Source organism: Neopelma chrysocephalum, unplaced genomic scaffold (assembly GCF_003984885.1).
Source record: "Neopelma chrysocephalum unplaced genomic scaffold, ASM398488v2 Primary Assembly neopelma1_60, whole genome shotgun sequence".
Classification (NCBI taxonomy): domain Eukaryota; kingdom Metazoa; phylum Chordata; class Aves; order Passeriformes; family Pipridae; genus Neopelma; species Neopelma chrysocephalum.
In genome coordinates, this window is record NW_020897715.1 from 10,981,521 (window position 1) to 11,053,609 (window position 72,089).

Below are 72,089 nucleotides of genomic sequence, written 5' to 3' on the forward strand. Positions count from 1 at the left end.
GAGAGGAAAGCAGGCCATCAGTGCGGGTGTCAGTAACACTTGTGTGTGTGCACATCTAAGCAAATCTGTGGGTGAAATTCTTGGTGCTGGGTGAGAAATGTACCGCTGTGCTTGGCAGGCAACAGAAGTAGGTGGACTGGTCCTCAGAGTGGGAGGAAAGGGTAAAGGCAAGTTCACACTTGAAAAGTGCCATCACAGGGACTGGAATGGATTTCATACGATTCCATTGATTTCTGAGCTATGCAGCCATGGTGACTGTAGCCATATTTAACCCAAGGTTTTCCTCTTCCTCTAGGAGAGAAGAGGGGTGGAAAAGAACCATAGCTAGCTTTGGAGCTGTGCTGTGGCTGACGTTCAGCTGGTGGCCTCTGCACCAAGTTTCTCACTGAAGTATGACTGGCAGGTGCTTGATAACCACTGCCCAGTGCTGCATGGGATTTGCTTGTGTGAGTGAGGGAAAATGGTTCACTCTGGGCCATGCAGGGTAGCACCAACAGGAATTATAGGAAAAGTTGTACACAAGAAGGAAACAGAACCAAAATTGGCTGCCTAAATCTAAAAAAAAGTATATTTCTTAGGAAATACATTAGTAGCAGTTAACAACAGGATCAAGATTAGTCTTATGGACAAAGGGCGGTAATGGGACAGTTTCTACTACAAATCTCACTGCAGCTGTTGCACAGATTGAAAGAGACCTTCACCATTCATTCCTGGGAAGGAGAACATGGAGTCCTGCTTCTTGTCTTGATTATAGCAGTGTGAATCAGAAGCGAGTTTGTTGAAGTCAGTGCAGTTTTCTTGACATAGTAAAACAGAGGATGAAAACACATAAATCCATCAGCCAGGAAAAGAAGATGAACATAAGCTAAAATGACTGACACTAGAGGCAGTAAGAATTCCCTCCCACAGCACTATTCAGCTGACCTTAACTTTTACAGGTGGACTGGTCCTCAGAGTGGGAGGAAAGGGTAAAGACAAGTTCAGACTTGAAAAGTGCCACCACAGGGACTGGACTAGATTTCATGATTTACAGAGAATCACTGTGTGAGCTTTCTAGCTGGTCATATTGGTTATTTTTTTTCCCACTGTTGTGCATGGCAAGGCTGGCTGGACAGTGCAGCCCAGAGCAGAGCAATGTTTTCACAGAGCACCCAGGAGTGAGCCCAGGACAGCAAACACCTCTGATTCTGCTTCCATGCACAACATACTATGCCTACTGCAAAGAGAGGGTTTGGGATGCTTGTAGGATCTTTCTGATACGTATGAAAAAGGTGATATCCTCTCCACCACAAAATATATGCTGTCCTAGCCTGTAGCTTTGCCTAGTTTCCCATTAGCTGGGAGACTTGCATGTAAGGTGTCTGCTTTTAATTCCTTGCCTGCAGGAGGAGTTGGTGAAGGGGCTTGAAGGACATGCAAAGATACAGAAATCCCTACTTGCTCTCCATTTCTAGTCTCCACTTCCTCCTCTTGTCAGATTAGGAAATGTCTATTTCAGGTATATTTTCCAGTTTTAATGGAGAATATCTGATAGTATTTTCTCACTGACTGCATTCATTTTAGAAAGCAATCTTATAATTTTGTCATTCACTGTGGCCTTCTGTTCCCTCTAGTGGTAGCTGGGCTCTGTGTAAGCCATAGCTATATAGGGAGTTTGTTTTGGGTCTGAGCCTTCTTTCAAGATCTAGTTTACCCTCAATCTTCATTGTTCACCACAGATATTCACTAGGAGGGCTAGAAGACATATAATCCAAGCTCTGGAGTTTGGATATAGTCCTCCTGCAGGCCTGAAGTTCTCAGGACCTGGTGTGTCAAGCACCAATCCACCAGCGGGTGTCCCAGAAACCCGTTGGTTTCTCAGCATAGTAGTCATAGGATCTCTCATACCTGGACTTGTATCATCTGAAGGGCCGTATGGATGCTCAGCCACAAGCATAATACTGCCAAACAAAAAGTGCAATGTACAACAGAAAAGCACGTGGATCATGGGATTGGGTGTGCTTGAGCCATGATCTTCACCTCACCACATGGATATGCTCCTTTCAGGGGTTGAGGAGCCTGCTGTTGCCTTGGTGACTGGAGCTGGCGCTATTAGTACAACCAGGAGAGCCTAATCCAGCATAGCCCAGAGGATTAAAAATGAGTTCTTGCAGCACAGCACAAGAAGGGGTGATTTCAAGGATGACGTGAGACAGATATCGTATTTTGTGTCATGTTTAGCCAACACAGGGGTACTGGGTTGAGACAGTTGTCTCCTTATCATTCCCCTGCACTACAAGGAGAGCATTATCTTTCTCATGTTTCAGAAGTCCTTTGCCTTTGAAAGGCAAGAACTTCACTAGGGACTCCCTGTTCTCTATTAGCAGTACCATCAACAGACGGTAGTTTCTCCAGCTCTTGCAATGGAAATGAAACTTCTGTCTAAAGGAAAAGCAGTAATAATGTTGTATTAGTCCATGACAAAAGCACAGGAGTATGTGCTAGCACCATCTAGCCAGCATCCCCATCATTGCAGCACTAGCTACCTCTTCCTCCACTTTTTTCCGTCTTCGAGCTCTGTGCAAGTAGTTGTCCTCTGTTTTCAGCTACAACTCTTATTTATTGCCTTGAATCCTTTGTCCTTCAGCTTTGTTGCACTTGCCTCTCCCCCATTCCTCATCATCTTTCATGAAGAGGCTGCTAACTTGCAGGCAAAGCCATTTGCTATGTCCCAGTACTTGGGAGTGAGGAGGAGATGTTCTTGTGGCATCCCAAACCTCAGACCCTATGACAAGGGTGAAGCCAGAGTATTCCTGCATTCTGCTATGGTATGTGCCTGAAATAATGTAAAAATTACTACAGGACATGCACTGAAGCAGCTACTGGAGAAGATCTACCTTGACACAAGGCACAGTCCATCAGCCCTAAAAGCAGGGAGCTGTGAAGTCCCCTTTGCTACCTGCTGTCTCGAGGTGTGGTAGCCCCAGGTATGGGTCAGCTGGACCCAGCTGTCTCATTTCAAGACCAAAGCAGCAGGGGAAGGGCCAGATGATCAGCAATTAATTACCTGAGGCAAGTAATCCCCATAGATGAGGCAGTGCTGTGGGGCCAGCCGTCCTTGCACACTATATAAGCAGTGCTTTGTTTCATGCCATGGAGCCTGTCCTGGCAGCCCAGTCTGTCTTGAAGCTCATCTCCTGACCTCCTTTTTCGGGGTATGCTGTGGCTCGGTGGTGACATGGAGGAAGTACAGCAGCGTGTGAGTGAGGGCAGGATATCCCTGCAAGCCCTCAGTCCTCGTCCCCAGCATGTGAAGGTCGCTGGCTCCTGGGTAAATTTCCATCGGATGCGGCATTCTCCCGTTGCGACTCAGCATTTCCGACACCCGACTGCAGCTTCTCTTTCTCATTTGATCATTTTCTTGGTAAGGGGAACTAACAGCCGTTACTAGAGTGATTTGGCCACTGTCCAACAGTGTGTATATTACTCACACATTTCCCTGCTAGCAAAAGGGTTTTCTTTTTTCACTGTCTGGTTGCAGCCTCTTTCTATCTTCATCATTAGATAGCTCAGAAGGTCAGTGCTAAAAGAGAAATCTCAGAGGCTTTTTTTACAACCCAGAGTAAGGGAGGGCTGGTGCGGGGGGAGAGGGAAAGGGTGAGAAGGAAGGGAGGGTATGCCCAGCTGAGTGAGTTCTTCACTAGGATTGTCTCTGGTACAGCTGAAAACACGATCTTGGAAAATGTAATATTTATAGAAACCGTACTGCCCCAGCTGGGTAAATCTCAAGGTCGTCTGATGATCACTGCAAAATGAATGGCCAGTTACTGCTGCTGTTGCTCTGGCATCATGAGACTGTAAGACCTTCAATTCAACACTGAAATCTGCATACAAAATGGGATCCTACTCCCTCTCCCTAACAACCATCTATCCTGAAACTGCATTAAGGAAGAAATAGCAGTGAGGCAACTCAAAATGCCTGCATGGCCCTTTTTTTTTTTTTCCTGTGAGAACATTAAGCTATTAACTTTAATTCCCTGGGAGGCAGAGGTCTGCAATTCATTTCACATATAGGGCATCTCAGGAGTTTGCCTGAACAAGCAAAGGACCAAGTGCTGGCCTGAAGCCAGTTCTTTCATTTTTGAGCCCTTTTCATCCCTTGAGGAAATTCTGCACAGACGTGCTGGATGCCAAAGTCCCCAGAGAGAAAAGAGGAGCAGGGGATTTGTATTTTCATTACATCTGTTATATTCCTGCACAAAGACAAGTTCTGACTTCATCACCAGATGGACATGATCCTCCTACTGCCTCACGCCCGCAGAAGTACTACTGTCAAAGAAATTTGTGGTAATGGGGAAAGGCTGGAGCAAGGTCATGACTGCAGCTATTTCACTCTGGTCCAAACAACTGTCCAGGTCTAAAGAGTGAGAGGTCTCCACTGGAGAGAGTGGAGTCAAGGAGACACTGTACTGAGGCAGGTACCGGCTTCTGAAAGTTTAAAAGGCTCTCTCCTTCCCAAATATTGAAGACAAACTAAATGTAACCTCCAGACCATCTTCCTGAACTGCCTTTCCTAAGCGCAGAGCAACATCTTCCCTAATTTTTTCTGTTTCTGACGTATTTTGTCCAGCGAGGGTGCTGGGAAGAGCCTTTACATTTTGTGTATGGGGCTAACAGTGTAAATTAGGCTAAATATTCATGTCATCAAACATTTATTCAGCTGTGAACCAAAATACTTGATTGCAGTAGCAGTACTTTAACCAAAGCAGTGCAATGCAAAGCAGTAATAAAAAAAGAAAAAAGGCAGTGCCACAATGATCTGTAATGAATGTAAGGATAATAACGTGGCAACTGCAACAGGAGTCATGCAAAGCGTACAGCAAAGGTGCACACTCACAAGACCACACCCCATGAAAGGGACATCTTTGCTGTTGCATGACCTTGGGTCAGATTAAGGTAGGCCAAACAAATACATGTGCCAAGATGTACTGGAGCGTGTTCTTTGAAAAGTGTGCTCACTCGGGTGAGGTTGTAGGAATTCTGCAAGCACCTCCCAGGTCCTCAGCCCCACAGTACCTCAGGGATCCATTTTCTCCCGGGGAACTGGAATATGGTCTGCTTGTCTCCGTAGAAATACTAGAAATAGTGCCTGCCCATTAGACTGCATTGCAGGTGGGTTCAAATCTGGTATATACTCTCCTAGTGAGGGATCCTTTCTGATGTAGAGGTCATGAGTAGGTAGCTGACCAGGAACATGCAGCCCAAGGGAAGTAGCAGGAAAGCACTGGAAGACTAACACAGTTTTGAACGCAGTGGCTAACAACCTGAACCTGAGCCAAGTTGGATGGCTCATTAAACTCAGGTGACAGGTTTTTGTGGGTCAAGGGGAAATGGGTAAGGAAAAATGCTGTGGAAAAGCTTAGCTTAATGCTGCAGCTGAAGGTGAAGACTGAATGTGAACATGCAGCATTTCACATAAAGCTGTACAAATATGAAAGGGAGATATAGGGAAGACAGTTTGAAGCATTTGACCTCCAGATTCCAAGATCAAACCTCCCTGCTCTAGGAAGCAAAAATTATATATGGGTTTAAAGGTGGGTGCCATGGGAAAAACAGTGGTTGCTTGCCTCTCTGAAGAGCAGAGGCTCTGAAGGATATGAATTCCTAGCCTAGGATGGTCTATCTTGCCAGGACTTGTGTGAAATTGAATCCACTCTAGAGGATTCATACCAGAAAGGCAGCAGCTAATACACATGACATTCTCAAGGATTAGAAGGATGATTTTTCATGGGCCAGATTACTTTAGAGACATTGGCACTGCCATATCAAGGTGAATCCTGTATCCATCTGGGGTGCAAATGACAAATATGAAAGCACCACTGGGGTATGAAATGTAGAGACATCTGACTTTCATGAGATGAGATGCTTGAATGGATCAGTGGGAGAGAAGCCTTTATGCACACTATTTGTCTTGATGAACTTTGAAAATTTAGGGCACAGAATGTTTCTCTGTCTTGTGTTCAACATTGTCTTAGCCATATACTGGAGAATGTAAGGTTGGCTTTTACTTAGTGAGGCCCAGCTCAAAGAGGCAAAATATGCATGATACATCCAAAGTAAGGCTCCTTTACCAACTCTACACTATTTCTAGACAGAGGTTTTAACTTTTCTTTGAATGCTTTCAAAAGGAAAACATCTTGCCCTGATCTGCCTTGATGACTAATGAAACGCTGAGACATTTGGTGTCTTCAGGTGGCCTCACAGAGGTGTCTGGTAAACAAGAAAGACAAAGCTGTAGCTCAAACATTGTGGAAGCCTTTGTCTGCCTTTTTTTTAATTTATTTATTAATACTTGCTGTGGAAGGAGAACTGTAATGTAGTCATTAAATCATTATTATGCTTATGCCCCAACACATGTAATGGAAGCATTAGCAAAATTCTCTTCTTAGGTCTTGTCCCTTGTGTGTAGCACCAACTCCATATTAATTTTCTCCTACTGAATGTGGGAGCAAGAATAAGTTCATACATTTTTAACAGTGGGACAACTGTACCCAACAGTGCCAAGGGGGCCCTACAGAGAGTGTACAGGTTAGGGGCATGTCAGGTAAGAGGAATGTAATCTATTCATTCACTCCCTCTAACACTGTTTTGTGCCTTTTAAATTATAAAAAGTCACAAGAATCTCCTCCTGCTATGCACATTTTTGAAAGACCTCCAAGCAGAATGACCTCCTTCTCTGTTCCCTTGGTGAGAGGACACCTTTCTGCCTACAGTGAAAGGAAGCAAATAATAGCATCTGCTAGTCCAGGGGGCATCTTTCAGCTGTGGAAGCGTACAGGTTTTGCCTGGTATTTTCCCTCTTCCTAAAGCACATGTTAATGATTTTGACCTTTCTAGTAATTTGATTCCAAAAACAGTGTCACAGCAGCTGAGCCCTAAGCTGTCATTTGGTAGAGAAGATTATTATCACTCTGAAATCAAAGCAAAAGGCTGCTTGTTCAAGCCTGTGTGGAGATCCCCTCATGTATGGAGATCCTCCTCTCTCATCTTTCTGTGTCCTCAGCTCTGGGCCTGCTGTCAAGGAGTTCCAGTCTGGTTGGCCAATGTAAGGATAAATATGCTGCCAATTCTTTCCATCTGTGTAGTATACAAAAGCTCTATGAGAGTCAAGCTGGTTGAATATGGGATAATACCAAAGGAATCCTTGTACGCAGGTACCTAAGATGTGCTGGGTGTGGGAGGGTGTATAAACACTTGTTTGTGCAATAATTGAAATAGGCTATTTGCAGGTAGACCAGAAAGTGCTCTGCTTGCCTTAAGCAGATACCGGCTCGTGCAAAAGTTCTCCTTCCAGATCTGTGTTCCCTTGGCTCCTCCCACAGTGTGAATAATCCCTAACATTTCTGTGACTCAGTGGATTCGCTATGGAAATGATGGCAATATTTTCAGAGTCACAGTCTAATACCTGAGCCCCGACAGGATTCTTGCCCCCACATCTCTGGCATTTTGCATAGTTATGTAATGCCTCTTACTCATGACACCAAAATCACTGTAGTGTCCTTGTAGTGAGGAACTAGTGAAATTTGGAGTAAAATCCAAACCTCCTTTTTGCTCCCTCTTAAAAACCTTTTCATTCATGTTGGAGTTTGCAGCATTTTTTAAAATGTGATTTGCAGATAGCTTGTTCTGTTGGTGGGAACAACAAGGTCACAGCTTTATTTTAAACTTCTTCCTTTTGCATTGCAAAATCCAAGTCACTGTGTAGAAAGAAAATCTGATTAGCTGCTTCAGGAGACTAACATGAGCATCTGCTTTCAGCTTGTCTGTTTCATCCCCTCTTCTCCTGGTCCCCTACCTCCTGTTCCCCAAATTCTTTAAAAGAACAGTAGTTGGAAGAGTGGGTGTGTAAAAAAAGAGAAAGAAGTAATCTCATCCATACAACCCGCTAAGCCCGTGGCTGTGTTTCTTATATCACCTAAATATAAACCTGCTGTCCTCAGAAAACTGATAATAAAAATCATTTGGGAGGCTCACTCTTCAGTACAGAACAATGTCTGTCCTCAATGCAGTTTCTGGTTGCTCCTTTATGAAAGGTGTCCTTTCTGATGTGCATAATAGAGGGGGTTCTCTCAGGTTAGGTGGAGCAGCATTAACAGCCATGTGCAGAGGCCACAGAGCCTTGTCATGAGGCAGCTGCAGTGGGGAATGGTCACAAGAGAACTATCCAGGTATTTTTGTATCAGAGAGGTATTTTTCCTGGCTAGCTTAAAGGTAGGGGTAAATCACCTTGCAGTGAGTTCACATTTATGAATACAAACAAGATTTTAAAAAGGTAGGCATGCATGTCTTCTATGTCTGCACCATCTGGCTTCTCTGAGCCATAATCACCTTTTCTGAGAAGTTGTATCAGCCACTGCTGCTGTCTGTAATAATCGCAGCAGCACTGACTGCTCTGTTCATAGATTCATAGAACCATGGTCTCCCATAGCAAAAACTGTCTCCCTGAAGGCTACAGACTTGAAAGCAGACCCACCTGCAGGCTGCCCTGTCAGCAGCTGTAGAGCAGGCAGAGAAGCCAGGGCCAAAAAAGCAGTCATGCATTGCAAGGCCACAGTCAGGCTCTGTTTCACAGGAGAAGAAACCAAGACAGATGGAGGGCAAGTGATTTTCTCAAAGTGATATGAGTAATATCGCTGGCAATGGCCAGTCTTGAAACTAATCCTGGCTTAGGCCAGGTTCTGTGAAATGTGCAGTAAACTGGGCAGCAACAACCCTGGGCTTCCTACTTTTGCCCCAGGGAGACTCGCTGCAGACATCTGTCACAGCTGGCACTGTGAGTGCATCACTGTATTGGCTCTGGTCCAACAGTACTGCTGGGGGACCTTCCCTTTCCTTCTCCTCAGGGTGTCTGTGGTCAGCAAGCAGTTGATTCTTTACACGGTAGGTGCTCTTTATTAAATTAAAATAATCCTTTCTGGGTTTTAGTCCTGTTCAGCTCAGTCTTCCCGTTTTGGGCACATGATGTAGTTGGGTGACAGAATTATTTATAGGTAACACCTGGCAGGAGCAGAGACTGTCATGTAAAGAGTCAGTAGGAATGAAACAAAGGCTTTGTTGATTGCTGATGCTCCACAAATAGGCTGCATTGAGAGTCAGCACACCTTGTATTTCTCCTCTGCTCCTTGTCCCTTTTGTGTCCTCTCCCAGTCCACTCCAATCTGCAATTTCCACTTCTTTTCTCCCCCTCCTTTACTCTGTACAATGGCTTCCTCAGGAGAGCATTAAGCTCAGGTGCTCCATGCCCTGGTTGTGCCAAAGTTTCAGTAGATCATAGGCAAAAGTTGAAACTATCACCTTTGCTTGCAGTCAGATATATTGGAGTGTGATGGATCACAACTCTCACCAATCTCTCTAACTGTGAACCGGGGTGCACCAATTTGCCTCCTTCCTAGACCTCGGAGCAACTCTTTTCTGCCCAGTTTCATCTTTTTATTTGTTTCAGTCTAGGCATCTGCAAGACCCTTATCTCTGACTAAAGCGCTTTCTCCCCATGAGCCCCATTTTGGACTTTGACCTTCCTCCTAGTCCTCTAGCTTGGCCAAGCCTTGAGCTTGAGGAGACTGGTCAGGTAGGCAGTCCAGTCTGCATGGAGAGTGAGGGCTGAGAAGGAGGGACACAGTGGAAATCATCCCAAACAATGCTTTTAGCAGCAGTTTAGTTACCTATGATGTGATGTGTAACCATCCTGGACCACATCTAATCTGCCAGTTCTTCTTATCTTTCAGGAAAAATGGTGGGGTGGAAAAGAGCCAAACAGACTAGCTTGTGTTGGGGCTAGGAGTTTTGTGACTCATATAGCCCTTTTATGGTTCCCATGGCTATGCCAGGCTAACGCATGCCTCATTGCCTTTTCTGGTTATTCAGACTTTGCCTAGCTGTCCATCCTCCCAGGAACCAGCTAGTTTCCTGAAAACTAATGCTCCATGCCAACACTGCCATTTCAACCCAGTATCTTTGACAATCCTAGGACACTTACTGTTTGGTATGCTTGGATCTGGCCAAGATAAACTGAGTCTTTCCCATTCTTCTTTGAACAGCATAACCCTTTTTGCACTGATTAGCTTTTAGGCCAAAGTATTTGAATGCTCTAGGTGATGTGCTTCACTTTTAAAAAGAGGAAGACAGAGAAGAGCCCAAATATACACACAGAAACTACCAAATTATGAAAAACAAAAAGGTTTCTAAAGTTCTCTTTTCAGACGGATGACTTGTAATCAGTGTTACTGGTCTATTGCTCACGTCTCCTGAAGGAAGAGGGAGTTGCGCATTTCTGGAGCTAGATATTGGAAAGGATAAGTAGATCCATCTCATAGTAACACTAGTCAGTCAGGCGTGTGCTGTGTGTCACTCAGTGGAGGAGTACCTGCTCTGCTGCACAGCGTCTCTGCTGTCACTGACAGCTTCAGACCTGTATTCCTCATTTAACTTCCCGCTGTGACTCTCCTCTGCACTTTCCATCCTCTAGTATCAGGCTGCTCCCTGCTTCTGGATCATCCTCTTTCTTGACTGTGCTATGGGTTTTGTGCCTCTATGCCTTTGCAGTTTTACATGCTGACCACTTCCGCACTTTTAATCTCCTTTATTTCTTTCCTCCCCTTTTCCTCTCCTGCTGTTTTCAGCATTATAATAGTATTTGGCACTTCTTTGAGAAACATTTTTAAGCCTTAATCATGTTCTCTTCAGGTTTTTATAGTTTCAGCCATTTCACAATGCTAGTGGGGAAAAGTGAAACTAAGCACACTTGGTGATCAACGCAGAAAATATTCATGTCGAAATCAGAAGCACACTTCAAGGTATCTCAGTCTCATGCATGGCTCTGGCTCCCTTGCAGGGTATTAACACTGCACTCTGCTCCATGCCACTTGTGGGGTGGCAGTTCCTGCCATCACAGATCAGCCAATGGAATGTGGGTTGTACCAGCCCCTCTGCAATCTGCTCCGGAACAATGTCAGCCAGGAAGCCAGGCTGGTGAGCTTTGGACAGGTAGGTGGAGTCATTTACAGGATTCCATCACTAGCCCAGTTTTGGGGGTAACAACAAGAAGCTGGCTACATAGGAATATTCCAAATCTTTTCCAGATGCTTGAAACGAGCCTGAAAGCCAAAGAGGGAAGGATGTGATAAAGTGGATAGATATTTTTTTTGCCCCTTCTGACCTGTATGATACTATTGTCACCTGATGCTTTGCTTTCAGAGCATGAGCAGGCCCTGTGTCAGCATCAACACAGAGATGAGTGTAACTCACCTACCTGGAAATACATACTTTAATTTATTCTGGGGAGTGAGACAGAGGGGAATAAACCAAAACATTTCTCACATTTAGGGAGGGTGGTCTATGTGTCTGTCATGTATTGTTCCTCCTTGGACCAAGCTGCTGAATGGCTGTCAGCACACTGAAGTTTTTTATATATAATGGTAGGCCAACCTAAACTTTCCTCCTCTGGTCTGAATAATCTGACTGATCTCACCATTCCTGCTGAACAATGGAAAATTGCCTGAATATTTAAACATGTATTGTTCTTGGGGAAACAAAATGTTCAGCTAGTTTGGTTGCCTTAGCAACATCCACTTCTAAAAATACAAAAGAGACAATCTAGAAAATAAGTGAACGTGTAGAACAGGCGAGGAGAGAAATATACTTATTTCTCCCTGACCCAAAGCAACTGGGTCATGGGCATGAAATTCTTTCATTTAGATCTCAGTGAAGGATTTAGGGTGTATCTTCACACACTTGTCGAACAAGTTTCATTTTTAATAGTTTAGAACATGGCTAATATTAAACCTAGGAAAGCCGCTGTGACATCTCTTTTACGTTGGCTCCAAACTGATTCTGTCAATGTCCTTTAGAGTGCTATAGCCCAGAAAGCACAGGTTGCACAGGAATTAAGCAACAATTGCTGTATGTTGGGGGGCAAGAGGGCTAAAGCTGTAAAGACTAATTAAGAATGATTAAAGGCCAACCTGAGATACACCTTGTGAAGGCAAGTAGAAGAAACAGCAGATGATTCCTTTGTGACATGATGTGGAAGGGACATGTTCATGCTCGGGGAAAGTAACAAGGGGATCATAGGTGTGACCCACATACAACATGAATTAAATGAGTTAATGCTCCCAATTTTCAGTAATTCCAACAAAGGAGAATACAGGGCAAGCACTGTGTGTGTAGAAAAGGAAATGACTGCATGCAGGATGAAACAGGATCGTAAGCATTTTGGTCAGCTCCAGTCACAGGGACCAGAATATCTCAGAATATTGAGATAGCTGGCGTACGAGATGGCAAATCTTACAGGGCGGATTTTTAATTAATCTGTCAAGTTGGTGGTGGCACTGTCTGACTGCAAAATAACAGATGCAGTACTTCTGTTATCTCTAAGAAAAGGAAAAGGGTGTAATCTAGGGAAATGCAGACCCATTCTCCTGACCACCACAGTGCCTACAGCTTTAAAGCCAATCTCTAGGAGGGAATAATAAAAAAACACGGAGGCAAATGAACAGTGATGTACAATGCAATAGTAGTTTGTCAGAGGTAGAGCACGCCAGAATAACTCCATATTTCTCTTTAATAAGACAAATATTTTGGATCAGGGAAATGATAGAGATCTTATCTGTCCAGACTACAATAAAGTACTTGACACAGTGACATATTTGTAATTAATAGCTAAAATAGGAGTTATGGAAAAATTAGAAGGTAGGTAAAGAGCTGGCTGATGGGGAGACAAATGCAGGTTGTACAGAAAGGGAAAGTATCAGTTTGGAAGAATGGAATTCAGTAGCTAACTTTCCTGGTGCATTAGCTTTAATATGCAGAAATATGTCAGCATCTGTAACAGCAACACTGCTGTGGCTCAAGAGCTGGAAGTGCCAGAGAAGGACAAAAGCTTGTACTTACTAATACATTACACTGTCATCACAGTGACTGTGAGCCCCAACATGTTGTAAGTGTGTAAAGACAAATAGTATCCTGCAAAATACCCAGAGAGAGGAGGAAGAGTCAATAGTGGTATGCAGGACTCAGGAGAAATCTCGTCTGAAAAATGGCATGCAATCCTTGTTGCCTACTTCCCAAAAATATGAGATCCAATGGGAACTGGTGAAGAGTGAGCAGGACCAGGGAGACTCCAAGCCTATGTGGAGAAACTAAGAGAGACTGGCTTTTACAGTCAGCAAAATGAAGGATGAGAGAGACCAGATTTCCTCTCTTTAAATGTATCTGAGTGTAAAAATCAGAAGAGGAAGTTATTAAAGCTGAAGGACATCCCAAGAACAACTGGGTATAAAATGACCATAAAGGAATTTACCCTTGAAATTAAAAGAAAGCTTCTAGCCATCTGAGCAATTAGGTTCAGGAACAGTCTCTAATGGGAGAGGCAAGGAAAGAGGCCAGATGCTTTAAAAAGATTTCACTCAAATGAAAGACATTTCGTTCTGTGGCTTCCTGTGATAGCATGCAGTGACTGAAAGGTTTCCAGGGCTATATTTGCCTAATCACAAATCAGTTTGACAGCATCCATATCCAAGAGGTCTCCACTTTATCTAAATTAAAGTCTATGCTTTCAGCCACACCAGTACAACTCAGGGTTCAAAACAATGATTCACTGGAAAACACTTAGTGAGAAGAGAATGACAGCAGAGAAATGAAAATACTATTTCAGCAGAAAGCCCTTATCCTTCTCTGGTACTGAGGGATGTGAGATAACACCACATTTGCAAACTAGGGGTACAGCCCTGCAATGCTGATGCCAACAGATGAGCCAAAAGAGCTTCCTAAAAGTATAGCAATTGTATACACTGTGTATAGATTCCTCGTGAGACAAGCAGAAACATATTCAACTCCCCTCCTGTCTCTTTCTGTTTGCTTTCTTCCATGAACTCTGACTTTTCTGAGACTGTTGAAAGCCTTCTTTTTTATCTGGATGTTGTTCAGAGTATTTTTTTTCACTTACAAGGTGGTTGCCATTTCATATTTATAATCCCCAGGATATTTTGTGACAGTTCCTCTCATAGAAACTTTTTACAGGAGAGAAACTGATGTTCAAACTGATGAGATGAGTTGCCTAAAGTTGTTTGTGATGTCTGTAGTAGAACAAATTGTCTACCAAATCCCTACTCCCTGTGTAACCCTAAAACCAGCATCTCTGCTAGCTTTCTTCTGTGTTTCATTTTCCCCTTCCATTTTAGTCTGCTTCTGTCAAGCTCCTGCATGTCCTCTTCACTCCCTTTTTCTTGCCAGCTGAAGCACATGGCTCGGATGCCCTGCTGCAGCCTCTACCCTCTGATTTCTCATGATTTTCCATTTGCTCCATCCATCACTCTCAAAGCTGTCACGGTTGTAGATCACCACAGCAACAGCACAGGGGTGGCTAGGATGAACATAGAAGAAATGAGTTATTATGACTCCATCTGAGGCAATATACATGTACAAATGGGAAGAGGGCTTTGGAAGAGCGCTGGGCAGGCTTTTTGGGTTTATGCAGTGGATAGAAGCTAATATGACACACTTGCAAGGTCTCATTCATCTAGGGTAAAACTCGTGCAATTAGTTCCCACCTTGTGGTCCTTTCAGCAGGTGGCTTTTGCTCTGTGTTTTCTCTGCAGCATTACAACCTCTTTGTCCCCTTTGCCACCCTCGCATGCCAGGCACAGCTGGTGAGTGTAATCTGTGATCCAGTGAAGACCATCTGGAGAGACAGGAGTGCCACAGAGCAGGACACAAACCTCTCATGCTGTCAAGTAAGCCAATGGCCCACAGGCAACTCCACAAATAAAAGTGCATGGAAGAGAAAAAAGTGTTGTCAGAGAAGAAAGCAGCCTTCAGAATCGAAATTTATGTGCAGTGTGGAAAGCGTCGATCAATGCTGCTGCAGGCCTTCCGGTGAGCAGGCCTGTGGAAACCTGGTGGTTTGGGTATGGAGATTTTCGCTGAACTATCAGAACTTTTATATGTTTAGGTTGTGATGAGAATGAAGATCTTTCTCATAATACATGTGTCTTTCCAAGCAGGGAGTCTCAAAAACAACTATGATATTGTGAAAATGATATCTGACTGTACAGACAGTTACAGAGATTCTTGCCTTTCACAATCTTCCTGTCACTGTTCCATTTATACGGATGTAACTTTTGGTATAATTGCAGAAATTGCTTGCAATTAAAATTATTTAGTTACACATAAACATTTTCAGTACCGTTAAGTATTTTGAGAAATTATTAATCTTAATGAACCAGAGCTTCAAATGAATCAAGTTAATATTTGCCTCAGAAAAGTGTGAGGGCAAGGTGACATGAGCTAACATTTTACCCAGCTAACTCTCATCCTGCAAAAAGATTAAAACAGATCCAAGGATAATGTTATTAAAAGGAGTTTAGGGTTTGTGCTACCTGGGCCACTGGTATATGTCCCTTGGAGACTGCTATAGTGGCCAGAGATTTAGATGTGCTCTATTCTACCCGTTTCTAAATAACAAGAGAAACAAGAGACATAAAGCTGCGTATTTCATGTCAGTGCTTATGAACTTGCTGTCAGAGACGACAGGTGCTTGGTAAGACATTAAAGTTTTTCTACAAAGTACTGTAAAAATACACACCTAAAGAAAATACACACCTACATTCCTGCTTGCAAGCAACAACAAAAACGAGAGGGAGAAAAAAAAAAAGCTATTTAATTTATATAAGCAGGAGGAAAAAATAAGGGCATATGCAATTTTTTTGTCTAATGTTTAGTTGACTGTAAAGGAAAAGCAGTGAGCTATGTCTTTTTCTTTTTTTTTTTTTTTAATAGAGACTGGATGGCTAAGAAGCACTGCTACACTCTGCCTCAGCACAATCCTTTTGATCAGCTTTCTGCCTGCTTTGAACCACAGACTCTCTGACAAGACTCAGGCTACAGTTCTGTCCCACTCTGCCCCTCTTCCCCCCATCCTCTCTTCCAACTAAGGAGCTTACACACTGCTGAAGACTTCAGGGCTCAGATCTTGCTATCTCCACTACTGCACTTCAGTCTTGCCTCCTAGAGAGTTATCACTTTCGTTATTGCCAAGATAATTAAAGAGAAGCCAACTTCATATATCAGCTACTCCTTTGCAAAGCTTCATGCATGGCTTTTTGCTTTGTTCAGGGAGATTCCTCTTCCCCATTAGCTGAATGACTGATGTGGGTTTGTCCCCTTTTCTCTGAGGCATCACATTGTGATAACAACACGAGATTCTAACCCTGTGGTCCAGTGGTCAAAACCAATGTTCCTGTGATGTGATCTTCTCTTGCCTGCACATGTATTCCTGCTTGGCCTCTGTTGTCAGGCTACCTAACTGTCACATCCCCTTCTCTGTCAGTGATTTTCAGCTGCTTGTTTCCTGCTACCCCTTCTTTGACCCGTGATTAAAGTATCTGTGGGAGTTTACTGGCTCTGGGACTGTCATCACAGGCTTTAATAAGTATGTGGTGATGTGGCAATGCATCACCTTGCAGTATGGGGATACAGCATAAGAAACAGGAAGGGAAAAAGTGGTGAACTAAACTCCAGCAAAGGTTATGTCTGCTCAGGGACATGGTGGCAGGCAGCAACAACATCTGTGTGTTTTTGTAATTTTGTATGGCTCCTCTGTGGTGGTCTGCATTCCACCAGGTGGGGGAATCTGCAAGGGTAAAAGTCAATCTCAGAGGGAAGACTCTAGAATTTCTCTCTTTCAATTATGAAACCTACCCAGCTGTCACCAGCTTTTTGCTTCTAGCTTTGGTTGCAACTGATCTGTTCCTAAAACTAGGGGCAGATGTGACTAAGACAATAATAATGTCTTTACTCCTCTTCCCTCTGTAAGAAGGAAAAATGGTCTCAGCTTGGAGGTGGGGATCCAACTGGACAAGATGAGGAGCAGAGTGAGGCTCCCTGTTGAAGAAAGACTGTCTTGCTCTGTGGCTACTTCTGGTCTCTCACTTTTAGAAAATGTCCTGAGCCCAGGAATATCTCTGCAGATAGACACTAATTAGACTCTTTATATCCTTCAGGCAAGAAAAGACTTTTGGGATCATCAAGATCAACCGTTAACCTAACACTGCCAAGTTTACACGAAACCATGTCCCTAAGTGCTACATTTACATGTCTTTTAAACACCTTCAGGGATGGTGACTCAAACACTTCCCTGGTAAGCCTGTTCCAATACTTGACAATCCTTTTCTTGAAGAGATTTTTCCTAATATCCAATCTAAACCTCCCCAGGTGCAACTTGAGGCTATTTCCTCTTGTTCTATCGCTTGTTACTTTGGAGAAGAGGCAAACTCCCACCTCACTACAGCCTCCTTCAGGTAGTTTTAGAGAGTGATATGGTCTCCTCTGAGCCTCCTTTTCTCCAGGCTAAACCACTCCAGCTCCATCAGCCATTCCTCATAGGACTTGTGTTCCAGACGATTCACCAGCTTCGTTGCCCTTCTCTGGACATGCTCCAGGACTTCAATGTTCTTCTTGAAGTGAGGAGCCCAAAACTGAACACAGGATTCGAGGTGCAGTCTCACCAGTGCTGATGACAGGGGGATGATTCCTGCTCTATTCTGCTGGCCACACTATTTCTGATAGAACTCCCCCAAGTTTTCAAAGGTTTTGAAGATGGAGTGTATGATATAAGTACAGGTTTGTGCTTTCTAGCCAGCAGTTTTTCTCATGAACAGGTCTAGATGGCATACAAGTACACAGCAGTACCATACATGCACCATACTGTGACTATGACCAAAAACAGTTCCTGCAGGCTTACAAGCACAGTGTATCTCCCCAGCCAAACCCAGAGTCCAGTGAAGCCTTTCTCTGTCTTGGATAATAAATAAAGCCAGAATTTTGCCCCCACATCTACTTCCATCAGAATAATTTTTTTTAATCCTCCACACTGTTCTTTAGCCACCGTGTCTCCCAAACCATCTATCTGACCAGTGCCTTCCTCCCATTTAAATCCCTGTCCATCTTCTGCAAAGAATCACTTAATCACAGTTTTTTCATTCTGCGATTATTTTAGGTATCCATAAGGCCTTTTGTAACCTGTCTGGTTATGTCCACCAGCCTAGACCATGTCTCTGTGTTTATTGCAATTCCTCTCCCAGATTGTGTCCCAATGATTTTCTTTCTCTCCATTCCCCCTGTAGTAAGATTCCAGGTTTCTGAGGGGAATCTATCTAGAGGAACTACAACCAGCAGGATTGGGTTTACCAGAAAGCTCAGACTCACATCTGCCTCTCAAGGGGGAGTGCCCCCACTATTACTTGATGCCCCAGCTGATGTCCATGGGAATGACCATGCGTGCCCACAGAAGCATCCCACGGTGTCATCCCACCCAATCTTTTACCTTCTTTCCAGAAACTCTGGCTGGATCACAGCCCTGCAGTGGGCACCAAGAAAAGCTGCCCTGAAGGTTGCCTTTAAAGCTGTGAACTGATGATGTTGTCAGCACATAGTGTTCATTCCCAAGTCATGAAGTTTATTCTGGGACCACTTGAGAGTTTCAAAGCTCTCCCCTTGCCAGGAAAATATCTGTGCTGTTGAGCTCTCCTTCAGATTCTCTCCACATGCCATAAAGGAAATGTTCAGAAACCTAATCTGAGGGGGATCGGGCTGTGAGTTCTCCTTGTCTGCGTCAACTTCATGAGGCACGAAATCTGAGGGTGCTGTAGGAATCGGGCAGCCTTTGTAATGCACACCAGCTATGTCATGTGCCTCCAGCAGGGAGGCAAGCTCTCGTGTTGCTATTGCTTCAGACTCCACTCTTGCTGGTACCCTGCTCACTTAGAAGGACCCTATCACCTGTAGGTAGGACTGCTGCTAAGCAAGCAAGTAGGAATGACATGTTCTTCACTTGGCGTAAGAGTGACAGATGAAGGATGGTCTTGTGACTGAGACATTGAGCTGTGACTCAGGAAAATAAAAGTTTCTGTTCTCATCTCTGTTGCTCAATTCTTGTGTGACCTTGACAAGTCACAGTTACTGTCTCAGTTCCTGTCTTTGATCTGGGGAAGGTAACGCTTTCTTGTTCCTTTGTCTACCCTGAGTCAGTGCTTCACTTTTTATACCACAGACTGCCCTCAACAGTATCTTTGTGTGTCATCTAGCGCAGCTAGTTAGCCCTTAATTCTAGGTGAGCCTTTAGGTGCTATTATGATATCCCTAAGCAGGAACAGGAGTGGAGCCTAGGGCCGCGTGCTGATGCTGACAGCTGCTTGCTGGTCCTGTTCTATTGGTGCACTTTGACTCAGCAGAGGCTATCACAGCCCCTTGAGCATGAACCCTTTGGTCTGAGCTACAAATAACTACCACAACCTCAAATGGATAAACACCAGGTGCTAAACATTCACTGTCAGATGCTGCATTGTAAGTGAAGGCAGATAGTTAACCTACTTTGTGTACCTCATCCAGGATGTCAAGATGTGCTCTCAGTTCTGCTGACACAGATCTGAGGAGATAAGCTAAATCAAGCTACATAACCCTCATGGACAGAGGGCTTACGTGCCATCATTTGGAAGGCCACAGAAGTGCCAAATGCCTGACAGTATTTGGAAAGGAGATGATGGTAGCAAAGCAATGTCTATTTTGGAAATTATATATAAAATTCCTATAATTGTATGGGGGGTTGTCTAAAAAAAGGAAGCCGCTCCTGCAAGACAGACAGCACACAGAAATCAGGCAGGAGATGAAGGGAGAATATGTACCTATGCAGAAGAGAGACATTTCTTCAGTAGGACATACCTGTTGGTAGGCTCTTTTTGGGCCATACGATCCCAAGTTAAATCAGCTATTGAGAGTGACTTATGTTGCCAGAAATCAACAGGAAGGTAAAGCCCTGTATAAATGAGTACCAGAAAAAAAAAACAGTTTAAGGATATGATTCTGTAAGATCCTGTTTCAGGATCAAAAGTTGGGTCAACTCTTCTACATCCTGAAGAGAACAAGAGTTATGGGATGAAATAAGGTGAACTGGGAGGGGAAAACTAAAGGGAGAACAATAAAGATCTAGTGAAGAAAATGAACGGAAAAAAGGAATAGGGATGAGAAGGTTTGAGACAATGGGGTGAAAGAATGAAGTTACTGAGTTAGTTAGGGAAAGGAAAAGATTAAAAAACTGAGAGGAGCTGAAAAGACAGATTTTTAGTGGCGTCTGGTGATGCTTTTGTTGAGCTGGCTGTATCTTGGAGCATGCCTTGAAAGATGTATCTGTGGCCCACCTGGTAGGCCTTGGAGAGGAATATCTTATGCATTCCCCTTACCTTTTGATCTATATGGGGAGGAGGATACTACTAAAGCTCAGTTTTTTCTTTAGGATTGCTGAGCACCAGAGCAAGCTAAAACCAAACTCTTTTCCCGCACATGCTTATAAAGAGTAACATTTTTTCAATGCTCTGAATTCCTTAAAAGCCTGTCTCTGATTGGAATAATCCCTACAAAGCTATGTGACTTCAGGTATATCTTTCTGACAGCAAAGGCAGATTTAGGGAATGAGACAGCTTTACAGAGATAACCTAGGCCCTCAAGGACAAGGTCTTCTTTCATCAGGAAATAGCTTTACAGGCTCTTCCTGTTGTTTTTATAGGCCAGTTTGAAACTCAGTGGTGGCTTAGATCTAGTATGAAGTTATCTTTGTTTCAGTTTTCTCCTAGGCCAGCCAGTTGCTGATTCTTCCAACTCAGAATATGCTCTGTGTGTGTGTGATTCCTCAAGAGCTATGGCAATTATCTTCAGATTTCCTTAATTTAGTGTGAATTTCTCAGTAGTTAGAGGTCCTATGTCAGAGTTATGGGCTTAACCAAAGGTCAGCTTTCTTTTTATTGAGTTAGTGTATGCTTTCCTGATGGCTGCTGAGAAGAGCTTTAAAATGTGAAAGTTAGATATTTGAAAGCGAGGGGGGTAAAATTTAAATAATTCCATATTTTGGAAAAATAGTTTTACATGAATACTATCCTTACTAGTTGCCTAATTTGTGATTTTTAAACAGATTGTGTTTTTCAGAGATTCGGAAAAGGGACAATGAGATGGTAGCCAGTGTATTTGTGTAATAAAATTTCTGCAGGATTTTAAGATAATTGAGGCAAGAAATGTGCAATACAAACTCTCAGGTTAATTTATTTCAGTATATTTTCTTCCCAAAAGCTGTTCATTTTGAAACGGAGTGGCCAAAACCAGTGAAAAACTTCACAAAAGTAACTCGCTAATGAAAGTGAAGCTGAGGGCTTCTTAGCATCAGGCAATCTGCATAGACAAAAACTCTTCCATTGCCTGAATGGATCACAATGGGATTGCGCATGTGCCCTGGCATTTCCATTAGCACACCTCCTTTAAAGAAGCTTTAAAATGTTGTGGTATGCTGTGACAATGTGTCAGAAATTGTGCTGCCCAGTCCCAGGAGTCACCTTTGCCTCTGATTCCAGCAGAGGCCCCTGGTAACGTGCAGCAACATTGCTTCACATATACAGGTGTTTTGCTTGACCTTCCGGGCAAGCAGCAATGTCCAACCCAAGTTAATCTTTGGCTGGTGCAGCAAAACCAATCAGACCTTAAAATAGTTCCTGACTAAATTAGCAACTTCTATTTACTGTTGCTTTTACTACAACACAATTCATTAATAACCCATAAGAGCCTTCACTATGAAAGCACCCACTGGCTATGACGAGCTACACCACAGATTATAGAAATACAATTGCAGAACAATAACCACGCATATTGTTTGAGTCCTGGCTCTATCTGCCATACCTGACATATCCAGCCTGTAAATCTAGACAGCATCTAGGAACTTCCATGGTCTCAGTCCCCCCGAGCCCCCAGGAGCAGCCAGCCTGCGTCTTCTCACCTGCCTGCAACCTGCCAGCAGCCCAGGGCCGTTGTCCTGTCGATGCTACAGTGCTCAGCCATGAGCCCTCGGACAGGAGTGAAGTGCTGTCGGCCAGGGGGTTGCTCAGTAGTGGAGGCATGGAGCTAGGACATGGCACTTGGCCCAGCAGAGTCTTTCTTATTTTTGCTAACACAGTTTTAGCTGCCCTTGATGCAAGGGCAAGTTGACTGCTGTGTTACTATTTCTCCTGCGTGTGGGTTCTCAAAGGCTCCTCTTCCACTTCCATCTGGTTCCGGATAGAAACATACCAGCCTCTGAACACAAGGCTGATGAAACCTGGTCCTTCCTTGCAACATGAAGTGTATGGTAATATAATCAATAGAAGGGACTGCCCAGAATAGCAGGGGTGCAAAAATAGTACGTCGTCTGCATGTGCTTTCCCTGTGGCCCTCTCCTGTTCCACAATATAGTCAAGGCAGTGGTCTCTCCTGTTTCATTGCTTGAGCATAGATCACTGTAGATGGTCAGGCACCATGTCAAATACTCCCCATCTGCCAAGAACCCTGAGCCTGTGGCTCCTGTGCAGTCTGCAAAACTAGAAATTAAACCCACTGGGCAACAAAAATAGATGCAGTTGCTCAGCTAGAAGACTAGACCCACTATCAAGGAAGAAATGAAAGATTATTGAAATTAAAAGCATTCATCTTAAAAGCCCATTGGACACAATTTCCCAGGCTATCTGGCACCATGTGCGGTCTCCATCACAACAGCACCTACACAAGCTGTAATCAGGACCATGTGGTCACACTGGTGGCTTCTTTCCACACCTCACAGGCTGCAGTGCAGTAATAACAGCATCTCTTGCATTTCATGTTGTCTGTAGCCTTAGGATCACCAGCAGAAAACAAAATGGTATAAAGAGGCTCTATCACTGAGACAAAGCTGATTTATGGCCTAAAGGTAATATGAGGACAGATTTAAATAATCATTTTGGTATGTGCTTGACTCAAGCCCTGCAGCCGTATACACTGCTTCCCTGCTGGTGCTAATCTGGGCCCATTCTGGCATTTTTCTGGCTCCCCTTGGTACACTTGAGGGCTGCCACCACAGAGAGTATAGGGGTGTCCTGAAAAAAGAGGGAGGAGTGCATCTATTCAAGCCTGGAGAGAACGGCGCAGAAACAACACTCGGAGAGAATACAGAAGTCTCAATAAAGAGAGAGAAGGCATAAAGAAATTAGCAGTTTTATGATGTAGGGCTGAAGCTCTTGGAACCAAGGATTTATGATGTCTCACCAGTTATGAGAAGGATGGACTTTTTATCTCATTTCATTGTTTCTAAATACATGGTATATTATGACAAGACTCTCTTGGCAGTGGATTTGCATGAATAATGTGGCTATACTCTACCCAAGTAAATTATATTTTGTTCTTAAACATTCCCAAATGGTGTTTGTGCAATTCTGGAGTTTTAAAATGCTACCTGCCTGGCACAAGTTTGGGTGCGGTAATCAAAAGGAAGTGATTCATGCTGGAGGACAGGAAACCCTCTTCAGGACTGCAAGAATGTGGAGATTCCAGGGCTGAAGAAAATTCACCCACTGTGGGTCTGTAGGTACTACTTGGTTGACAGCAGCTGTTAGATATTGCATGACATCATGACAGACCAAATTGCTTCAGGAAAAAGAAAACTGTCAAGCAGATGCTGCTAGGACATTCATGGTGGGAGGAAGTACTAGGAATTTTTATTTAGGTACATCATTTCCAATAGTGACACTCTAGAAAAGGCATCTTTAAAGAGTTGGTTTGTTGTTGCTTTTCCGGTGCATCGAAAGCATCTTCGGAAGTGTAAGACTGCAGGATACCATGTGAGAGCATTGGATCAACCCTTGAGCAGGGTTTTCTTCCCATCCAAATACTGACAAGTGGAACTCAATAAGAATGAACAAGCAAGACCACAGAAAAGTGGAATAAATAAGTAAGTATTATTTCAAGTCAATGAGATAATAACTAAATGAAACATGCCAAGCTCTTTATTTCTAAAAACTTAGTCAGAGAAACCAACTACCAGGCAGCAAATACCTCATAAGCTGAGTATCTCTAGACAGGGAAACACAATATAAAAGTGGTTTGTAACTAATTAAACTGGAATTTTTTATTTTTTATTTTCAATTTAAGGTTCTCTCATTGCTAACAGGAAAAACAGAGAGGATATTGTGGCAACTTGAAGCTTCTGGCGTGACTAAGGTAATTAAAGCGGCCCATATGGATTTCAGACCACCCACCTACCCACCCCAGCCCTTAGTCAAGTCAAAACAAAGCATTACATTTTTGAAGAGTTGCAGCTATGGAAAAAATACAGGTCTCTAAAAGGCTTGTTATTAGACACTGCCAAGATAGTTTTGTGATGATCATTTCTGTTAATTTGGCAACATAAATATCAGAGTTTTTATTATAGTGCATAATGTGAGGTGGAGACTCTTTGGCAGGTATTCCTCTTCAGGGCTTGTCTCTCAGGCGTAGGAGATGCAGGTGGCAGGGCATGGTGGCATCTTCTCAGAGTTACCAGTTTTTACACATTCATCTCAGTGAGCCAGATTGTCCGCTCTACAATGTGATAAACTGGGAATAATCTCATAGAAATTACTGGTGTAGAGCCAACGTGAGGTCATCACTAGGAATGTGAGGTCACATGCAGCTTTTCCATATAGAGTAGCAAGAGACACTCTGTTCCCAGACAGCTGAGTTTCTATGGGTATACAAAAGAACCTGTGGCCTCTGGGCAGGACTACTGGTCCTGCACGTTACAGATGGTCCACTGTGAAATTTTTTAACCTGAGTGATCTAAGAGCCTAATTGCAATTTACATGCAGGATTGGACTCCTAAGCAATTTGTGCTATGACTACAGTTAGGAGATCTACAGCTTTTAGATTTCTTGTTTTGGAAGCAGTGCTTTTATCATATCTCCAAAGATGGTACTTTCCCCAAATGTGGCTTGTTGGCTGAAGTGCCCAGTGGAGGGTCAGCCAGTGCTGTCCTCAGAGCCTGATGCAGGCCGTGTGGGACATCTTTGCAGAGCATTCCTGGAGGCTGTTGCAATACTCAGTAGTGGGACTGTTGTGCCAAATTTTCCTGGCTTTATCTTCCACAGGCCTTCTTTCATTATAACAGCACCTGTGGTTTTCTGCCCCTGAAGGTCTTGAGGTCCCAGTGCACCTCTGTCCTCACACTTCTGTTTGGGCACATCATCCTTTTACCTTCTACTCCTATGGGATTCCCCTTCCATTAGCCAGAAACTTTTGAATAGGATGAGCTCTAAGACACAGTCTACATCATGCTGGGTTTGGTTTTTTTTTCAGGTCCAGGTATGACAAAACTACATGAGGAATTGAGCATTTCAAGGATACACTGTTAGGAGTGATTAGTTTAAAAAAAAAAAGGAAAAAAGAAAAGAGACAATAGAAATGTTAGGTTCATACCAGGAATCAAGAAAAGTTATTGTTTTTTATTCCTAAATCTTTTCTGTAATCATCTGGGGGAGATGCATGGAGGTGTTTTCCTGTCTTTGGAACTGCTCAGCTTCACATTATCCTTGTTGTCCTAGCTGTCACCTTGCAGCAATAAAGTAGGGAAGATTGATAAGGTAAAAGTCCCAGATGCCTTCAAGCCCATCCCAAGTCATTTATTGCCCACCTGCTTTCAGCATTTGTCCCAGCCAAGCTCATCCTTGAGGCTGTGAGAAGGACTCCTCAGCAGATGGAGGCAGAAGTGCCATTTCTAGGGCCAGGGTTAAAGGATCAGAGCACATGGGAGCAGTTTTGAGCTATTGGGACTGGATTTGCTGTCTGCCTGTTCCAAAATAATGTATAGCACTGAAAATCAGTGTAATTCTCTCCCTGCTAAGAGGAAAGTTTAGCATCCTCCACAGACAGCCATGTCTTTGAAACCGGATGCAATGCATTCCAGCTTCTCATGACAGAGAAAACGCAAGCCTATTCAAGGATCATGGAAGGACACAATTTTAGATCTTTTCTGCTAAGAAGTGTTATTAAGAGTGGAGCTTTTTAGTTCCGTAATTTCACTTATACATACACACTCAGAGATGGATATTAAGACATAGATAATGACTCAGAAATGTCAGACAGAGCAGAGCAAAGTCTACAGTGCAAGAGCAGAGGGAGAGAATAGCTGCAGCAAGTACAGCTCAAAGTCAGCTTTGTGGAAGAGAAGCAAAAGGGCTGTAGGCTTTGAAAGCCAGTGGCTCCTGGGTGTAACTTTTGCCTGCTTTTATGAAGTGGTACTGTAGGGAAGAATCCTCCACATTGTGACAATATTTCATGACAGCAAGTTTTGGGAAGCTCTCCAATACTGTGACAAGCCAAATCTCAAGAACTGTGATAGATGAATCTCCAAGTGTTGGAAATTATGTGGTTCATCTACACAAAGAAATTGCAGTGGCTTTAAATATCCTGATGGAGTTAAAGCTCTGTGATCTTTCCTTTACTGTGAATGAACATTATATTTGTATAAAGATGTATGATGCCAATACAACCATTTCAGTATGTGGGGGGAGAAAAAAGAAGAGACAGAACACACTTCCAACTGAAATAGTTGTGCCTGTAGAAGAAAAAAATGGCTTAGAACTACTTAAGCAGAATATGTTGATCATACCAACTAGCTCCAAAAAGCTGCATTATATTCATTAGGAGATGAAGTTTATATCCTAGATTAAGACTATATTTGAGACTGGAGCAAACTGGCCATGTCCTTTCTACTGGCTTCTGCCACACCTGCTAGCTCTAAGGGGCTGCAGGAAACTGGCCTGAAAAAGGGATCATTTTTTACTTTTGCTATCCCCTCAGCAGACATGGCTGCGGAATTCTTTATTGGCAACTATATATATAAGAGCTTTGGTAATTCACATGAGAGTGGATTTGCGGTTAAAAGTTAACCAGATAAACTTAACATTTTTCCTCAAGTTCCCTGGCTTCTCATACAGACATGAATCATTCTGGATTTTCTCAGTTTTCTCAATATTTATTAGGATAGATGGGTTGACTATATAGAGGTATATACCTTTCTGTACATACATACCTGGACTTGGGCTCCACTTCAGTGGAGTATAAGTTGATAGTGGAGTAGCAGCATATTCCTAGTTTAGCCTGAATTGACTTCATTTGCCTCATTCCAAACATAATTCAGAAAACATTTTTCTAGGCAGCAGTGAAAGTCATCTGCACTTGCACCTATATCCTCCCTTGTGCCCTCATCTACAGGTGCAGGGGAGGATATTTCTACAAACAGATGTCACAGAGATGGCTGCCCTCGAAAAAAATAATGTCCCAAAATAGTCTCCCCCAAAGACCTAGCAGAGGAAGGGGAAAAAAATCAGGTAAGTAGATGGGGTAAAGGTCTCCAAATAGATAATAATCAACTGACACAGTGGCTGGTATTCTGAAAGGGAAACTTTGTCTGCCTGACTGCCAGTTTCCTTGTCTGGTTAAGAGATGAACAAAGAAGTTCAGTATTGTTCCTCCAAAATGTTTCTTTACCTTTCATGAAACCTACAATTACATGAATTCACTAAATAGTCACTAAATTTCATCTCCCTTAAACCTAATACCTTAGCGAAGTTGCAACCAGTTTACAGTGATGTTTCTGAATTTATCCAAATCTCTCCACTAGCCTGTGTAACTTAAAACAATGTTATGTATTAGTCTGAGTGTAAAGTACATTATTGTAGCTTTATGTAGAATAACAATGATCTGTGTAGCTCAGTAACCTACATGCAGGAAAATGAATATAGCTTAAGTCTCCCACAGTGAATTGCTGTATTTGACTGTAGCATCTCTGCCTCAGTTTCTTCCCTGTAATGAGACCAGACCTTCTTGTGTCCAGGGCTTACATCTTTCTGAATGACAGACCAATGCTAAAGGTTAAGAGCAGCTTTCTTGCTTGCTCTAGGAATTTTGAAGTCCACAATGTATGCAGCTTATCATCTGAAATATTTATGTGTTCATCCCTATAAAAGCATCTCTCTTCTTTGGAAAACTGCAGTGACACAAAATACACTTACTATTGCTTAGAATGGTTATCAAGGACATCCTAACCAATTAACGTGGATTTCAACTTAATTTCTTCTTTAGTTCTCTTTACTGCATCTTCTCTTTTTAGAGACCAGATCAGCCTTCCTGGAGGGCACACAAGACCTCATTGAGTGCAATGCATAAAAACAAGTCCCATTGCAGAAAATGAGTTCCAGCGTCAAAGATCTTGCATTAAAATTGTCTATCCATTGGACCCTTTTTACTCAAGTTTATTCCCATGTTTGATGAGTTTAGGACAATAAAACAAGTAGAAGTACACAGTTGAAAGTCCTAATGCACTTCTTGGGCTACTCTGTGTCACAGCAGATGCTTAACAAACAGAATTATGGATGGATAGGGAAGGAAGATAAAAAAATTTAAACATTAGTTCAGGATTCAAAGACCCGCATTTAGTTCTTAGCGGCCTCTCCATTCCCAATCTATAAAATCTTTTAACAGCTGTAGCCTTTCTCTTTGAGAAGTCTTATGAAAATGAATGCATCAACATCAAGAGAATGTCTGGGTACTATACAGCTGTGTAAGCCAGTAATGCAAGCAACGTATTGAACAGTGTTTCGAACAAACCATTTTTTGATTTACCATATTAAACTATGAGTCTTAGAAATGGGGGAGTAGTGGGATCTTCTTCTTCCATTGGTTCCCATCATTTTAGCAGTTTTTGTAGCCTTCTGTAGTCCTTTCCAAGGTTCTTTTCCAAGCCAGAAGGTAACTCAAGTATTACTTCTGTACCTTGCACACAGGACACACAACACCAGGACATGGTGAAGAGGTGGTGAGAAAGTGTTGTGCAGACCTATGTGGGGACAGGAAGTTTCCCCTGATGTCTCTGTCCACCTGGTCTGCTGTAGGAAACCCAGAGCACTGGAATTATAGATATGTTTCTCACTTGAGTTCTAGCGACTTGATGAAACTGCAGATACTCTCATTTTCTCTTCCCTGAAGCCTCTCTGCAGCCTGAGCTGAGATAGCAACAAATGCTTTCTTTGTTGGGAGGAAAAATTAAAAGGGAATGCAAAAAGTGGGTAAATAAAATTATCTGTAAAATGTAGTTGGGGCTGATGATGCAATAAGTTCAGCCACTCAGTTGCTGCTTTGCAGTTGTTTGTTTTTTCTGCCATCACCCACTAATGCAGTTGAAAGGCTAACTACCGAAGTAATTGAACGCCTTCTGATTTATTTTTTCCTCTGTTCTACATCTAGTATATCCTTTCATAAGTTGGGCTATCATTACAATGAAGGTAAAATTTCTGTCCTTTTTCTAGAGACTAATTGCATAAGAAAATAAAACCCGAAAATATTTATAGTATCAATTGCAGTGTATCTGAGTATACCTAGCATCTAAAAATACCTGTTTTAATTAGCAACCTCTTAGGGGTAGGGAGAGAGCTCCATTTTTAGTTACAAGATATTGGTGGAGGTGGAACTCCAGGACAGTTTCAGGGCAATAAGTAGCACAGATTTGGTAGCGTATTTCCCAGCCCAGCAGAGGAGTGAGGAAGGTTTGTGACTATGCTGTTCAACATCATAGCATGCTTGCGCTGTAACTACAGTGTGACTGAGACATCTTTAAATTCACAATGTTCTATATTAAAAATCCTGGTGATGCCTAAGTGATTAAAACACAGGGGAGTTAAGAACTGCTAGAACCTGCTGTTATGGGAAAGCAATTATGTATTAAGTACCAAAAATATTTGATGGAAAGTATTGGAACTGGGCTTGTAAAGAATACTTATCAGTTTATCAGTGATATAAATCAAGTTTTTCAAACAGTTACATTAGAGAATTCTCCTCTCAGTTCTGCTTTTGTGTTCCCATTAGCATAAGTATGTGTGTATTCCTAAAGCAAAAGGCAAAATAATACTAGGGTGTCAAACTATTTGCCAGAATTATAGTTTGGCACATTTTGCTGTCTGACTAGCCTTACTGGGCAAGGTTAATACTACTTTGAAAACTGAATTTAAGATTATCTGATATACTAAATCTCAAACTTATTCTTAAATATTATATTAAGGAAGTGGGAACTGGGAGTGGAACTTTTATCTTGCACAATTGAAAAGCAGATGTGTCTTGTTATTTTTATTGTTCTGAAACAGTAATGACAGTGGACTGTTTCCTTGCTTGTATCCAGAAACATGCAGCTGTTACTGCAGGGTAGCTAGAGAAGGAGCTACCAGTTGCTACCAGGAGTACCACCCTGTGCGCCTACTCTGACCTTACAATATGTTTCAGTCAGCTGGCTCCCTTTTCACTAAGCATAAGCTCCTTCAAGCTTTTATTTACTGATGCATAAGAACACAAGAAAAAAATAGATAATATTAACCTATTCCCATGCTTGGTACAATAATAGCCCTGCACTGACTTCAGAAGAGCAATAGCAGGTCCTGAAATCAGAGTGAGATCCACAGGTTGGAGTTTATGCTGCAGGGCATAAAGGAGTGGAGTCAGTATCCACTAGCCCATGAAGCTCCCTTACACCCTTATGAAAGTACCATGTGCTGTTCTTATCTCTACATGCCTAGTTTTTAGCTACAAATAGTTTAATAACAGTGAAGTTATTGCTCCACATTATGATCGGTATGATACACTGTTCATGTGCTATCATCTGGTACATCTGGGTCGTTTAGGGACAGGTATGGTTATCAGCAGCAGGTTAGGATACATGAAGGGCTTGAGCAAACTCTGCTGAAGCCAGTGTGAGTTTTTCCCATGACTCTGATTTGAAGGTAGATAGAGACATATTTTGGCATGAGTTTTATGCATACTTCTTAGACAGTCTCCGTGTAGGACAGCGTTGAAATACAACATTGAAGGAGGGCTTAAGAGAAAGTTGTACAGCTGTGATCAGTATTACACTTAAGATTGTTCTCTCAGGCATACAAGTTGGTCTGTTCCAACTCTGTTTACAGTGGGACCTCTCTTTTTTTCTAACAGAGGTGGAATGTTTGGTGATTTGTCCTTTCAGATGCTCTTTCTCCTCCGGCTGTTGTCAAATACACTGAATTGTTACACAACTGCTGCATTTGTTGTGCTTTTATATGACTGCATTTGTAGGGACAAAAAACCCCAGTGGGTCTGAAATGATCCTTGTTTCTCAACGGCAGGAGCAGTGGCAGCAGGTGTTTGCTAAGAATACCTCTGGAAGACAGAGGAAGAGCAAGTATGCCTGCACATATCACTTTGCACACTGACACTCCTTCCAAGGGAGCTGAGGAATAGGCCAGTTAAGCTTGAAAACTGCACAGTTATTTGACGATCCTTTTGTTTGATTCTGCAAAGGTTTAACCAGACCTCTGAGTTTGTCACAAGATTCATTTCAAGAAACAACTGCTTAAAGAATTCCTCTTATCTGTGTGCTGTCAGTCAGAGTCTCAGTTTGCTGCCCCAGTGGTAAACATTCACCCCCACGCTGTGAGTGTTTATGTTCCCAGCTCTTCCAGTGGGAACTAACACCAAGGAGTCAGCACATCTTTATTACTGGGAAGTTGTACTATCTGTGCGCAGATGTTGCTGCTGTTAACTTGAAAATAGGGCTGTGTAGTGCCACAAAAAAGAAACATTTTTAAATCTGAGATTCTCTTCCTGAGTCTGCTGCTGAAGCCTGATCAGCTGAATGTAGTTAATGGAGACCTCACAAAAGATACACCAGCAAGCCTGGTACAAATAGTATTCTCAAAAGAAGTATATTTTTGGGTGACCAGAGGGAGCTGCTCAGGTGCTTTTATTGTGAGTTAGAAAGTTCCCTTGAGGGTTAAATCTTCTAAGTAGTCACAGAACTGGTGCAGCAGTGGTAACAATTTCTACCAATGTGTTCCAGCTCTGATCATAATTAGACTCTGTCATGGTATTTGTCCTTGAATTCATACTTGCAGAATGTAACAATGTGGTTTTATACAGGTAACTCTCCACCAGGAACCAGATGAGGATGTTCACTTGCTCTGCACAGTCATCTAATTAAATTGTTGAAATTAAAGTAAGTATTGGCCACAGTACCTTGGGCTGATAGATGAGAGCATAGTAGGTCCCATTTTCATATGTTAGAAAAGCTGGGAGGAGGGAGGAATACGAGATGGTAATGTTTGCTGGTAATTAGCTTGTTTAGGTTAGATAAATCTTGAAAGAGTGAGAAGCTTCACAGTGATATAGCCAAAGATATAGAGATGGGTAGCAGGCTGGCCAATCTGTGCATGAATGTGTATTAGTAACTACTGGGGAGCTAGAGGCAGGTAGGGACTATTAATACATCTGATGTGAGTTAAATGCAGCCACAGAGCCAAGGCCATTACTACCACTGACTGTCTCATGGGGCTTCACTGGCACCATGCTTTTGAAATAAGTTCTATCCATTATGGATTACAGGACAAATTCGAACCTTTTCTCATATTTTGCCCACATATTGGCCTCTCATAGAGAAAATACCATAGACTGGATAATCTTGCTTGAACTGATCTGCCACAAAAAAAACTTTAAAAATAAAGGGCTCTGTAGTCCACTGCCACTCTTCTGAATCTTTCACATTACTAATTATAATGCCTCTTTTCAACAGGAAGCTATCAAGTGGATCCCAAGAATGTGGTCATTCTGTCCCAGTTCATTCAGATATACTTATCTCATTATAAAAAATATAGCCAGAATAGACCAGCTGTACAGAAGAAGATAAATAGTTCAGATGTCTATTTGGAACCACCGTAAGTAGATCTTTTCTCTCCAGTAATGTAATTTTATCTTGCTGTATCTAATTGCAGGTAGTTGCTGAATCTAATGATGAGATTGCTCTGTTTTCTGTCTTAACAATGTCTCTAAAGCCCGAAGCAATACGAAAACCCGAGATTATTTAAAATTGTCTGGAGTTATTGATTCCAGTGTTGTACAGAAGGATATTTTTCTTGGGCTTCAATGGATTTCTCTGGTTCAAAACTATACTGTCTTCTTTTATGGAAAAGAAGTTCTAAAACCTCCTGTAAGGTGAGAAGGGTCGTGAATTGGTTCAGTAGTCAACCAGTGACATGTGAGACAGGTTGAACTAGCCAAGTATTCTCCTAAATACATTACACCCAAAATCCATCTCTGACACTTCTAAAATGTAAAATTATGATATGATGCTTCTGTTTTGGTGATATTTTACTGATTAACCTGTGGTTTGCATGAGAATTTCTGTCTACAGCAGAAGGCATAACTGGTTGTTCTGCACTGTTAAAGCAGATTGGTGGCCTCATATTCATGGCCAGTGTGCCACCTGGAATACAACTTGGGTGTCTCCTTGCCAGCCATAGGCCTCTGATACTTGAGCACAAATTGGCTCACCATTCAGCTCCAGGTGTCTGTTCCATTTGTAGCTACCCCCATCTTTTAAATTATTAAACACTTGTGATCCCTGCACTAGAGGGCAGTCAGAGTCAGCTGCACCAGCTGGTAGGTGTGTCATACCAGCCCCAGGAAGAGTGGGACAAGCCTCAGGACTTGTATTAGCCCCTTAGTATTAGCCCTTTGCCAGGGCCAGAAGTGAGCAGCACAGGCACTGCCATTTCTCTTCACGAATGAGAAACTGAAGTGAGGTGGCTCCTGGATCCCTATCCGTAGGGCATTTACACGAGTCGATCCCTCTTCCTTGGCTATTCTTAACCCCAAATTTGCACATATGGGGTATTTTCTGGGCCTACCTCATAAATTTTTAATGTGGATAAATCAAAAGGAAAATACATAGATGGGAATGAAATGCTGAAAACCTTTGCTGAGTTACATGACTCCAATTGTCATTGATAACAATAAACATTTAAGTACTTGGGATTGTCTGGAAAATCAAGTATGAATATGTTTACATAGTTCCTTACACCACTGTAGAAGCCATCAAACATTTCTGTTTCCTGCAAAGCTTTGTGCAATTCACAAGTCCAACTGACCTGCTCCACATCAGCTTCATAAAGGACTACATTCACTTTTTTGGAAGGTCCTGCAACATTTCAAATTCTGGTTGAGTTGTAAGCAAGACACTAGGAGTATCCATTCACTCACCTTTCTCCCCAGGGCAACTGAACATTCCTGGCTTCTGGCTGCAGTTTGGTATGGGCTCTTGGGCTGTGTCCTGTGACGTGTGGCATGACAAGGGCAAGGGATTTGCTAGATCCTTTTAGAAAGAGTGTGGGCTCTAATGAGACAGAGTTCACCCAAGATTTGGAAAGGAAAGCCATCATTTGACTAGGGAAGTGTGCATGAAGCTCAAAGCAGAAGTGAAAATGGAGTTTGATGGCAATAGGTCTGGGATGCCATGTAATTGACTTATTTAGGGAGAAATAAATTTCCCCCCCCTCATAGACAGCACTGAATCATCCATGAATTTGCCTCTTAAGAAGCAGGAATTGCCTGATGCCTCAGACAAGATACAGACTTGGTGGTGACTAGTGTGACCTGGCCTTGCAGATCCTGTGGTATGTTGAAGGGAGAAGTCTGGCAACCACGTGTTTGGATATTTCTGCCCTCGCGTGCAGCCAGATTTACAAGCACCACCAGGATGAGGAAAGCATATCAAAACAGAAATATCATGCTGTTGAGGGAATGGCAGCTTTTTTTAAAGAGCAGTTGAGTTTGCAGACTGGTTCCAAATAGATTTTGGGTAAGAGCTATTCTTCCGTCAAAAAGCTGATGAAAGGCAGAGAAACAGAGGTCTCTTTATTAGCTCTGGTTGAAGGCCCATGTCACCAAACCATCTTGGTGAATCCTCCTTCTCCCTTTGCACCTCTCATGCACTGCTTAGGACTGTCCACAGCCCACTAGCTGCCAAGCCTAATTTCCCACCCTCTGCAATCTTTTCTTTTGGCTTGCTTCTGCTGTTCATGGCTCTGTTAGTTTGAATGGCAAACATGGATACAAGCATTACCAAAATCAAAGTCCCATGTGGAGATGACAGTGTGCATCTGGAACTGGTCAAAACTGAATGTGTTCCTTCTTTTTTTACATGCTTAAGCAGGAACCAGGAAATATCTTCAAGGGATTTTTTTTTTCTAATTCCTTCTTATTCTATTCATAAGGGACTGGCAATTTGTAAATATCCCCAAAGCATAAGGTGTGCTCTGAGCTTTTGCTTGCTCAGGTTTCATGTCTGTTTATATAATGATAAGTCTAAATAAATGAAAGGCAATAGTACCATCTCTTTGCTTTGTTTTCTGGCTGGCATGTCCAGTCTGGTCCGGAACAGGTGAACCCTGGAAGGGATTTCCACTGTTGTCAAAGGGCTCTACATGAATATGTTCCAGTGCCCGCCCTACATTTCTTTTATTTTGCATGCCCTAAACTCCCACCAATTTCACTGGGTGCTGACACTTTTTGCCCATGGCACTGTCAAAACCCTTAACAGGGATCTATCTCCAGTGTTGAGGCTAGAGGAGATTTATGTCTCATTTCCCTGTGCTGTGTGTAATCCTTTTTCTGAAGCAAAAGAACATAAGGAGTCCTGCCATTCTGATTCCATAGTCTTTCACAACACCTTTGTACTCTTGGTTTCTGTAGGGGACTGCATGTGATGCAGGGCAGGGAGGAGGAGGCCTTGGGAAGTGCTTGTCCTGATCATTAGACTTACTAGTTCTTGGGCATGAACAAATTAATAAAAAAAAACCAAACCCAACCAACGAAAAAAAACTCTAACCAAAAAACCAACAAATGCTCTTTAAAAAATGTTGAGGTCCTTTCCTTTGTCTCCTTTCTCTTTCCCTCTCTCTTTCTTACTTTCTTCCTTTTTCTTTTTTACTTTTCTCCTTCTCCTTTTTTAATCTCTTCTCCTATGAGCACCAAAATTTCTTTTAACCTTCTCTTACAAATTTTCAGACGTCTCTGTCCTCAAACAGGAGTTGATGTACCAAAACCCCATGAGAGAGGTCTATTCTTACTGTATTTCTGGCCTATTTTTGTTACAAGGAGAGATGGGTGCTCTCTGATGCTGAGAATGGTATCTAGAGTTTCAGATGCTTCCCCTGACCACTGTAGCACTTGCCCATCACTTGTCCAGAATACACGTTCTGTGTAAAATATTTGTCCACTTAGAAGGGAAAAAGAAGTCACTACAGAGGCGAATTGCTGTCAGCTTGGAGAGTGGAAGGGTGGGAAATGTCACTCTGCTTTCTCTTTTTTGGGGAAAACAGTGGGAGACCATATCATAAAATGAGCACTTGAAAGGCAGTAAAAGACAAAAGGACAGAATTCCAGGTCACATTTCAGGTCAGTTAGGTGCCTGCCAGGTTTTCTCCTATCCAAGGTACATCGCTTGTTTCAAGCATTTTTCTTCATGGCAGTAACAGTAGACAAGGTACTTGATTTATGAATAAGAAACTGAAAGACAGAGAGATAAAGCGGGCACTTGCTCCACAACCACAAAGCTGGGGCTATTCCCAAGGAGAAAATGCTGGCTCGTGGAGGTTGACCTAGACCACTTTTAGGTGAGGCAGCAGGGTACGTGGTAGTACAATTCCATCAGTCCAGTGCTTACTCTGGCACTGACAATAAGTCCTTGGGTAGTTATGCCTTTTTCTGTAGCTTTGTTGGCCAGTTTAGAACTAGCCTGTTTGTGTCTGTGCAGGCTGAGGTTGAAGATGTGATTTGAGTTGTGAAAGAAATGGCAGACCAGAGACTGAGCAACACTCACAGATGCTCCACATATTCTCTTTTTCCTGTACTATCCAGTACTGCACCCCCTTTGTCACCTTGCACCAAAAGAAACATCATGTCAGATTGATTTCTGGGATATCATTTTGGGAGCAAAGACATACTGGCCTCTGTTGATGAAGTTTATATAAAATGAAAAGTATCTTTAAAAAAAAGAGTCCTACAGTCCTTTAAAACCCTTCATTGATCTGTATCAAGTCTTCCACATAAACATTCTTAAAGGCTCTGCAAGTCAAATCCTGCCTCCTCAGTGCTTTTTACCATGGCCCCATTATATTGCATTTACGGTGCAGAATTCAGGCAAGGGCAGAAGGGATGGCAGAGCAATAAGCCCTACTGCATTTCACTGAAGTGAGAAGAGTTGCTGTAGAACCATTTCCATGGCAGTAGTTCTGTTGATTTAGTAGTAATTTTGCATAACAGTTTATTGGACTAGAACTGCAATTCCAAAAACCTCCAAACCCTTTAATAATAAACCCTAGGTTTAAAGTAAGATTTATTTCACCTTTTTTGTCTCTTTTCTTTTCATTTTCCTTTGGAAAAATGCCTAACAGAAGCCATATGTGTTACTTGTACACAGTAGTACATAAAATGAGAAAACTTCTCAGAAACTTTTCTCTTCTTGTTTCAGAAGTGGATTCAGGCCTGTAAACAGATGCATTCTTTACTGTATTAGCAGTTTATTCCATTTTTAATCAACCACATGATGCTATCCAAATATCATTTAACTTATAATCGTCTTTTGTCCAGAAGTCCAAATATTTGTATCGCCAGTAAGAACTCATTAAGGTGTCACTCAGGGGTTTTTTTGTCCCCTGAATCCTGCCAAGTAGTTAAGTTGTAATATATTCAGAGATTTGAAAGGCTACAGTCTAAGTACTCTTCCTAGTTATAAAATGACTATTATGAGAACTAACCATCCAGTTAGTACAATTACTTATTTCCAGTAACAGCAGGTCCAACCTGGTTCAAAGGTAATACACCTGGTGATATGTAATATCGTAGTCTATGCGGAAGTTCCTCTCTGAGAACAACTACGATCACCTTGAAGCAAGTGCTTTTAAAATCCTTGAAGATCTGTACTGTACATGGTGTTGCTAGCAATACTGCTTTTCTTAAATTCTAATCTTTTATTTAAGCAAAATTAGTAGACTTTTTTCTTCATTAATAGATTGTGGCAATGTATAGGGCAAAACCGGATGACACTGAATTGTAAAATGCCTGACTTAGCAGATCTGAAGGGAAAGTCAGGAAGAACATGTGCTTTGCATGGTAATCTAGGTTTGTACACATAAACAAATATTCTAGTATCATGGATATTTCAGATCTGAAATATATGAGCAGCCTTTAGATCAAAGGATTCCCAAATGTTTTATTATGCCAATCTATCTCATAACATTGTGCAAATTCCAAAGTACCAGCATTTGGTAAACAGTCACTTACCCACCTCTGATACGGAGCAATTGCAGGAATCAATCATAGTTACTCTCTAACAGCATGCCCCAAACTAATTTCAGTTTTGTGGCAAGGAGAGTGGAAGCTCTTATTCATATATGAAATTACAGGGCAAAGTCTTGCAGCTGAAGTTCTTGCCATAGTTTTATGTATACATACCTCAGTCTTTCCAAAGGAGCAGAAGAGACTGAATGCAAGGTTGGGGCAAGGTCTTGAGTGCTGCTTGGGTGTGGGGATTGCCCAGGGGGTTCTCATGGGGCAGGGGGTAGGGGGTGGAGTGGGTCCACAAGCACTGGCCCAGCACAAGGAGACAATTAGCAGAGATAAAAGTACACTGAGCTTATGAAGAGTGACTGGGGGATGAATTGGGGAATCAGACCTTCAGTGGTAGGTGGGTGGGTTTGGGAAAGAGGTGAAGAAGTGCGAGTGTTTGCAAGACAAACACTTCCCCCCTATTGTCTGGTGTTGCACAGGTGGCTGTGCAGACAACAGCGGGGACTTCACCGCTTCTATCAGGTGTCTGTGAGTGTCAGCTGCAGAGACTACACTGAAATGGCTGGCACTGAGTGTGTACAGAGTGCCAGTTGGTGTTCAGACTGGGAAGTGGTATTCGTGGTATCAAGTGGGGCTGGTCCAGAAGTGGCACTGCTGGGTTAACCACTGTTGACCATATCAACACACAAGGCAGTGCAGCAAGTGACTGTAGGCTTGTCACAGCAGGTGATTGCGGAAGGCTAAGAAGGGGCAGCAGGCTCACTAAAGGACAGGGCAGCTTGATCTTAAGAATACAGAGAAGTGGCATGAAACTAGTAGAGGAAGAAAAGGAAATACCCATCCCATACTCCTTGAAATCTCACTGGGACCTCATTCATAAGGCTTAGTGGTATTGCCGTGCTTTTCTGACATTTGAATTGTGACGAATTCAATGTTGTTCTCCTGTGGTTGGCTGGAATACTGCAAATCAGCCAGAATCACCTTTTTCCTCTGCCAGTGGAACAGAGAAGCATCACAATTTTTCCTATGGTGGGGAAAAGAAAAGAAGGAGTTAAGCTGTTGGAGCAAGGGTATATCTTTTTTCCTAGGTGTGGTTGGGTTTTCACTGGTTGTTTTTTCCTCCATACCAAGCTTTTTCAGGTCTGTATTATTTTAGTTAGAACATGTTACTATTTTAATCTCTCATCAGTCCAAACCATTGACCTAACACGTTTTCTGAGATAAAATGCATTATTTGATATAGGAAAATTTGTGTCAGTTTAAAAAAATAAATTGCAAGCTCACTAATGAAAGAGAGCCCTTAAGGATCAAGTCTCAGGCTCTGAATCTGCAAATGAGTGCTGATTCAGGTAATCCCGTTTTTTACAAGCTAGGCAGCACCCCACAATGCCACATTGAGGCCCATAATATATTTAAAGCAGCTGTTTGCTAAGATCATGCATGCATCCACCCATTTGTTTACAGAACTATCCTAAATAAAAGGTCAAAACTTCACTGTAGTTTAGCTAAGATTCTGAAAAGAAAGAAAATCCAGCATGATGTCCTTCTCAATTTCAGTGTATTATGTCTTAATTTAAAACTTTTCCACTGCTGTGGAAAGCAAAAAATGAACCTGACTAGAGGCAGTGGTGAAGATAAAGACTTTGAATTATTCTGACCCTGCAAAGAGAAAATTCCAAGCACATGAATCAACTCTACTAACAGTAAAATAAATCAGGTCCTTAGCATTTTCACAGCTATATCTGTCATGGCATTTTAATAACACCACTAAGAATGCTATTGCAAATTATCTAATTATTCAAGGAAGAAAATCCCCAGCCTAGGCTTTCTACCAAATCTCTTCTCACCATTGCTGGAGGATTGCTCTGAAAAAAGATGGCCTTACACTGGCAGAACCCCGTGGAAGTCTGTGGGAGTTTGCTTTCCCTGTGAGTTGCAGGAAACAGTTGGTGAAAAACTAAGTCTGATGGTAAGTGCTGTCAGGCAAGTGGCCAAATCCAAGAAGGAATGCAGGCACCAAAACACTCACTGATCTCTGTGACAGGCTGTGGCTTACATTTCTTCAGGTGGCTGGTCCTGTATCTTCTTTTGTCTTTCAGGATTAACACACCAAAGTTCAAAAGCTTGTTTGTTTTCACAAAAAATAAAGAAGGGGTTTGTTTTCAAGAGCTGTGGGCAAATTGGGCAGCAGTGCAGAAAGGAGAGTCCTGGCCAGGATGGTTAGAAAGCTGGGAGCAAACTTAGATTACTTGACATACAGATGGGCTGTGCTGAACGCACAGTGTTTTGGCTGTACCGGGTGGGTGGACAGAGGATGACAATGAGTGCTGGCGCATATGCAGTGGTACCTCACAGCTTGCTGATGCTAGTGATGCAACAGGTACATCCAAGGAATTAATCCTAGGGCAATTGGAGCTGGTGCACCAGTGCCTCTGAATGTCTTGTACAACCTAGCTGCCCCAGGTTTCCTGGAGAAAACCGTGGCATGGGAGGAATGAAATACCAGGGCGAGTTGTATCCTCCAGTTTGTGTCCTTGTAGAAGTCCTCAGAGGCCACTAAACCTTACAATCCTTGGAGCAAGAAAATACAATGTGACTGAAAAAGCTTTCTCTTCCACAGATCTAGGAACACGTCAGATCTAAGCATGGGTGGTCTACTGAACTGCAGCATATATTGCTTTGATTTGGGAGTTGACAAGCCAATCTTTCATCAGTATCCACCACATATGCAGATTTCCCCAAGAATTCTGTGGCCTTCAGAGGCTGTACCTCTTCAAGGTGGCATCACTGTCTTCTTAGAGTCGTTGCAGCTTATTACTGGGGACACTCATTCGATGCTAGCAAAATCCTCACACAGCACCTTCTTTCCAGTGCTGTTGCTTCTCTACTCTGTGTGGAAGGTCTTTCAGACCAACACACAGGTACAGAAAAACATTGTACAAGAAATTAATGTTTCCCTGGGCAGGCACAGAGCAAAGAGGATTTGTTCCACCCCTAGTCTGGTGTCAAGAAGGTTGGTCTTGGTGGCTACCTGAGACATGCTCTTTCCTGACTCCCACCTTTCATGATACACAGTGAACTCTGTATTGCTTTGATACACAGTTTCCAGGGTTGGATTAACAAGTTAGAGAGCTAACAGGAGCACAGTCCACAACAAAGTCAGCAATTCTGCCTCCTGACTTGACACAGACCTTCACTTCGCTTGCAGCTGCTGTGAAACAATTTGGCTGTAAACCCAAACAAGCAGGTTGAACAGAAGTTTTACTGAAGTAAGATTAACAAGTTCAAGCCTTTATTACCATCTAACTTCCAGAAATGGATGTGATCTAAGGTGACACATAAATGCTATTATTCTTTGTGAGAAGGTACAATGTTACTTAGTTCGTGGTGACAGGTCAAGATTTCTGTTAGAACAAGAAGCTTGAAGAGGCTTTTTTGAGAGAGGGAGACAAAAAAATAAATACAGTAAACCATCACATATGTATAGCTACTGGAAAAAGAAAAAAAAGAAAAATCCAAATCTACAGCATACACACAGCAGAAATCACATAATTTTAAACATTTTAAATGCACCACTCATGTTTGCAGTGACAAATTATCCATCTTTTTTCTATCTTAGGGAAAAGTATTTTAATAAATTGCAGGCCTTGATCAATGGTAGATGAGTCATTTCATGACAAACTGTAGCATAGAGTCCAAACCTTTTAATTCAAGTACATTTTAATCTCCTGTCCTGTTTAGTTATCCAATTATGGTAACTTGGAAGGAGAGTGATAGACTTTTCATTTCAAGTGACCTAAACTCTAGATTTTATTTTATAAACTATCAGTGAAGAGTACTAGATCCTGACCTCTCCTGAGTGGTATTGCACTTACTTAACCCAGATGAAGAGCTTGCCTGGAAAGTAAAGAGGAGTTCACTAAAACTTCAGTGAAACTGGGGAGTCATCACACTTTGAAAGGAAGAAGGAGGAATATATGACAGCTTGCATTATGACCTAGAAACTCGGTCACTGCATTTTTATAACCCTTCTGCTAAAACCAGAAACAAAATCCTGACCTGCTCCAAAAATTATGATGTCCTATCCTACGGTTTGTATGGAAAATACAAGTATACTCTGAGCTTACAGTAGCCCTTTGTTTTGTTTTGCTTTGCTTTTTATCCACCTTGTTTCTCCTAGTCTCTGGTCTCCTGTGTTTGCTAAAGCTATTCAAGAATACAATGCCAAACAACGCCTCATTGCTACTCGTAGATTTTGTTTGAGAAGGCAGCTTCTCAAATGTACTCATCCTAGGCAGCAATAGCTACCTTCACCCACAGTTAGGGTTGTGCAATCATTTCTATTACAAGAGTCTTTTCTTTTTTCTTTTTTTTTTTTTTTTCCTTTTTTTTCCCCCCGAAGTTGCTGGTAACTCTGCTAAACTTGATCATTCAGGCTGAAATTTTCCATGCTGGGTGTCTTCCTTGACCTCTTTTGCTTAATTTAAAACAAAATAAATTCATTATCATCCATTTCTGAGAACAAGATGATGCAAAATGTGTACACTGCCCACATTAGAAATCTTACTGTGAATTGAAGAGCACTGGTGCATTCGCTCCTTCGCCTTCTTTGGAGGTCAATAAAAAGCTGCTCTGCTTTTTAGATGTACCTTTGTCATTGCTGTAGTACTTCTTGAAATTTGAAGAAAAGAGTAGCACTGAAACACATAGGCTGTGCCTGGTTAGAAGGGAGCTAGAGTTTGGAAACTAAATTCTGTAAAAATGTGCCAACCTTTCACGTGGAAACCAGCATAGCCTGTAGTGTCACAGCAGTGGCAGCACCTGCCTGGCCTCAGGCAAAGAGCACAGGCATCAGAGAGAAGAGGGTCAGCCACAGGCAGGATATTCCTCTCCAGATCCAGAACTAAAGTCTTGGCCTGTTGTTCATGTTCAGCACATGATTTACTTTATTTTCTTCTTAGTGAAAGTCTTCAGATATGAGTTTTCCACCATGAGTTATCTCAGATGGGGAAAGGCTGATGAGGAGCTGATGTTCCAGCTACATAACATAAACCTTCTGAGGACCAAGGTGAAATTTTGATGTTGTCATTGTTTAGTTTCCTTTCAACTTTGGAAGCATTGTTGAATGTAATTCACACACCACCATTAACACTGTAGCCATTCAAAAGCTAGATCTGCCATTGCAACTGTATTCAACTCCCCTTTAGGGCATGACAGTGGTGTGGAGGGTATAGAGAAACAGTTCAGAAGTTGTAACGTCAAGGTGACCTGCTGGAGATCTACATCCACCTCTGGACTCTGCTCATTAAACTGTATCCTCTGGGACTTCTAACTCTTCCTTAAGAAGCTTCAAAGTATTACCATTTTCTTTATGTCAGGCTTCTTCCCCTCATCCCCTCTCCCTCTGGCTTATGTTAATGAAAATATTACTACATAGTGAATAAAGAGCATATATGTGGCTAAAAGCAAGCATTATGGCAAGATATCAGACCTTTTGTCATAATAATGAGGTATCAGAAAGAAAAGGCAAAAGTGGGGGTTTTGATGTGCATATGCTGTTTTAGTAACATTTTTCATCTTCTGACAGAAGCTGTAGGAGCAGGTCTGTGATACTGCCACAAGTCTGGAGAAGCTAGAGGCAGGTCTACTGCAAGCACAGAGAAAGCAGGTCTGCCTGGGGCAGCAGACTGCTGTGGGTGGAAAAGTGATGATTGCCACAGTGCCTGCTTGGCCAGTACAAAAACTTTTGAGTGCTGTTGGAGTTGTTGCTGTTGCAGAAGGAGTCAGAATCCTTCCCTGGCAGCTGCTGTGGGCCCTGGTAAATAAGAACAGAGTCTCAGCAGATCTGTCCCCTGTTCTCTTGTTTCTTCCTCTCCTCCTTCTGCCCTGACACCTGCCTCTCCTCCCAGAGCAGCAATGGTAACTTTGCCTGTGCAGCTCAGATAATTTATTCTGTAAGAAAAGATGGGGTTACTGCTGAAGAAATACTAGAATAAGATTCCTGGAAAAAAAATCACTGATTTAGAAGTATTTAAGAGTTTTTCCTCTAAAATACAGAACACTGAGTTCTAGGAATGAACTAGATACCTGACTGAGGCTTTGCCACTCATCAGTAATGCAGTTATATCAACCTCAAGCCATCTCAAACTGTCATACATGTTCTTCAGTTCTCTCCCCAACACACTCAGGCAAAAAATTATGAAAAATGCAGAGACAAATGATTTCAAGAAACAATATACATCTAACTCTTTTTCAGTATAGGAACAAACCCAGCAAGGCAGTATTTCACATTTTCTGGTCAAGTTTGTTCCTGGGATAAATATTAAAAGATGGATAACCCCAGCAGCTTAAAATTTTACTTGTGTTTTGGACTACATTAAGATTGTTCATCAACAAACAATCACAATGCAGATCTTTACTTGCACTCAACTCACAAAAATTTGCAATGCGGTCATGAAGCTGCAAATGTTTTTGTTTGAGAAAATTGCGGTGCTAAAGTGTCTGTAATACAGGATCTCCAATACCCTTTTGATGTTGTCTAACTCTTAGTACTAATGAGTTTTAAGTGGCTTAGTTATCTTAAACTGCTCTAAAGGCTTAGACTGTTTTAAGCAGTTTAACTTATAGTTGTGCCGGTCATGGTTTGCATGGTTAGGGATCCAAATTAAAGCAGTGTATGGTCAGGACATGTCAAGACATACAGTTCAGCTATGATGAATGTTCAACATGTTGAAGAAGCCATAATTTTCAGGCTTTTTTTTCCCCTGATTTTTCTTTTAAATAGGGGACTATCACACATGAACATAGAGGCTTTGCAGCATCAAGGCTCAGAGCAAATACGAGTTTCCTCAGAGTAAGGATGTTCCTAAATATTAACTGTGGAACTAAGAGGTGATCTGAAAATCTGAAATGATTTTTCAGTGCTTTTTGCCATACTACTTACTTTTGACTTTTCACTGCTGTCTTTGGATTTCTCCCTAGATCATTGAATTAGATCCCAGCTCTTAATTAGTGCTTCACATCTGCTCATTGAAGTGGCTGTTTCCATTGCCCACTCCAACTTGAAGAAAAGCAGTTGACAAAAGTTTTAAAGGTTTGCAACAGCCTGCCTGGAAGCATTCGTGTAAGAGGCAAAGGCAGGTGACCATCCATTGCATACAGAGGAGGCTCAGGGCACAGAAAAGAGAAATGGCAGCCAAGACCTGGATTGGGAAGGAAACACAGAGGGCCCGACAGCTGGTGACACTGAGCACACATCCTGTGGCTGTGTCTTGGAAAATGTTGGCTTTGCTAATCATCATCTGTATAGCCTAATTTTTGCTTACACAAATTATATTATATTATATTATTGCACTATATTCAGTTGTGCTGAAAGGCTTTCTGGAGCTTAAGCTACAGAGGAAGGTTGCAGCCCTGTGTTTCTTGTCTAGTGTTGAAGAGGTCCACAGCCAGATGATTGGCCTCACCGTCCTATCATAACTCCTCACTTCTCCTGAGGGTTTATTTGCTCATTGGCAGTGAGATCCTCCAAGGAGGGATGGCTCTGCCATTGATTCAGTTGGAAATGTAAGAATGGACCTTGCTGAGTGGGCATTTCTGTCTGGAAGATGTTGAACATGCTTGGCACATTGCTAGGAATACTTAATCAATAATAGCATTAATACTGTCTCTCTAGTAAAGATCTTACAAACACAGAAGAGAGAAAAAAACTACAGCAGTTCATTCACCCTGGGACAGTTTCAGGAAAATCCTTTGCCAGGGACAATTTTGAATTAAAAAGTCCATTTTACTAGTGCCACAAGCTCTATCTGTGAAAGGAAAGGGGCTGTTTGCATCTATGCTGAAGAGGTAATGCTGATGTGTTCCTAATTTTTAGGTAATACTGCAAAAACCCTTGATAAGAAATATAGCTGAATAGCAAAGAATAAAACCATGCCAGATGTGTTCCTGCAGCTTTTAATTTAGTTTTTAGAGTATATTGGGAACAGATACATTAGTCATAGGCAAAGATGATTGGGGATTTGGGCTCTGCTTCACCTCTGTCATTTTAGGATGAGACTGGGAACATTCCCCTGCTCCCCTTTTACCAGTCATTCCAAGTTCTTCAGCACCATCATGACTTCACCACTTTACATTATAAATACCTTACCAATTTCCTTGTGAGGAAAAATACTGTTATTGTATCCATGTGACTCAAGGGAAACTGTATGACAGGAGTATTATGTGGATTATCTGATGATACATTGAAAATGTCAGCAAGTCAGAGAGTTGAACCTGCATCTAACAAATTCCAGACTTTCTTTAAGGCCACTGGACTTTGGCAGAGGGTGCCTGCACACTACTAACAAGCTTGTCAAGTTGCCTACTTAAAATCTCCTGAGTAAAACATACACAGAAATTGGACCCTTTATGTCAGATCAGAATTTAGAAAAAAGGACATTAACTTTTTAAATCTGAAATGTTAATTGTTGCCTTTAGATAGCCACATTTTATTATCAAGAGCTCTGGATTGTATATCCAGATTTGCATGTCATAAAGGTGCAATCATTCTGGAACAAAATGCTGTACCAATCTTACTGCATCCAGCAATTTTGTAAGAAATTGCAGAACAGCTTACATAAAGGACAGAGAAGAGATAAATTGTGTATATGTAGCCTGACTTGAACTTTTCTAAAGAGCTAATGCTTGAGAGAGACCAGAAATTTAAACAACCTACCATGTTCTGCTGGTTCCTAATTGTCCCCACAAGATCCCTAATTATGGGAAGTTGCACAGGAACCAAACAAAGGCACACGTAAAACATTATCTGGAATTGCAGAACAAAAATGGAAAGCGTACTGAGAATCCAGAGAAAAATACCTATGCAATTAACGTGAAAGAAGAAAATGTAAAGCTGTAAGGGTTTTACTGCTCTGTTATTTGAGACAATAGGGATTTAGTAAAGAAATAGTTTTCATCATAAGGTGAATGAGTAAGACCACTATCAAAGAAAAACACATCAGAATCAGAATCTTCACTTAGTCTGTGCTGTCAGCCTGTCTCTATAAAGCTGTGGAGTAGTGATGAGCTCAGCATAGTGCCTGCATGACATATAAGACTTTGCTTTCTTTTATAAAAGAGCCTGGAGAAAGTGAGAGAATCAAAGGTGTTTGTGCAGAGGTGGTGGTCTCCCAAACTGCTTCTCTTGTCATCAGGAGAAAAGATGGAGAAAATGAATCAATCTTAGAGGCTGGAATGAAAAATGTAAGGAAGTCAAAAGTCAAAACTAGGTCCAGATGACAGGGAAGTCCAGGAGGAGATGTAAGGGTTTATCCCATTGCTAGAAAAAATTTTTGTGGACATGAATATGTAGTATTCACCCTTGGGCTGAAAGTGTGGATCCTGGAATAATTCTCCAAGGCAAAGAAAGTAATCTCAGCATTAAAAGGGTTTTCTAGTTGAAACATGGGCTGAGACAAAATGCAGGCTTTTTCTTAGCTTGTCCTCAGAAGCAGATTCAAAAGGTGACTGAAGAATTTTTTTAAGGTTATTCCTGTTCAAAGAATGAAAAGAGCTTGAAATAACTTGCTAAATATAAATACAGAAGACTTATAGGTCAGGAGGGTACTTTTTGTCCATGCTTGCATCCAAGACTAGATGATCTTTCTTGTCAAACCTCTGCTTCTCAATTCCAAAGACTGGATGATACCCCTCACCTCTTGAAGCTGAAGCAAAAAACACTATCCAGAACGGAGTGAGCTGTATTCTGCCATCACAGCTATTGAAATTGCAGTCAATATAAGTCTGATGTGAAAACTGGAAAATAGAGATCGGCTGTGATTTTCATGACGTTAATCTCCTTCCTAGCAAGGATACTTAATAATTCTTAAAGTGTCCCTTGGATTCCTTTACTTTTGTCCCTGCAGACTTCAGGTAGGACTTCTCTATGAGCCTTATGGATGAATGTTGAAGGCAGCTTTATCCTCTGTTATTTGCAGATATATATCAGCAGGTTAATGTGAATGTAGGGAGAGGAAAGAACATGCTATCTAACAGACATGAGTACCAGAGACTAGTCCCGTAGTGAGCTGTGAAAGATCTATGCAACAAATCACATCAAAAGAAGCAAAAAATAATGTTTACCTCCCCCTCAGTTTAATACTCTCAGCTGGGAAAGGGAAATAAAGCAGAAGACAACTGAGGAACAAAATCCAATCATCCACGTGCTGTCAAATGGTTTCATCTCCTCTGGGCAGCACAGGTTGACACAGCTATGTGGTACTGATCCCACCACTATCCTAGTCCGAAAAAAAGAATTACCTAAGAGGGGCAAGCATTGCTGACAGAAGTTTTGTGCCAGATAAATAGTCACTAGTGGACTATTTAGTGGACTATGTTTTTTTCTTTAGGAATTCCACTTTATGGAAGATTACAAATTGCACGTTTATTGAATGAGGAAGAACCCTGGAAAAAAATAATTCCTTTTATATCTTAGACCTACCAGACAGAAAGAGTTAGGGCTCAGGTTTTCTAAGAGCTGGCCCCAGTAAGTTGGTCTAGCACTTCATTGTGCTGTGGAGACCTGCACTGTGATACTGTGCCGAGAATACCAGGGAAAAATACCTAGAGGGAAAATACTAGTTGTGCATTCAATGCAGGGCCCAGCTTGGTGGACAGGATACAAGGTGCAGAGATTCACGTGGAATGAGGACAGTAAGGATCAGCATGTTTGTTTATTCGATCCATGACTGTATGAGATGGTGAGTCCAATTCTAGGACCAGGGCGAATGTACCAGGGCTGCATGATGCACAGTGCCGAAGTGGTACATACTTACTCTGCTGTGTTAAATGCTTTTTAAAGAAGTAAAGGGACACTCTGTTCTGGCAGACTGTATATCATGCACAGTCTGTCTGCGCTTCACTGACTTCATGATGAGTCAAGTATGGTCTGTCCTTCCACAGCTGGTGTAAGTCCTCTATATGAATTTAACGCTTTCTAACGGTATTAAATCTTGTGAGCTTTGGCTGAAAAGATAATTAAAATGTGATTTTATGCTTGTATCTGATCCAAATGGAATCTATTGCATGGCAACTCAGTAGTGTGCAGGCCACGTATCAATGGTTGTAGAGTCAGTGTTAAAGTTCATCCCTTCCTTGTGCAGACTGTCGTATGGGTTCCTCAGACAAAACAGTTTGTGATCCTGCAGTTGTAGATTATATCACAGTGCCTTACCTCCAACAGGGAACAAAGATTCTAATCCTGGCATTTCCTATCCATGACTGGATGATTTTGCCCCTTGGCGATGTTCTTTTAGTGTGTCATATGATCATAAGTCTACACCTGTGAGCATTTTCTATCCAATACTTGGATAATTTCTCTATAACTCTTCAACAGTGTGCTTTTGTATCTTTCTTTGCAGAACTTTTGCTACTGCTCAGTTTGTAATCTTTAGTGATCAATTCTGCTATGAAACAAAGCAGTCTAAGACATGATTGCTTAAGCATCTACAATAATGAGACCAAATGTTTTGGCATTGAGGAGCTGCTGTAAACAGAGCTTCTTTTGTGATGGGTTCCTACTGGAAGTTATTGAAATTTCTTATCAGTATTTTTCGTTAAGTTTTAAAACATACTGCTTCCTTTATTACCTGCATCCCTAGCGATTCTCTGTCATTCAACAAATTAATAACACAGCTGTGTTAGGAGTCAGTTTTGCATGTGAACTTGAGGGTGACTTTCACCAGAATGCAATTCAGCTGCATACTGTGCCAGATGCCAGGTGTTGAGGCCAACCTGGGACAAATACTGAGCTGGCTTGTTACAGAACTCTTGGAAGGGAGGTTGCTTTTGTGCCTCTGCCAGAAAAGAAAAGGATGAGCAGCCTTCCTTGCTGTGAGGCTACTCATCATATCTCTAACCAGAGACTGCTGGTAGCTGTCCTCCCATTAGGAGCTAAAGCAGCTAACCTGATTTTTAAATGGGACCCTGTCCTTGGTAAGATCAAAAGCCTTCACATCGCAAATTGAGCACACTTTTAAATAAATGCATCACCTCTCCAGAGCAGTGTCAGGTTTTCAGTGACATAACAAAAATTAATTTAGCTGACATAAGAGGAACAGATACTGAGATATAATTATAGAATGGTTTGGGTTAGAAGGGACCTTTAAGATCATTTAGTTCCAAGCCCCCTGCCGTGGGCAGAAACACCTTCCACTAGACCCTGTTGCCACATCCATCCTGGCCTTGAACCCTTCCAGGGACAAGGCATCCACAACTTCTTTGAGCAACCTGTTCCAGTGCCTCACCACCCTCCCTGTAGAGAATTTCTTCCTAAGATCTAATCTAAACCTATCTTCTTTCAGTTGAAAAGTCATTCTTCCTTGTCCTATCATGCCATGACCTTGTAAAAAGTCTCTCTCCAGCTTTCTTGTCAGCCCCCTTTAAGTATTGGGAGGCTGCAATAAGGTCTCCCCCGGAGTCTTCTCTTCTCCAGGCTGAACAACTCCAACTCTCTCAGCTTGTCATCATAGGAGAGGTGCTCCAGCCCTCTGATCATCTTTGTGGCCCTCCTCTGGACTCTCTCTAACAGATCAATGTCCTTCTTGTGTTGGGAGCCCCAGATTTGGATGCAGTACCTACCCTGGGGTCTCATGAGATCAGAGCAGAGGAGCAGAATCACCTCCCTCGATGTTGTTTTCGATGCAGTCCAGCTTTCTGGACTGTGAGCACACATTGATGGGTCATATCCAGCCTCTCATCAACCAACAGTCCTCCTTTGACCTATGATCCTAAGATCTACTCCTACGACAGAAAATGAAAGGAAGGGAGGGGTTATGGATGGGAAGAGAAGTGGTGGTGACACTGTGTAGAGATCAGAGGAGCGAGGACAGATCATGCTGCTAGCCCTGACAGTGGAAATAACAGCTGTCCATATATTCTGTACCCAACCAGAGGTGGTGGCAGCAGAAGACAGTGTGACTCTCCATCACTCCGGAATAGGCAAATTAGACAGCTGGGTCATAGCTGGTTCACATGCTTTGGTTTCCTGCTCTGGGAAATTACCTGCTTTTTTCATTCCTAGGTCCAGCCCTGCACCTGTGTACACATGACCTCAGTTATTTCTCCTTATGCTTCCATTGCACTACTTTTTCCTTCTCCCAGCTACATCCCTGCCCATTCTTTTTCAGGTCTACTGAGAGGGAAAGACATCACCACCACTCCTTTGTAACAAGGATGCCCTTTTAATTCAAACAGTAGCAGTGTGTGAGATCATACTGAGCATCTTTGTTTCCATTTCCAGCTGTCTACCTCTGCAGGGTGGGCTGTTGCACATGTGTCAGATCTAGCAGTAATATGATGGATTGTCTCACAGCAAGCACACCTCAAGGATATGAAAAGACAACAAGTATTCGCCCAATTTGTCAGTTAGGGTAAATATTAGCTTAATTAGTGGGGACTTCTCTCTCTGCCGTGCCAGCACATACTTTCAGTTTTTGCAACAGTATCTTTACTTCTTGTCTGCAAACTGCTGAGGCCATGCTGACTGGGAAACTACCCATGTGCCTGCATCCAGGAGAGCAAGGGGATCATTTTTCTCTGTGTTGCAGCCAAACCCACTCTCTTCCAGCACAACAAAAGCCTGGTACACAAGCTTCATGCTGGAAGTGTTGAGAGGGGGGTGGCAGAGTAGGAAAAGATAGAAGTGTGACCAGAAGGCCAGTGCCCCAGATACCTCTGGCCTGGAAGCTATAACTGTGATTCAACAGCAACAGAAAAGCACAAGAAAAGTGAGCAGCTTCTCTTTCATCCCAAAAGAGACCAGCTCTAATCCAGAGAATGTGATGGAGGCAGCCACAGTTTTGTCTGGACCCTGGGGACCTGCCAGCTGTACCCAGCTGGGAGCCAAGGCAGTGCTTCCACAGGAGTGAGGGAATGTGGGCATCAGCTGGAGGGAGATGATGAACAGAAAGAAATTGGCGGATGGAAACAGAGAGGGTGTCTGTTGGGGAAGTGGTTGATGTTCAGGAATACTTGTCCTGGGAACAGTGCTAGCCTAATAAGGGCATTGATTTGGAGATTGCAGTGCCTTCTGTGATCCAAAGGTTAGAAAGAATATTAAGCTTAGCAAGCCCAGCAATGAAGTAGGGAAGCCAAGCTAGCTCACAGAATAAAATCCAAGAAATGGTTTAGCTCTATCATAGGCTTGCATAGAATTGCTTATTAAATTGCTAGGCCTTGCTGTTGAATGCGAGTTGCAAAGCTTTAAAATGCATCCTTCCGTCCTATTTTCTGATACACAAAGTATGTATGGCAGGCTTGTTTGGATCTCACAAAAGGCTGGAGGGGTGTTGCTGTTCCTCTGGAAAAAGAACAGGGAGAAATTTCCCCCAGCGAGTTGTGGATTGGATTGGAGCAATGCCCCTGCTGCTCCCATGCACCCTAGTGTCCAAACAGCCTCCCACACAGAGGGTACCATGTGCTTGCACACAGGGAGCAGGTGTGGAATAGTTTGGGTTCTGCAAATTATTTCCTCCATCATACATATAGGCTTTTGTCACAGAAAGCTAAGCATCCATACAGACATTTTCACCAGTTCCACTGCACCAGTTTAGTGACACATCTGAGACTGTGCACTACTGAGGTTTCCTCAGCTGAAAATTAAGAGTTAGTTACCCAGCCCTTTGCACTATTTTAAAACTAATCTTTAGAAATTACTTTAAAAAATTTTTTAAGATCCCTTTCAAACCTAACTAGTGCAATTTTCTTGTGGTAGCAGAGGCAAAGAGAAAAAAGGAAGGGAAGAGGGCAGACATGGATCATCTGTGTGTATATGTGCATGCTGCCTTTAAAAACAAGGCCTGGCTCAAGCATTTGAATGTCATAGTTTCTTTTCTCTTTAGGAGTCAGTATAGAAGCTTTTATGAGCTGCCAGCTATTGATAATACACCTGGGTGGAACAGCCTCCAGTCGGATTTGTACTAGTTACTTTTTCATTGTGATTTCAAACAAGACAGCAGGGCAGAAGCATGCCTGGAGTTGAGAGAGGGCATAAGCAGGTGTCACTACCTCTTAAAATTATGCTCTCTGCCAATAACTTGCTCTTTTCCTGTGGAAGAGTAATTTAGTTTCTCTGTGCCTGGTGGCTTGATGACAAAGTCTTCTTTGGTAATGCATGCTTCAGGTATTGCTTCTTCACTTCCCACCATCATCATCCTCTCCTTTGCTTTCTCCTTCCTCCATAGCTCATTCCTGCTCCTCTGACATTGCATGCTACCACTATGTTCATCATTAGTCAGCATTTTCCAAGCACTATTGTCACCCTGGTAACTACTGAGACCACAAAGCAATACAACGCTAGCAAAACCCCCTGTGTTAGGTTTGTTTGTTTTTCAGTTGGAAGTTACACTATCTGGTTTATAAAGTGGCACACGGCTGAGGGGCAGCCTGCTGGGAGGTGGCAATGGCACAAGGAAGGAGTGAGAACGAGGTAGAAGCAGCAGTTGCTGAAGACTTTGCTGCCATCACTTTCTTTATACTGTCAAACTCCATTTCAGCATTAAACAGCAATGAGAGAAGGTGCTATGAGTCATCGCTAAAGGTTGTTTACAAAAGGTTTGGAGATCCTTACAGTTACCTTGCAAAGAAATGTCCTTGAAGAACAGATATCACTGTTGTTACCCTACATTTTCTAGCAGAAAGTAATAAACAAGAATCATTGCAGGTCATGGCTAGTTTTAGAGCTTGAACTTCCTCTTGTGAGGAAGATGCCTGTATTGGGTAAGAATCATGTTTTGAGAAAAAGGAGGGAGGAGGGGTTGTTAGTTGGTTGATATATTTCTGTTGTCTAATTGCGGGAAGGTAGAGGGAAGACTCACAGCTATGGGTCAAGCTTTTGACCCTGTTCAATATGAAGTTGGCTGAGCAATTTTTGTCTACCAGGCTGCAACTGTTCAGAGCAGTAAGGCCATGATTTGCAGTAATCAGCTTAAATCTTGCAATTCTCCCATTTCACCAAGTTGTTTGTTGTCATTCCTCTCCCCAAACTCAGTTGTCCCATCTGTGGTTCTGGTACGAGCATTTATGTGGTATGTCAGACAGCCATTTTGAGGGGGAAGTTATTTTTCATCCTGAGATAACTCAGCAGCCAGGTGAACAAACACCAGGTTCAGGTCAAGCAAGTGTGAGGTGCCAGGAGGATGAATGAGTGATTAAAGGTGAAGAACACTAAGGCTTTTTGAGCCAAGTTAAGTAGCTGTGGCATCTCAGTCCAACCAGAGTGAAAAAGGGAAATGAGCACTTGCCTGTCTTCTGGATGTTTTGGCTTTTGCCTTTTTAAAAGGCAAATGAACAGAAAACATGCACCAAGACTTGACAGCTAATTACAGCCAGGAGAGAAAAGGAGAAAGGGAAACCATAAACAAGTTGAGCAGAAAGATCTTATAAAAACATTTTCTTTTGCGGAAATCTGTTTATAGAGGAACACACAAAGGCAAACCTCTTTCAGAGCGTTCTCTGATTTGTCTGCAGGTTCACTGCCCTCATAACACATCACACTGATGTAGTGGAGATTCACCATCAGACCCCTGCACCAACCACTGCACAGCTCAGTTGCCACTTCTGGTAACCCAGAAAGCTGGAATAGGCTCTAAGGCTGGTGTCCCAGCTTTGATCTGGATGAAAACCTTCTTAGCAAAAATTGCTAGGTCTAACACAAGAGAAGGGCTTGAATCATGCAGCAGCCCAGGGGCTGAGGAATTTGAGCCAACTGTGAAACAGCCAGGAGACAGATCAGAGACCCACATTTCTCCATCCCATAGGATACCTAGCATTGGAGCAAGAAGGTAGAATTTGGTGAATGCAGTTGGCCATGCAGCACACTATACATTATACAGCACATCGTTCCAACCAAGCAAGAGCTCTATTTTACAGAAACACTGAGATCGGGGTATCGTTGCACTAAATGTTTTGTGCATGAGACTGAGTGTCTCTGTTAAAAAAGCCTCTAAAGCCTCCGAAGACATCTCTGATGTGGTGGGAAAGGCTATCATCTGCATAGGACCATCCAGCAGGTAACAATTCCTCTGCAGTTACATTGGTACAGGTTTTTGGGGGATTTGATATGGGAGCTCAGTGAGAAGGGAGTTGCTTTAATGACTAGAAGGAGTGGGGGAAGATTAAGGAGAAAAGAGGGAAGAGAAGTGAGAATGAATTGTGGAGGGAGAGTGGTCTGAGGGGATCAGAAAGGGGGACGTAGGAGCAAATTGCTATGTGAGAAAAAAAATGCCTGATTTAAAATGGCATTGAGAGAATGTGGATGACATTGCGAGTAGAGCTTTGAGCTTGCTGGTATGATTCTATGTCTGTTCCTGCCAGCCTTCAATACAACAACCTGTGCACCCTGCTCTTTGCAATACATATATTATCTTTACTTTTTCTTCTTTTTTCCACACAAACCTGTATGGCTCTGGGGTAGAAGACTCCCCATGGCACTCTAAAGGGAGTCAATCAATCTTATAGAATTACTGGTGTGAGGAATATTTGTTTTTAGAAGAGTTTTTGGATGTGAGGGGGCAAAAGAAGGGAGGACCCATATGTCTTTTTTTTAATATGCTGCTGCTATACACTGTTAAACTGTTACCCCAAATATGGCTGTGTTTTGGAAGCAGGAAAAGTCCTTATAGCACCCTGTGGGATCCCATGGGATGGGATGCACTAGGCCAGTGTGAAAATTATGCAGCACTTGTCCTTTAATTACCAGCTCTGTCCTTGCTCATGGAGTCAACATGCTCTTCTGATTGGACTTTCCATTTCTGTAGAAATGCCAACCCTATTCTGTAGAAATTCTGCATCATTTTATATGATGGTTGTTTTGTATAGCACAGCTTTAAACACTGCAGGCTGCTTCTCCTTTTTCCCCCCTTTATTGCCTGCTTGCTTTTTTTTTTGCTCTTTGTTTCTTCCACCGTATTGTTCATTTATTTGCACTCCCTTTGTGCCTTGTCTCAAGGCTGTGAGCAATGTCTCAGTGGAGGGAATTCATTATGCTACCACGTCATAATGAAAAGAGCTCCCTTTCAGAGACAAAGGAGTGGTTTTTTAAAGGGAAAACCATGTTATCCACAGCTTCATGTTCGTACAGCACAATGTACAAACAGTGTCCCCTTTGGCACGACTTTATCTACTACTGTTTATGACCAGGTATGAACTGAGGAGGAGAGAAATTATGACAAAGGAGCAAGTTGAAGCCTGTTGAAGGGGAGAGTGAGCAAGCAGGGCAACTGTCCAAAGCCACAGATCACCTCATAGAAAGCAGCTATGATTTGGCACAAGACATCTAACAAATGGGTGGGGCCAGAGAGCAGGGTCTACACCTTTGTGTGAGATGTCACAGTTCTGCTTCTGAGCTGCTGCAGTTTACAGACAAATGCATTCCATTGGACTTGATGATCTTAAGGGTTTTTTCCAACTTAAATGATTCTACAATTACCTTGAGCTTACTACTGTTAGAGTGAAAAAGATGAACAGGGATGCTTGGAAGGGGAAAATTAAGGATGCTTTGTCAACTCTACCACACTACATTAAAAGAATGGTGCCTTCTTGAGCCTGGACTGCCAGGTGGGTAATAAAAGCCCCATTGGTGCTCACTGTAGTACACCAGACTAACCCTGAGTTTGGCCTGCTAGAGCTCCATGGAGAAATAGGACATGTTAGTGAAAAAGGTAATGGAGACAACTGTTGCCTGTGGGCAAGAGTGGGGAAGGAAACTGAAGGAAAAGTCCTGAAATTAGGCAGAGCCATAGCACAAAAACTTTATAAGCTAGGACCGTGGCCATGACCATGTGGCCGTCTATAGGCACTTCTGCTGATGCCAATGTGCAGTCTCTGGCTGGGGAGCACTCAGAAAACAACATATTCTGCAAGATAGGAAGAGAGGGTAGTTTGAGCTGGTGCTCTGTAGTGAAAGTAGAACTTGCAGAGTTGCTTGATACAAATAGAGTTCTATGAAAATGAAGCTTCCTATCTGTGCTCCCCCTATACAAATACTTGCCTGGCACCGTGATTTGGTATTGCTCTTTGGCAAAACTAGGGCCTGAGAACTGCTCTTGTGTAAATTCATTTGCTGACATCCACACCTGAACACTTAGATTTGGCTTCCAGGCATTGGTGCTAAAATCATGGAATCATTTAGATTGGAAAAAAACTTTAAGATCATTCAGTCCAACCTTTAATGTGTAACACAGTGAAAGAAGTTGTGTGCAAATACCTATTCCTTGTACCCAAATGAGCTTTTCATGTTTATTCTTCAAGTTGTGGATATTTCTTTACATATCATAAGATTTGTAGCCTCCATTTCAGACATAGGTGTGACTTCTAATAAGCAATTAAGTCCATGGTAAGTTAATCAGTCTATAATTAGCTTCAATCTGTGTTTCCATTAGCTGCAACATCCTTTACCTGCACTTGAGCACCCAGCAGTAAAAGGTGTGAAAATTCTTGTGACCTTGGAAATGCATCCTAAAAACTGAAGCAATCCTCTCCAGACAGATATTTGCAGACTACTGAGAACACAGCAGGATCTGTGTGGTATCCTCAACCGTAGTATTTAGTAAAGTTTGGTTCTTTTATTATTCGGAAACTATGACAGAAAACTGATGGGAAAGTAAGGATAAATGGTCCCTATTAAGACACTTTTTGTCTTGATGTGTATCAATTTTGAAATAGCTCTGGCTTTACGGCCAAGAAAGAATTTTTTTAAAGTCATATAGTGATATAAAGACATGGGCACTTAATAGGACTTTAGGTTGCTACCAGGCACAGCAGGGAGGACAGATACCTTAGTCCCATTAAGTCTTTAGTTAGATATTGGTTCTTTCACTGCTGTGCCTTTATGTATCACTTGCTCTGAGTAGATCCTATCTAGTGTTTCTTTAACATGCCACAATGCAGGGTTCAGCTTGGACACTACCTATTCTTCTCAGTAGTATTCTCATGCATTTTTTATAATCTAATGGTATTTTAGTGTGTGCATTTTTCATCAGATGCAAAAGACTACTGAGAGTGCATTGCCACAGAAGAAAGCATCTCTCCTAGAGTGTAGACAAAGCTAAAGACAAGCAGGAGTTGGAAGGAAGAGTGCTTTCCTCATCAGTGCTTCTCCATACACACTTTTAATAGTAAAAATTGCCACTGACAGAAAGATACTATCAGTGAATAGTCTAGACAGCCCATCAGAACCATTCAGAAGGTCTATACAGAGCATGGGTATCTATAATCAACTAATTTTTAACTCCACGATTCAAACAACTGTGTTAATAGCAGCATTATCCTAATAAAAGTTCTTCCTCTGCAGAGCTTCCTGGTTTCCTAAGTCCTCGTTCACATTCAGTTATCAGCCCCAACAGAGCAAAGAGCCGTGATGAAAAGGGACAGAGGTTATACATGCACAGGGGAAAGCTTTGAGGTGTGGTAGGAAGATTCACATGTAAAAGGTGAAGTGAGCATCCAGCACTATAGCAAAGAGCAGCATACTTGTGAAGGCAAGGAAAAAAAGCCAGGTTAGGGAACTGATCCCACAAAGACTTTTGGGGTAGTAACCTGGAGGAGAATAAAAAAGAAATTTTATTCTACAACATTTTTGGTTTTGTGTGTGGTTTTTATACTGAATCATAATGTTTTCTCTAAAGTATAATTTCTCAAATGTGTCATTTAGGTTCAGCTAGAGCACTCAGAGTGGCTGAGAGTGCTTTTCCTCCTTCTCATTGTTGATCTTTTGCTTCTTAGAAAGTTTGAAAATGGAAAATTCTCTTTTCCATTCTGTTTGACACAATGTAATTGCCATCAGTGTGTGCTCTTGCAGAGACAGTGCGACTTTACCTTGTATTTTCCAAAGGAAAATATTTTGCTGAAATATGTTTGGGACTTCACTATGAGTGGTTTGTGCACACCCTGTAGAAGAGTTGGTTGCATTATGGGAGCTGGAGGGGTCAGAGGAGCCTGCAATAGTTCTCTGTGCAATAAGCAGTTTTCTGTACATGGGAGGTTTCATGTGATTTAATATGCTGCATTCTCCTAGAGCATTATCTCCTTTCGTTTACTGCCTCCTCCTAGAGACCATACTGATGTGTATGGTCTAGACAAGCGATCTGGGTGGTAGGTAGTGAGCTGACTGGCAGGCAGCACCCTGTGGTAGTCCTTTTCAAACTAGTAACCTGTCACAAGTGGGGTCCTTCAGGGATCAGTATTGGATCCAAGGTTGTTTACCATCTTTATCAGCCATCTGGATGATGGGATCAAGCATACTTGATGAACTTTTCCAACGACCCCAAACTGAGTGGGAAAGTGGACACTTTGGAAGGGAGGGCTACCCTGGAGGAAAACCTGGATAGGCTGGAAGAGTGAGCTAACAAGAACCTCATGAAGCTCAGCGAAGACAAATGTAAGGTTTGTGAAAACATAATCTGGGAGTGCAGCACAGGCTGCAATCTACCCAGCTGGGGATCAACTCGGTGGAAAAGGACCTGGAGGTCCTGATAGGCAACAGCTCAATGTGCCACAGCAGCACTCTCTTCACTTAAAGCAACCCAACAGGATGCTGGGTTGCACCAACAAGGGCATCACAGCAGACACAAAGAAGTCACTGTCTCCTTTTACTCAATGCTTGTCAGGCCACACCTGGAACACTGTGTTCAGTTTTGGCCCCTGCAATACAAAAAGATGTGGATAGGCTGGAGAGGCTTCAGAGGAGATGATCACAAAGATGATCAAAGGTCTGGGAAGCTTGCCTTATGAGAAAAGGCTGAGGAAATGACTGGATTTTCTCAGCCTTGAGAAAAGAAGACTTAGGGAAAACCTTATCACTGTGTTTATCCAGCATTAGAAGGGTGGCTACAAAGAAGATGGAGACTCCCTTTGCTCTGAGTCACATGGAAAGACAAGGAGTAATGGGTACAAGTTACTTCTGGGAAGATTCTAGTTAGACACAAGGGAAAAATTTTTCACAATGAAATCAATCAGCCGTGGTAATAGTCTCCTGAGGGAAGTGGTGAACGCCTCAACATTGGACACTTCTAAGATTCACCTGGACAGGGTGCTGGCATGTCTTGTCTAGACCATGTTTTTGCCAAGAAAGGTTAGATTAGATGATCCTTGTGGTCCCCTCCAACCCAGTATTCTGTGGTTCTATGATTCTATGATTCTGACACTGGCTTAAAATGACCCCAGGGAAAGCTTGCCATTCATATGGGATGCCTCATCCAGTAATGGAATAAGAAATAGCTGCTGCATGCTCAGTGCACCCATAGCTATGTTACAAATGCTGCTTTCACAGACAGGTGCTAACTAGGCACTGCAACTGTTACAACTTGGCAGAGTTCCTCAGCAGTTCCCCAAAGTTCTATGACTGAAGGAACATATCCTATCTTATTACACCAGACAAATGGTTTTCTTCCAATTTGCCAGCCACTAAAAATTCCAGCAGAGCGTAGGATCCTGTGGAGAGAGTAGGTTTTCTTTTCTTGGTCTTTATCCCTGGGCTCCTAATACATAATTCACAAGCCCCTGGGATCTCAAATACTATGGGTTGAAAACCACAGTACTAGATCAGTAAACAGATCCTCTGGTAAAATGAACAGATTTATTCCTGGCTGCAAGTAGTGCAGAAGTAGGGTGCAAAATCAGTCCTGTTCCATTTTCTTGTTGTTAGGCAATGTGTTCTTGCGGATAAAGCACTGGTCTGGCAGTCAGGAAATGGGGTAGCAAGCAGGACCTATAGCTGTGAAACTGTAAAAAGCATGCTTCTGCTTTTTGCAAAGCAGAAAGTGTGGTTGATACTTATGGAGAGGTGAGACGAGTACATTGCCCGATATTTTTGAGCCATAAAAGCAATATTGGATAGAAAACTGGTTTCTGAAAAGGCAGGTAATGAAATATGTTCTTTGGCTAGAAGTTCTGGAAAAAAACTTTCCTGAGATACTGTGTTACTACAGAGAGACATTTTCCTGGGACGCTGACAAAAGCGGATTTCCTAGAGTGATGACAGCAGTAATAGTGCTGAAGATTTTGTGCTTCCATTTCCTAGTGCCACCAGAGCAAATTTCCTTTTCTGTGTGTAGCAGACCTGTTTCTCCTGTACTACAGGAGGCAATAGTAGCATAGTACTCCATTGAGAAGTTCTGTATGTCTCCAGTTAAACTGCGTGAGCTGGCTGTGGGTCATCCTATTTGTTAAAGACACCATCAATCTTTTAACTTTGCCAACAGACTTCAGAGGAGCATCACATTCATCTAACAAAATACAAGGACTAAATTTTTTATTCTCCTTCCAAATTGCTATGTGAATGCAACCAGCGGGTGGGACATCATCACTGTATCTTACACCTCCTCAGTGAGCTACTGGGCTGATGAAGCTCTGTAAGAGGTCATGAAAGTTTTTGGGAGAGTTATGTGGAGAAGTGAATATTGGGGGTAGGAGAAAGTCTCATCTTCCTATTAAACATGCCTTTTAGCCCTATGGATAGAAATATAGGAACAATCTGGATATTGCTTTTCTAAGATTGGTTAGATAAATGAGGGCTGCTCTCTTGCTGATTGGATATGTATCAAAACGCTGAACAGGTTCCTGAAAACCTGCCGCTAATTCTTCATATCTCACAGTGCCAGAATGTTTTAAGTGGTTCTTGCTGCTTTCCTCAACAGCCAGTTCTTGCAGCTGGGTGTTTGGAAAGCAGACAGTTTGTTTTTAGTGATCAGTTTTAACTGTGGACTAAAAAAGGATTTATCTCAGAAAGGGAGACAGTATACGAGGATCTTAAAATATTTCCATGATTGGAAATGAAAGCTTCTGAACCTCTTCAGAAAGGAGTTTCTGAAGGAGAAAATACAAGGAGCAGAGGACTTTATTCTGTCATCTCTTCAAGGAATCAGCCCTAATTTGGCAGCTGAAGAGAACGGCATGCTTTAGATTTAGTCTGTGTGAGGTACAGAAATAAGAGATAAAGGGGCATCACTTCTTTTCTAGGTACACGGAGTATTTCAAGCATAATATCTGTACTCTGGCTGTCCTGCACCAGAATGAATCTGGATTCTTTCCACTGCAGACAGAGACAGAACACCCTGTGATTTACAGCTGAATCTTCATGTTTGGAGGCATTCAGGGACAATCCTAGACAATTATCCGTGACCCACTGTACTTCTATGCAGTTTTTATTCTACATCTGACCTCATGTCACCTCCATATATCTACTAAGCACTGCTGATGTCACATTGAGTTCTAGGACTTGCAAGTGTACAGTACTTGCCTAATAATCTTGTAACTACTGAAAGGCTTCTCAGGAGTGGGATGCACTGTTTGTTACTGCCTTTAGTGTGTCCGGTCACCACCTTTCTTTTATCACACGTACTCATATGGCATTAGAGAGCTGCCTCACAAACACTCCTCTGCTGTCATTTTGGTGTAAGTCCCTGCTTTTTGAAGTTCAAATAAAGTGACACTTGGCATTTACAAACCATGCAGCCCACGCAGAGTGTTGTCCAGACATGAAGCTGGTGACCCACGTGCCATTTGTATGAATTAGGTCACCCTGGCTCTGTTTTGTCTTCATAGTACAGATAAGGGAAATCACTTATCCTTCTGGAAAGTGGGCTGAAAATCAGTACAAGGATTTTAGTCCCAGCAGGACTTGTGTTGCTTTATTTACCAGCCCTAAGTGAGGATAACAAAAATGAACAAGGGGGAAAGAAGTAATAAAGTGCAAGGTGCATACTGTGCCCCAGCGAGAGTATGTTGTGTATAGGAGCAAGGGCACTGCCTCTAAACAGAAAGCCGTGTTATCCTGACAATACTGAGAAATCCCAGCAGGAGACAAATCTTATTTTACTGATCTGCAAGTAAATGCATAGGAATAGACCATTCTTGCTCCACGACCGTTACAGTACATTTGCAGGATGATGGGAGGGAATCAGGAAGAGAATACAGCCCATGGAGAACTCAGAGGAGGTATGGCTTTTCCCAAGTAATATTCAAACCTGTGGCAGAGCCAAGACTTAAACCCCTTCCCCCTTTCACTGTGTAACCATCCCCTCTCCCAGTGTCCCTCTGTGACTGTGCCTGCAAAGCTGTCATTCTGAGGAGCATTAGGATCTGCCTCTGAAGTGACTTCAGTGCAGTTTCTCTCTTCCTCACCCCCGCACCCCATCTCATTAGCTTGAAAGCTCCTATTTATAAACCTGCTCAAGCTTGCTTGTTCAGAAAGGAGGAGCCGAAACACTCCACACACAGACTAGGAGACTCAGCAGAGATGCAGGCAAGAGCTACTTCTCCCTCAAAGGGTAATAACCAGATGGAACAAGTCAGCAGGAAGAGTGCCTGAAATGTCACAGAAATGAGATCAAGCAAAAGCTGTGTGTCTGCAGGCAGAACGGGGAGAATCACAGGATCTCAGGAAACGGTGAGAAAAAAGGGCTGAGTGGAAACAAAATATTTAAGGGATAAGCACATTGGACTAAATGGCCTAATCATCTCCCTAGACCATCACAGTTCCATTATGCATTTTTTACCCCTCTCCCAGTCTCTCTGACACTGATGAACAGGATGCCTATAAAGCTGGCTTGCTGTGAAAAAGTGTGCCAGCCCAGTAACTGTGGAGTGACTTGTCACCTCTGTTGTTAAACGGATCACTTGTGTCCCCGAATCTCACTGGGATGCTGTTTGTAAGCACAGAACTTGTTAATCTCAGGTTTGCCTGCAATGTCTATAGCACCTGGTGATTTTGTGCTGGCACAATACAGACTGATGACAATTTGAACCCCTGTGAGGGGAGAAGTGATTACCTAAATAACTGTCCTACATTGTATGGCACCATATACAATAGCCTGACTTACCCTAGCTCTCCTCCTGACTGTATTTTATAGTAATGACCCAGGCACAACCTTGCTACCTCTGCTTTTTTGGAGAGCCACAAGACAATTATAAAAGACCAGACAAGATCATCTACTATTAAGATTAAAAAAACAAAAAACCCCCAAAAAAACCAAAAACCAAAACCAAACCAAACAAATGAAAAACCAAAACAACAAACAAACAAACCCACAAACCCCCCAGTTTCTAAGTTTTATGTAAAGAATAAACAAAACTGCAGTAACCCATAAGGAGTTACATTCATGGGGAGAAACAGAATCACATTGTTCAATAAATCAGAGGAGAACAAAGAGGTTCAATGACAATCCAAGACCAAAGCCATTTCTGCTAAGGAGCTGCATCCGTGTACGGAACATAACCTCACCTCTTTCCCTTCCGGCTTAACAAGTGATTTCATGGAGTTCTTTGTGCCAGCATGCAGGCAACTCCCTGAGCTGCTTCTCTTCACTGGGCTTCTCAATACAGGGCAAAGGACCTGCTGTACTGAGTGCTCTGCTCTGCTCTTTTCCAGTCTGAATTCCTCTTGTTAGTTTCAATGATACCAGATTAACTCCTTGGCATCTATGCTCTTAGGTGCTTTGTCATCTGATACATCATTATGCTACTTCAAAAAACATGTTTTAGTGCCCACACTCTTACCAGGCTGAAATCCCAATGTATTAAGTGACAGCATGCAGACCTAGTAAATGACAGGCATTCCCACCAAATGCCCATGAGGTGTCAAAGATGAGACACAACCAGTGAAGGAAACAGGTAGACCAAGGGAGTGAGATCAAGAATTAGGGTAACAAAAGTAATGTGATGTGTACAGTTGTGGCATTTTAATGATTTTAATTATGGTGTGCTGGACATACCAAAGTACTGGGACACTCTTATGATAATACCAAAAAAATTCCAAAAAGAAAGTTTCTGTATTTGCCTATATGTACTTGCTCTCTTTGCTGGAGAAAACCTGATCCAGTTGGTGCTATCATCTGACATGTCTTATGTATTTAGGAAGATCTCTGCTAACATCAGAGAAAGAAACCATCAACCTATCTAGAGCATGTCTCTGTGTCAGAGACTAAGGTGGGTTTATAAATGAGCAATGAAAACTGTCACAGGTCCACAAAACCCGTTCAAAGAAAAATTATTGAAGAAATTGCATTTGCTGGGTTTAGGAAAAAGAAATTTGAGAAGGAACATGGAAAACTGCCTTCTAATGTAGCTATAAAAAGGACAGGGATTAATTTGTTCTCAGCTTCTATGGCAGGAGGGGTGTGCAAAAAATAGTGGCCAGCTTTGTTTACGTAAACAAAGATTTTGGTGAAGTATCAGAAGGAGATTTATTCTGAAAATAGGAAGAGAGAAGTGGTAAAGTCCCTTTTTATGGAGTCCTTTTAGAACCAAGATTTGTTAGTCAATGATGGTCTTGTCATGTTTACTTTGTGGTAAGGAAGGGATCGCTGAGGTCCTTCCAGTCCAATATTTCTATGATTTCTACTAAGTCTGCAGTTCTAGAACAGCAAAACTGCAAGCTATAATCTCATATAAATAAATGGAAATCTCCATTGTGTTCAAAATAACCAAATCTAGAAAGGGAAACATTTGGGGGAAAACAAATGCCCCAAGAACATTTAAAGATTATAGGTGTAATTTGACTCTGTAGTTTTATTTAGGAGCATCTGTGAAGAGTGGCCTGCATTGAGCACATTAAAGAGAGAAAAACCTCGTACTCCTTGTCCTTAGTTTTGTGACAGGACAAACTGGAGGAGATGGGCTTATCCTGTGTTTAAACAGGTGGCTTCAGAGCTGGCAGTGGGATCCAGCCTGCATCTCAGTGACTACACTCACAAATGTATAAATAACAAAGCTCACATAACAAATTTTATGATGAAAATACCCCAATATAACTAAAGTGGTTCACTATTTCAAAGTTGGAATAAGAGAGAAATTTGTGAAATTAGGATGTCTATATTCCTTGTCCAAAGTCAGGGGGAAAATCTGAACAGCACACTGGTAAAATGCATGGACTTTAAATTACGTTATCAGTAACCTACGGTATAAGCACCACATTTAAGATTGTTGAGCATTTTTAAACAGAATCCACTGGACTTGAGTTGAAACATTGGATTTACTCAAGAGTAAGTTCTCTTAGTTAATAAAACTCCATATGATTTGCCATCATATACATGAAAATCTAGTATGTTTGCTTTGAGATAGCTTCATTAGGTTTCTTTCTTCATCCTGAGTAACTTACTGATTGTTCATTTTCTGTGGTTCTGTTTCATTTTTGGTTTTGTCTTTTATGTTTTCCTGTTTAAAAAGGGTTTTCCATGTCAAATATAGAGATTCCTAAACAGTCATAGATCATGACCTATGATCCTACCTCAAGCTCTCAAGCGTATGCATAGGACTTGAAACACTGTGAGCTTAACTCTGAAAAATGATAAGAACTGTGGCTCCAGTCCAGCAAACTGCATTGGTCCTGGGAATAGTCTGATTCAGCTGAATTATTTGTGTGCTCCAATCTAAGCACTAGGAAGGAGAGCAGTTAGATCAGGACCCGTTGAGATAAAATGAAGCAGTGCAGATCTGATCATAGCAATGAACTGCACCCCCTTATCTTCGGTGCAGTTCCTCTGATGTATGCAAGGGTAAGTGAAACTGGATCTGGATCTGTAAGATCATTTCTCGCTTTAGACTCCAGCTTTCAACATGACCTCTTTCACTTGGAATAACATCAGTTAATTGAGGTAATAGGTACATATCACTGATTTATGCCAGAAAACAATTGCCCACATTCTGTAGAAATTATTTGACTTTGTGTTAACTGAACCTAAATAACCTATATTGTCCAGAAGATTAAGCTTAGAGTACCTAAAAGTCCTGTCTAAAGTGCCCAGTGGTGAAAAGAGCAGGCGCTGTCATACTCCCACTGTTAATGGCGTGGAAGGTTGGACTGCTTAGCCAGGTTGGTGTGAATTGAAAAGTCTTGGTCCAGCTCACAACAGACTATGGTTGATCTCACAGCTGCTCCATGTGAACATCCTTGCTAAATGAGGGACTCATTCTGGAAATCTTCTCAAGCTGCAAGGCTAAAAATGCTAAGGCTGCTAGCCTGCTAAGGATTACAACTTTCATTGTTGTTTCCCTACCTCCCATGTTGTTATGTGATTAGATAGATTATATTTTTCTAGGAGTCCCCTGAGATAAAGCAGGTTGATGTAACTTATCTTTAAAGGCATCAGGAGGAAAGTACTTCCCAGCTGCCTTCATTAGATGTTCTTAGGACAGGTATAAGGTATGCTAAGGATAAGGTATGTTGCTATTTATCTTTAGATGACATCTCTTGTTATTTTTGCTCCCTGATACCTGGTCTCTCTCCCGTTTTTTCAGTCCCTTCCTTCCCTAACCAACTCAGATCTGAAAGCAGTATGTTGTGGGCCAGAAGTGCATGAAAGTAGCTGTACTGTATCCACATTTAAACTGAGTACAGCAGCACAGAAGCATGCTGCAGAGATCTGCAAAGGAGCCTTGGCTCAGCTCTGCCACAAGCAGCTCTGTCCCATGCTCCACTGCTCAGGGCAGAGAAGTTCAAAACCTGATGGGAAACCCACAGAACAAACAGTTTCAGAGTTCAGATCCATCCTAGGGTCTAGATGTTTGTCAACACTTCTCTGTCTATCAGAGGCTTTGTTCAGTGTGGTCCAGAAATGAATAATGCAAAAGACTATTTGAATCATGTGATCTCTGCTTACTCTCAAGTTTCTTGGATGAACATCTGTTTACCGTAATACTGCAGCATCTAGGTCCTGCATTTAGGACTATTTTTCATCCCTTTCTTGCTTTAGAGAGGGCTTGGACCACTGAAAAAGATTAATGGAAATCAAGTCCAGAACTCCTGGCCTAGAGAAATGGACACTTTCTGTATCCTGCCTCTCTCATGCAAGCTCATAGCCTGGATCCAAAAGCTGGTTAGCTTGCCTCACTGGGGGTCAGCTCTTTGCAGTTAACCAATCCCAAAGGACCCAACTTCGTGCAGAGCTATAGGGCCATATACAGATTGTCATTCAGTAGTGCTTACTGATGTTGACCAGAAAAGGAAAAAAAAAAAACAAAACAACTAACACAAGGTTGTTACAAACTGCAAAATAAGAAGGGAAACCACTGTTTTCCATACACCTACATTTCTCTGCTCTTTACTCTCTTTGCTGTTCTCTACTCCTTTCATAGTCTCTCAGTGTGTAAAATCACAATTGCATTACATAACTTACAGTGTTTATGTCACTGTGGAATTTAGTGCTTGACTGTTAGATTTATTTTTATTAGATGTAGTGATTAGGATCTAAGTAGTGATCATAGCTTTAAAACTTCTATAAATATGTAGCATTTTCTAGTGGGATTTTCTTTGTACTTTTTATATATCTGTCTGATTCAAAACATTTATGGCAACTTGGAGAATGAGTGTGTATGGAAAAGCAATGGGAGGAAAGGTTTGTATCTTAAAAGCCTAGTCAAGTGACTTAAGGGCAGCAAATTTGTACTGTAGGGTAAAGCTTTATTTCTTAGGTTACTGACAAATGGAAAATAGCTTCCAGAAGAAACATACGATCTCAAAATTACTGGTAAGGAGGTATGATGTGTCCTTTCATTGCACTGGTGAACCAAATCTAGCCCAAGGCTTGTGAGACCTATTATTATGGAACTTGCTGGGAACTGTGGAAAAGGGGCTCAAATTCCAGTGCCTGGGTTCCCAAACACCAGGTCACTAGTGAAAGATCAGGAATCAGTGTCTACCTTTCCTTTACCTATATGAGACGAAGACGGGTCCCAGGAAGAGGAATAAGGAAACTGCACTTCAAGTGAATCCATTTCTGTACAACTGATTCATCTGCTTATGTGGGAATGACCTGGGCTATCCCACTGGGGGTAGTAGGTTAGGTCACATGAGGAGGGAAGGCTGTCCTTCTGTATGTATTTGATTTGTTTGGTTTGGCGGGCTGTATTAAAACCACATGCCACAGGAATGATAGTCTTAAAAGAGCTGATTTTCTCACTAGGCTAAACTTAGTATTTTCTATGTTTCATTTTGGTGGTGCCTTTCCTTGATATATCTGGCTCTACCTGCAGTTGTAGTTATTCCAGAAAAGGAGTGCCCTTTTCTGGTTTAAGATAAGCCACTCCTGTACTAGGTTATAGGTGTTACCTTGATGGGTCTCTTCAGTACTGTTTGCTCTGCTTTTTATGGCCGTCTTTTCTCTTCAATTTGACAGTTTTTCTGTCTTGAGCTCTCTGCCTGTCTAGTCTTTGGAAGAACCTCTTATCATGAGAAAAATAAAATATTTTTTGGACATTTCCCAGCATGTGTTCATGGACACAGGCAGCAGGTATGTCCTCGGGAGCTATCAAGTCAGAGTCCACCTTTCAAAATGTGTTCTAGTACACGTAGTTCATTCTGGAGAAGTCATACATACATACTTCTGAGACACCTACACCTTGTTTATCAGTTCAATGTCATTGGATCTTTTCTCTCATCCTTTCACCAGAAGGAAAAAACACCCTGCAAGTGCACACAAAAGGGTCAATGTTTTTGAAAGGTCAGTAATTCCAGATAAAATGCAAACCTAAGGCTTAAAAAAAAAAAAAAATCTCCATTGAGCAATAAAGCACTTAGAGTTTGACTTTGTTACGCAAGAGAGAAACTTTCCAGCTGGCTGGCAGTGGCTCCAGAGGGTGTCTGTGTGGTTATTGATTAATTAAATCTATTGTTACTCACTTCTTTCATTAATCCAAGCATTTTCTCTTCACTTATGTCCCTGCACAACCCTGTTCTAAAGACTTGGAATCTGTCAGAGACAACTGCTTTGAATATCAGGTTGCTTATTTGAAATGCTAACTCTTCCTGTCTCAGAAATTTCTAGGTGAGGCATTTTAGACCTCAGAAGAATGAGAAAGCTTCTTAAAGTCAAAGGTGTCTTCAGTCTCATGTTCAGTCCTGGCGCTCTGTGTGCATCTGTAACAGAGAGGAAGGGTGCAAAAGGCTTGACCAGAGAGGTGGCTCTGTTGCTTTCTGTAGGACTGCGCTCAGTTCTGGTGCTGAAACACAAACTTTATAGGGTTGCGTGAGAGGCAGATGCCTCTAGTGGCTTGACACTTGCTGTTTGTGGTTCTGAATCTCTGGTGGTATTGTGTGGAGGATAAGATTAGTAGTGTCAGCAAGCCAGCAGTAGAGTTTTACTTCTCTGTATGCCCACCTTGGCCCTAATGAAAGTTTCTAAATAGCCTTATACTCACACAGTCCTCTGCTCGTGGTCCCAACAACCAAAAAACCCTGAACAGTGCTGCTGCCCCAGCAGCAGGAGGCTGTGTCTAAAAACCCAGAGAAGAGTCCAGCTTTTGCTAGGCCAGCCAGTCCCTAGTGTCTCTGTTTGCTGTACTGAGGTACTTTGTTTGCTGGTCCCTGGCCCAGTGCCATTGACTCATGTCACACAGGAAGCTGAACTCCTGCCAGCTGGGAACTGCTTCTGGTTGCTATCTCCAGCCATCAGTGCTCGATTGGAGCCTGTTAACCAGGCTCCTGATATGCCAGCCTTGCAGGTCCCAGGCATTTACTTTCCCTTGCAAGCCCTTGAGATAGCAGCTTGTTCTACTGGGATGAATGTGTTTAGGAAATGCCAAATCTGAACTAACTACTGCTGGGAATTTTTAGCTTGACTGGAAACATTTGCCAGAAACTGGGACAGACTGAGTTTAAGCCCAAGAGGAGAGCAGACCTCTTTGATAAAGCTTTCCCACAGCAGTGATTCTTTGTCACAGCAGTGACAACTCACTCCTGCTTCCTTCCTGCTCTATACCAGTGAAATACAGGAGTCATTTCAAGGGTAAGCTGCTGCCATCAATCAGGTCAAGAGAGCACCATCTCTGCCTTTCTGAAGCAGGGAAAGGGAAGAGACACTTTCAGTTCATAACTATTTGGCTGCTTTATAGTTTTGTTTGGTAGAACATAAAAGAGACCTGGAAATTTCAGAGGGCTATTTCAGGAAATCCTTTACCAGTTCCTTTAGGACACGGTTTTACCTCAACAACTCAGCTAATTACAATTAGTCACTTGATCCTGAAAGCAGAAGGAAATCGTATCATGCATATTTCATACAGGATTTACTTAAGTGTTCTGGTTGTTAGCTCTTCAACATCTGCTGTTAGTCCTTTTGCCTGTAATTTCAGCTGGCAATAACACTGATGCCTTTGTACCAGAGAAATGGGCTTCCTATTCTGAAGAGTAACAACAATAGTGTCTGCTGACAGGCTCAGTTCTTGCAAAACTTGGACATAAACAAAATATGCGTACATTGGTCTTCCAGTCCAGTAAGGTAACACAGGAGATATTTGCACCTGGGGACATCCACATTCCCCGAGCTGTAGAGGGAGAGGGAGGTGCCCAAAGATTACCTTGCTGATAACAGTAGATCACCCCTGTTAGAGCAGTGGCGGTAATAAACTATGTGGTAAACCATCATGCAACATGGTATCAGGAAGGCCACCTACTTTTCCTAAAGCATTTTCAAATAGCACTTTTTAACCAAGTCTAGCCAGAGCAATGTGTTGGCCATTGTGAGAGTCCCTCCAGAGGAGGTGAGACCTCGGAGGTGGGCTGGGACAGCAGATGGGGAGGAGCACCTGGTGATGTGTTTAGGCTGTGTGCTGCTTAGCAGTATAAATGCATTAAGCACTGAGGAAAGTTGCAGTCAATTTGGCAACAAAATAATATATTTCAGCATAATTGCAGTAATTAAACAGGCACCCTGCTTTTAACTAAACGTCTGTTACCTTCTCCTGATTGAATTAAATAGTTATAAGCCTCTGGGCTTGCTTTTACTCTCTCTTTCCTTCTAGCTTAACTCTCTTTTCCTGTCGTCAGTTTTATCAATCAGTGATTATGCCTGAGGGTTTTGCAGTGTCTCTCTTTGGTCAGATTAGAAATGTTTGTGGTTTCTTGCTCTCTGACACCTTGCACACCCGGAGCAATTTTCTGCAGCCATCTTGGAAGTGCCTTTTTGCCAGCAGCTACATGCACTGCTCCACTGCTGCCCCACTGCTGCCCTGATCTCTGTGGAAGGGACTGATCCTGGAAACAATTTGATCCTGATCTGAATAAGGCCATCAGTAGAAGCAGACAATTC

At 42.2% G+C, this 72,089-nt stretch overlaps 1 protein-coding gene and 1 long non-coding RNA gene across 4 annotated transcripts; one reads left to right on the forward strand and one right to left on the reverse strand.

The window, feature by feature from the left end:
- Positions 1 to 2,825: 2,825 nt before the first annotated feature.
- Positions 2,826 to 16,086, forward strand: LOC113966575. Of its 3 annotated transcripts, none has more exons than XM_027681459.1 (3): positions 2,826 to 3,403; positions 14,634 to 14,910; positions 15,814 to 16,086. In XM_027681459.1, exons 1-3 carry the CDS (start codon positions 3,197 to 3,199, stop codon positions 15,966 to 15,968), a joined length of 639 nt encoding a protein of 212 aa, XP_027537260.1. In that variant the 5' UTR covers positions 2,826 to 3,196; the 3' UTR covers positions 15,969 to 16,086. The 3 variants fall into 3 exon arrangements, 2 of the variants coding, with proteins under 2 accessions (XP_027537260.1, XP_027537261.1); XM_027681460.1 differs by having other exon boundaries at positions 14,676 to 14,910; XR_003533874.1 differs by lacking the exon at positions 14,634 to 14,910.
- LOC113966577 lies at positions 13,551 to 22,127 on the reverse strand. Its single transcript, XR_003533875.1, has 2 exons — positions 21,848 to 22,127; positions 13,551 to 14,398 (listed from the first exon to the last, which is right to left on the reverse strand). It is a non-coding gene; the product is annotated as an uncharacterized LOC113966577 (long non-coding RNA).
- Positions 22,128 to 72,089: the final 49,962 nt, after the last annotated feature.

Bases quoted from the DNA above. Each gene is read 5' to 3' on its own strand.
- LOC113966575 (XM_027681459.1), top strand. From the start codon at position 3,197: ATGCTGTGGCTCGGTGGTGACATGGAGGAAGTACAGCAGCGTGTGAGT. The intron at 3,404-14,633 runs GTAAGGGGAACT...TTTTCTCTGCAG, and splicing joins CTCATTTGATCATTTTCTTG to CATTACAACCTCTTTGTCCC. The intron at 14,911-15,813 runs GTGAGCAGGCCT...TTTTTTTAATAG, and splicing joins ATGCTGCTGCAGGCCTTCCG to AGACTGGATGGCTAAGAAGC.